Raw genomic sequence first — 71,800 nt, forward strand, 5'->3', positions numbered from 1 at the left:
GAGATTATAAATTCAAAACTTGACTGTGAATTGAGCTATATTGTTGTATGCATACCCCGCGCACGTCATATACCAACTCACCTATTTATAGGGAACATTATTTGGTCAAAACCCAAATAACAATAGGAAACCAATTCTAATTCCTAGACTTGTACAAAATTGAAAATAATTTCTAATCATAAACTAAATAAAATATTTTTTGGCTACTACTTCAAGTAACTAAAACCAATTAGGAAACTAGTTACTTCCACACAAAACAAGAATTCTACCTAAAAGAAATTAAACCAATTTCCTAACAATTTTTTCTAATGCAAACAAGTGTAGATATTTTGCATGGTTCACTGGATCACTTCTTCAATTGGAAGTGCATTTCTCTTTAATGTAATCGAAGGTGGTATTTTTGGCAAGAGAAAGATTGAATCAACACCTCTCATTCTTAAATATAAAACCAACAAGACTTCAATTACCATTGGCCTATCCTTAATTGTTGAATTTTTGTTAGTCCACAATATCCTCTTATACTGTAACTTGAAAGAAAACATAACCACGATTTTTCCTGCTTTTAGATGCATCAAAACTCTTGCATCGTGAACAGAGTACATTTGCATAGCCAAGAAGAAAGAAATAAACATCTATAATATTTTTTTAAGCAAGGGTTTTCCAATCAGAAAATATGTATTTACGCAATAATACTCAAATAAAAAATAAGCGGATTATTGAATCTGGTTATTGTTTGATTCTACTGGAGGAATGAACGAAGCAATAGATAAACATTACTTTTGGATTAGTCTTTAGGCAATGAAGTGGAAATTTTTACTCTTCTCTTGAAAGTTAGAAGAAATGAAAATCAAGTGTAGGAAAAACGGTAAGTTTAAACTGAAATACATCAGATCCTTTATTGAAGCACAAAATTTACTGTAATGCACTTCATCTCCCATGAAAATTCAACAATATATCTAAACATAACGTTTCAAGTATGATTCCATGCGGGTGTATTCAACTTCTGGATATAGCTCTGAAGCTTCTTCACTATCTTTTCCTGCTTCAAAGTTTGTCAAACAGCCCTCATAGAATACGTGATAGAAATGGCCAACTCCAACTTGGCCAGCATAGTCCATGTCTGCATCAGTATTACCCGGATCCCAGACTTGGATGTTAATCAAAAAGACCAGGAACATAATAAAACATAGATGGAAAAATCCTAGGTGGGTCCACAGCTTCTATAATTTACCAAAAAGGGGGAGGAGGGGGAGGAGGCAAAGGAGAGAGGTGGGGTGCAGATAAGCAAAATTCCGAAAGAAATTGGTTTATACCTTTCATAGAAGCTAGGAAGTCTTTTGCAGGAATGCTGCATTTTTCTAGTTTTCTTCCTCTAAGATTTTCCCACTTCTCAATCAATTGCCTTTGAGTGAGGATATTTTCTGGTGGTCGAAGATAAACTGTCTTGTCCAGTGCTCGTGGGTCATCTATGGTCTTGATCGTATAAGTAGCTATATCATCTTCGTCCATATAAGCCACTGTAAAACATAATTCAACAATTATAAGGATCCATACTAGAGTGTACTTTTAAAGAAGTCAATAAGTTGTAACAGAAAGTTCAGTAAGTGAATTGTGGTAGCACCTTTCATGTTGCCATTCCCATATATATTCACTTTTTCTTTTGGTGGAACTAGAGTACACAATTGAGACAAGTTACCAACAAAGTAACCAGCAAAGCAGCAACCACAGATATAAGTGAAAGGGATTTTAGCTTCTTCAATTGCTTTTCTCACAATCATCTTCTCATCAAATGTTACCCTTCCTGGTTCAAGGGCATCTCCCATTCTAGCAGGATCCATGCCGAACTCTGATGGCAAGAAACGCTACAAAAATGAAAAGACAATTTAACTCATTATATAATCTTCTTGAAAACTTATCACCATAAGAGTAAAACTCTAAAAATGCAGCAATTTAATTGTATACACACAACAACAGAAAATTTGCGTATAGAAGTAAACCAAAGAAATCTAATATATTTATTGCAACATACTTCATATGCATATTTTTTTTAGATACTTTACTTGCAAAATTGGTATTTTGTTTTTCTATATGCCATTGAGCTTACCTTGATATTACCAGCTTCTTTGATGGCCTCAACAAGCTTAAGCTGCATTAAAATGTTATGACTTCTGAAATGCACACCAGACATGGTGCAGATGACAACATCAACTAGTTTTACGGCATCCACAAGGCTTTGATGATCAGAAAATGAACCATCAACAAGGTGAGCTCCTTTCTCCTTAAACGACAACAACATCTGCAATTTATCAATGTCCAGACCGATCTCTGGCCTTTGGAGAACATACGTTGTATGCCCTTGAGCTAAGCAAGCTTTCACTATCCTCTTACCCACATAACCAGTGCCCCCCACAACAAGAACTTTGCTCTTAGCCATTTTTGCTCTTTTCTTTTGGCCTTTCAAGTGATTGAACCAAGATTACTTGTTCAGATATATATGGGGAGAGAGAGAGAGAGAGAGAGAATTAGCCCTAATTGACATTTTATTAATCATGGACAAAAACTAGCATAGTTACTGATACACCAGCTACTCAGCAGTTTTTTAAGATATCCAACAACTCGAGTAGGTGAGGGATTTGGGCAGCTTGACTAACTTGCCTGGTTAATTTATTGATCAGAACTTTCCAATTATATAAAGATGCTCATTTAGGTGTTCCAGATAGACTTGTATATTGAGCATTATAGTGATGATGGGATGCTTAGATGATGCTTACTCCATTGCCAAACTTAGGTTGGTTTAAGTTGATGGCAAAGAAATTCAAACAGTTCCAGAACCTTGAGGGAGTCAGGTTTTTCTTCAACCTGACAGACCAGTTATTGCAGGCTCCCCATCCTCCCTACTACACTATTTAATGTATATATCTACTGGATTGGTGTGAATCAATATTTTTTATACAATTTTTTAACCTTTTTTTATTACGTAAGTGAAAGGTTTGGATCCAAAATCTCTCTTATACTCACTCTCTCAAACCACCCAACTCATTCTTCCCCATATTTTGATATAGCTCGCATACTCTTTACACCTAAATGATTATAACTTACACCAAAAATTGGTACACATTAATCCAGAGAAAAATACACTAAATACAGTAAGATTTAGACCAATCAAACAGTGTAACAAGGGTATAGCTTGTAAATCTATAACAGAAGATCCAGAGCCTGAGTATCTCATTTTTTTTTCTTTTTCTTTTTCTTCATATTTATATAAGAAAATCTATACCGCAGACTCCAGTAATCCTACTGAATTATGTTCCTATTTCTTTTCTTGAAAGTCATTAGTAGCAAAAGAAGAATAAAAAAGGTGTGGAAAAGAGAGAACTTCTTAATGTATGGCTTCATTGAGTCAATAGAACAAAATCATGATCCAACAACAAGGGATCCCTCAACACTTCCACTTTTTTTTTTGTTTGCTTTTCTTTGTTATTTCAAAGTAACAAAAACGAAAAAAAAAATTACAACCATTGCAAGGGATGGGGTTTTGTTAGACGAAAACACAATACATCAATGATCTTTTTTTTTTTTATATCGATTAAGTCTCTATTGTCTTCGATAAAAAGGTAATGTCTGGTAACTATCCTGATGTCTAATAAGTGGTGTAAAATAAAACGTACGACAACAGTAATGGGTCCCGGAAATTTCTGAAGAATATTGAACGGCCAAATGTGGTCAGCACTTAGGTGATCAACCATTTCAACTACGGATACGGGGCACAAACGGTTGCACGGTTGTCCTCATTTTGTGCTGCGCGTAACATTGGTTAAACACGATGTAACTTTTTTTTCACAAGATATATTTTCAGAACAGATAGTGGTGGACCCCACACTTGACGCGGAAATCGAGTTACATGGTGTAATCTCAGCCGCACAAAATTTTGAGGACAAATCTTGGCCCTTAACCGTGCAGGGACGGTCATTGCCCCAAATCCTTCAACTACATATCCAATTCAAAATTTTTTTCCACCCTGGAGAAAATACTTTAATTTACATACTCATGGTAAGTGGAAGTTATAATAAGGTGACAAATGGCATTGAGATTTGGGAAGCCAGAGTCTGATCTCTGACATTGATTAATTGCTAAAGATAGTCTTCAATTTTTTTCTTTTTTTTTTTAGGGTAAGATAGTCTACAATTTGGGAAAAGCAATTTCTTATTTGAGTGCTAATCTTTTGACTGAGGCCAACGTGGGACTTTAGGAGAGGTTAAGGTAAGGAAAACAAGGGAATGCTTGGGAAATAACGAAAAGGATCCTATCTTTTCTCATGTTGTTTAAGAGTTTTACGACAAAAAAAAAAGATGAGAAAGGATTAATTAGCAAAATGTGTCTTTTAATTAACATTGTGGACTAAACTTGAATATCTTGCTGTTTTGATTGATGGACGAAAATTGTAATTCAAGATATTTAATGGATTTTTCTTTCACTTTTACTCTACACCCTTATGTACAAAAATTCTTTCTATAAACGAAGAATATTGAAAGATTGGTATGCAATTGTAGTTTACTGAGTTGAGGAAATAGAAAGCTACATTAAATTAGATTTAAGGTTCGATCTCTCCCACTTAAAAAAGCTGTATTAGATCGGAAATTTACATAAATACGTAATTCCCAGATTAAGTAATAGACGCGATAGCCCAACATCAAGCTGCATTACTCAGGATTTAGTATCTGATGAACCGTATCATTATTTACCATTCAGAGTATGATTTCTGGACCAGCAACTAAATCCAACACTTGAAGCAATTTTGACTTGCTAACCGTGCATGTCCACCAGCCAAAAAAAAAAACCAAGATCGTGCCTGGAGCAATAATTTTTAATACAATGAAATTCTTTATCCTTTGAGAAATCATGTTTAATATCCATTTTATTATTGCACACATAATTAATCAGAAATAACGGATATATAAATAAGAGACTCGACACAAATAAAATTTCGACTGGTATCCTATCTCCGTCTGTGGGGTTTTGCCAAAAAAAAAAAAATTTGTTTTGCATGTCTGAAAGTTTGGTGAAATGTGTTTTCGTTCACGTTACTTTGGTCAGAAATCACAATATTGGACTGGTCAAATATTATTCGCAGTAGTGTTCATTTTCTAAGGCTGGTTTGAAGGTGCATGAATGATAAATTTTCTCGTTTGGCATGTCTCACTCGTCCTTGATGGGCTGGTGAAGTGTCTGCTTCCTTCAGGACTTTCACCACGTACAATTTAGAATTTGAAGTAATTAGAAGTAATTAGAGCCATTGAATGATGTGACTCTTCCTCAAAGCTGAACACACACACACACACCACAAAAAAAATGATGTGAGTAGCACATATAGAAAACTATCTATTCCTCCCAAAGTGACGTTGAAATAGTAAAGTCATTTTGCAATTGTTCTTTAAGTGGAAGATATCCAAAAACTAAGTGTGTAAAACCACAGGAAAAAGTGATTAAATTGTGGTTATGGTTATCAATTAAATTTTAAGTGCATTTACCAATTAAGGTTGTAGTTTCATTTGTTAATCCTACAGGGTGGAAATTTCAAAAATATATAAGAAAGAATCAAGTAAATTCAAAATCAAAAGCAACTATATATCAATACTTTCCAAAATCTTGCCTAGACTAGTTAGACCACAAGGTGGCATGCTAGTTTAAGTCACAAATTTCCTATCGAAAGTAACAGCGGAAACAGAAAATTACAATTAGTGACGCAAGTTCTACTTTTTCAATCTTGTTGACATGTCAAACTTCCAAAGGGTAGAACCATTTTCTTTTTCTAGTCGTGTTTGATATTTCAATTCAACACTTAAATTTAATGAATTTAGATCTTAATATATTCAGACGCGTTTAATATTTTAAAATTAAATATCTGAATTAATTAAGTGGCACTGAATTTTCTAAACAAAACTTGATCCCAAAAATAAGTGATAAACTATTCACTTATCACTGAATGTGATAAACACCCAAATGTATTAAATTTAATATTTAACAATTCAATAATTTAATGGATTCAGATTTTAGATTTCAATTTTCAAATCTTAGCTTTATCAAACGCCCCTTTAATCACTTTCCTCAAATCAATTTGTGACTTGGGCAAATCATAAACATAAAACCTTTCAATGGTAGTTCAATTTTTACTGTTGATCCAAGGCCATCTTCCTTACTTCAACCAAATCAGAAACACAAAAAATTTTTCATTTATCAACATATGGTGGCACACACAAAATGTAGTCAAAATCGCACTGGATTTCAGGATGACCAATTTATGCTTATTTCACATCGATTGTCAAAATCTTTCGAGACAAAAACAACCAAACGTGACTTTCTGGTCCTCTATAAAATCAAAAGTCATAGTACATATAACATGCATGCACCGTCCTCTAACCTAATAAGGGCCAAAACTGACAACATCATTAGTTGCAGAAATTTTAAAGAGCACAGGTAGATCTAAGAATAAGATTGATCGTGAAATAAATCTGAGGACAAAGTTTCCAATTTCCAAGTCCAACTAAAATAGGTTTAATTTCTTCTGACTTAACAATTGTTGGAAAAAAGGTCCAACTAAAATGAATGAAGATGGTCTTTTAACGTTGTTGAACGAACCCTTTTGATTGGAAACCCGCCGCCGTGACGGGTGGGGAAACAAGAGTGATTTCATGGGAGTTATTTGCCAAGGTCATTCAAAGGACCACGATATCGTTATTTGTCCATTAAAATCAATGGAATGCCATAGTACAAAAGTCAATTTTGACAATTTGCTTTTGTATAGCATAGATACACATGATAGACATTTTCTTGCTTCATTAGTACTGATAACTTGCTAATGGCTCACGAGATCTTGGTTTAGTGATTAAGATTGAGCCATTGAAGAATTAATAATCCTATGTTTAAATTCTTCTTTTTTCACCTCACTTCTTAAATCTCACCCTTTCTCTGCTAAATTTTATTCAAAAAAAAAAAAGAAAAACTTGTTAATGTAAAGAAATGCATAAGATGTAAATTTAAGATCAAAGGGTATAAATTCAGCCCGTTATCAATATGTATTTACTAGTAATTTATATCTCAAAGATTTTAGAATACATCTGCATAATCCAATAGTTTGGATCTCAAAAATTGTGTTGGTACAGAGTTTCATTTTTTTTTTAAAAAAAAGTTGGTAAGTAGTTGCACAATCAAAATTGAACACTTTAAGTTTGAGAGCAGATGAATAAACAATAATGTTTCTGTGCTTTCGTTGACGGTCTGAGCTTAGTTTGGATCATTTTCTTCAGTTCTAAGAGAAAGCAACAAATGCGTTTCAACAACAGTTCCTTTATGTTAAGGTTACCTCAACCTATCCTCTCAAGCTACGCCATATCATATGGTCATGCATCTTGATTTCTTTCTTCGTTCTTTAATATATCGAATAATTTCAGGATAATTCACCAAAATAATTTGGATTAACGTTAGTTGTATGAAAATAATTGTCATTAACATAATTACCACTTTACTAGAAAAACTGAAAAGGTGATTGCACATGAAAATTAGTACATAGATGAACAATCATAAGCTTCTATTTTTAATCTGTTACACAATAATGATAAGCAATAAGCACTAGTTTTATGCACACAATTTATCATATAAATGCACGCTCACATTTCTTGCCTATATATGTAGACACTTTTTAAGTTAACCTTTTGTTTATTGTTGTCTAGAACACTTACATTTGGTTCAAGACACCTCTCCCAAAACCAACCATGAGTATCAATTAAACATACCCACTACGTTTATACACATGAAAATTAAATGTTAATAGACTCTTACCATTTTAAAAGATATAACATAAATGCAGAGAATATATATATATATATACTATATACATATGTATACATACATATATACATACATACATGCATGCATACATATATACACAAAAAGAAAAAGTGTTTTATTTATATAAAAAATGAATAAGATCAAGAACAATTCTGTACTACAACCTATATATAGATGTCACAACCTTAATTGTTCAAGCCTCCAAGAGAGAGAGAGAGAGAGAGAGAGAGAGAGAGAGAGAGATGGGTTCCACAATAGAGAATGTGAAAAACAAGGTGCTGATTATAGGGGGAACAGGGTACTTGGGGAAGAGGCTGGTGAAGGCAAGCTTAGAACAAGGTCATGAAACCTATGTTCTTCATCGTCCAGAGATAGGTGTTGATATTGAGAAAGTGCAGATGCTTTTGTCTTTTAAGGCACGAGGAGCTCACCTAGTCCCTGGTTCCTTTAGCCATTATCAAAGCCTAGTTGATGCTGTGAAATTGGTGGACGTTGTTATATGTGCAATTTCTGGGGTTCACATTCGATCCCACCATATTTTGCTTCAGCTCGACCTTGTCAAGGCCATCAAAGAGGCTGGAAATATCAAGGTAATTAGTACTAGTCCTACCCATGAAGCCTATTACTATTACTAATTCTTTTTTTTTTTTTGAATTACTATGACAAAAGTCCAATAGTCTAAGGCTCTTATTTCTTAGTCTTAAAACCATAACGAATAATCATTCCCTTTAAATCCTTCTCATTCTAATGGAAATTTTTTCTTGAAAAAATAAAGACGAAGGAAATGACTCACACAACTATGCAAAATTTAGGTGAATTTTCCATTTTAACTACTCGTGCGAATTATTGATTGTTTGAGTCCCTGTTATTATGCCATTTTAATGGTTTCTTCAAGTTTTAGAAGAGGAAGGATAGCAAAAAAGTCCAACGAGTACTTGTGAGGCTGAAAATAGAGAATTCTCCGTCCAAGAGGAAATAGAAGGACTATTAAGCATAACTGACTAGGATTTGTCTTTTTGTAGTTCATTTGGCTTGTAACATATGCAGTGGTGGAGCCAAGAATTTTGAGTAGGAGGGGAGGCAAAACTATAGGTGTAGAAAAATTTTTGTGTGTAATTTGAAAATATTAAATATTATGTCAAGTTTTCTGTTTCTTGAATTAATGCCTCAGTCTTGCTATTTAATTGCAATTTGAACTAAAATATGTTTTAAAAAATAGTTCTATAACAATAGATTGTTTATGATCACAATGATCTTAATAAAACAGTAGAGAAATCGAGTCCTCGAAACACAATTTATAAGAATATTTGAGTTACTGTAACAAATTTATACAACTACTCACATCTCTAACTTTTAACGTACATTTTAGTTTAAAATTGTAAGTTCTAGTTCAAAGTACACAACCGCAATAGCTAATAAGCACCAAATGTTCATTATTACATGTTCATAAAGAGAAGTTTTTGGGAAACAATCTATATGACCTTAAAAAGATAATATGTGATACTAAAATAATAAGAATTTAAATTTTATAGATCGACTAATTAGATAGCAGACCAAAATTTTTTGAAGGAAGTTAAGATTTTTTTTCAAGGACAAAGCTAGGTTGTTTTCTGATTGGTTGTTTTTGTTGTGTGTTTGGGGGGGGGGGGGGGGGGTGGTGGGGGTGGAGATTGGTCTTTCTGGGGTTAAATGATTTTGCCACAACTTGGGGTGGGGCTGCCCCTGCTGGCCCCCTTGTTGCTCCTCCCTCAATACATAAACATATATAGCCTTGACATGTGAAATGCAACACAGAGATTTTTGCCATCTGAGTTTGGTACTGATCCCGCAAGAATGGGCGATGCTATGGAGCCAGGAAGGGTCACGTTTGATGATAAAATGGTGGTAAGAAAAGCTATTGAAGAAGCTGGGATTCCTTTCACGTATGTTTCGGCCAATTGCTTTGCAGGATACTTTATTGGAGGTCTTTGCCAACCTGGTAAAATTCTGCCATCAAAGGATTCTGTACTCCTCCTTGGAGATGGAAACCAAAAAGGTACTCAACTCGTACTATATGTAGAACATCATGAATCAATTTTCCCACAATTGGACTTGTGTCTGAACTCTAAAATTAAAGTAGATACGTTGGAGAAGTTGTGGAATTTTGACGTAGGTAGTACACATTGAAGGTTAATCTATGCTAGCTAGAAGAGCCAAAATGTTGACTAGGTTTTGCTTTAGTTCCAAGTTTGAACTAAAACTTAGACAGCAGTCTCAAAAATTTGCAGCGTAAGTTTCTCATAATCTTGTTAACTAAGAGCTATATTCGACCCTTTCAAATGGTATAGAGGCCATTTGACAGAAAATCTGAAGTAACAAGGACTCCTTACCATTCGAAAATTTTACATGGTAAAATTATGGCATACCTTGCTTATTACTGCTTGAATGAAGAACATTGTATATGTATGTTAATGTGGTAAAATTTAAAATGAATTATCCTAAAATGTCAAGCTAAAGATTAATCATTAATTAAAAGCCAAATTTATAGATTTATTTATTTATTTTTAAGTAAAACTGCTAGTTGAAAGAATTATGTGAAAGTTCAGAGTTTGGGGCCAAGGCAAATGCAAGTAAATTATTTATTAGGTATTTGCTGCAATTACTTTTTCTAGGTTTATGGACTTCTCTTGCAAGTTTCATTTTAAGTTCATGATTTTCCTGTGTTACTTTTGATTCTTGCCGTAGGGTGCAATTATGCCAGTCTCTCTTTTCTATTTCCTCTTCTACCATTTCTATTATTGATGTCTTTGTTCCCTTCTAATTGTTTGCTGGTTTCTCTATTCTGGTACCACTGTCTTTTTCTTGCAGCAATTTATGTTGATGAAGACGACATAGCCACCTACACAATCAAAACCATAGATGATCCAAGGACACTGAACAAAACACTTTACCTAAGGCCACCTCAAAACATACTTTCACAAAGAGAGGTGGTTCAATTATGGGAAAAGCTAATAGGGAAAGAACTGAAAAAGTCATCCATAGGCAAGGAAGAATTTTTGGCTTCCATCAAAGGTACTTAAAATGATTTATTGTCATAATCACGGAAAATTTATCATTTTAATTTTAATTGCATTACAATTAAGCTCAATAATCTGTTTTAATAAACAAATCAGAGTCTATGCTTAACCCCCTACCATTTCTAGGTGATTTTTTTTTATTTTCATTAAAAAAAAAAGCTCAGTAATTTGTTTATTACAGTTTTCTATTTACTTTTTTTCTATCCCTAAAGTTCAGCTTTTATATCTCCTTTTGTCTATAATCTTGTCAACACAACTTGAAATTATAATTGAAAATTTTCCAACAATTCGGAGTTTAACATAAATGAAAAATGTCGTGAAACTTAGGATCAAATTAATGGAATTTGACGAGAATGATAATTATTGTAGATCTGTAATCACAACAAGTCTCCAAAAAAGTTAAAGTACTTATATAATATAACATGGAAAATGTAACGGATTGAAAATAATAGTTGCAAGCATGTGGCAATCTTATTTCTCTTGATTAAAATTTAGAAGATATTAAGGGCCACCAAATTTCCTTGTTTCAATTTCGTGCATTAATCATTGAACTACTATCGCGATTTGTTATAATAGTTTCAAGTTTTCTATAGATTATTATGGAACTCCATTGTGATTTCTAGCAGTTTTGCCATTTTTTTCAGTAGATTCACACTTCGCATGGCTCATTCAAGTTATTAATTACCATTGGACTTCCTTCTTCTTGTTTACATTTTCCTCTGGAGCAGGACTTGATTATGCGGAGCAAGTTGGATTAACTCATTATTATCACGTCTGCTATGAAGGATGTCTTACAAATTTTGAGATAGGAGATGAAGGGGAAGAGGCATCCAAATTGTATCCTGAAGTAAAGTACACCACAATTGAGGACTACCTCAAGCAATATGTGTGATTGAAGCAATAATTATAGGGTTCCAACAAAATTTTACGTAATTTAAGGGTGGATGATAATGTTTAAAATTTATTGTGGGTCAACCTCTCTAATTTATGTGCTTACCCTCTACCTTTATGGCTAATTAAAGTTTGGTCCCAAATGTTTGGGGACTCGTCCCTAAAATTTCTACTAAAATAATTGTCATTTTGTAAAGTTCTCAATTTCGATCAAAGTTGGACAATTGATGTATTTTCCCGAAATACAAGCTAAATAAGTCGCGTGCAAGCCGTGTGGCTATTAGCACAAAGACTAATATCTGCCTCTGATTTGGTCCGGTCCTTTGTTAATTTTTTTACCCTTTGTTAATTTAAGTGATATAATAATTTGGATTAATTTTATATACACTGTCAATGTATACACTAACAAAAATAAATGCATGTTACTTAATTCGAATTTGAATTTAAACCTTAACTTTGTACATGTGACATGCATCTATACCTACTAATTTATATACTATCAATGTACACAAACAAGTCTGTGTATACACTAGCGTAAATAGATGCATGTCACTTAATTCGAATTTGAATTTAAACCTTAACTTTGTATACGTGACATGCATCTATACCTACTAATTTATATACCATCAGCATATACAAACAAAGATTTCGTTGCTTGATTATAATATATACAACACACCATTCTGCTTGTTTTTAGTTTAAGTACATCATTAAGAAGCACAGAAATTAAAAAATGAGAAGGAGATACAAACTAAACACGTCTTGTGTCTAGAGATCAACCCAAAGCATGCGTTGACAAAATATTAGTAATGTTTGTCCAATTGAATTTTTTTTAAAATAAGATTATAACGAGATATTCTTTATGTAATGGACATGGGGCAATATTTTAAAATTGATAAATAGATAAGTGTCCATGTCCATTCAACCCCTAGCATGATATATCAATACCTTGATTTCCCTTAAAGGTTGATTGATACATCATACATTCATATACTTCTTGAAATTCGTTAATTCATTTATGCAACTTCTAAATTCATACACTTTTATTAATAAAGATACATGTAGCTATGGCGTTGTCTCGCCTATAAAGGATTTAGAAACCTCATTGTACTTTTACCAATAAATAAATAAAAGAAAGAGTAAATTGCAAACATAGTCGCTAAATTAGTGATAATCCTCGTTTTAATCACTAAATTTTTTATTTAGCTAAAATGGTTACCCAACTACTAGAATATCGTATTTTTTGTCACGCAACTAATAAAAACATAATTTTTTGTCACTCAACTAATGAAGGCGTACACCTTTTTGTTCAAAAAATATATGTTTCGATAAGTTGAGTGACTAGTTTAGCTAAAGAAAAAGTTCAACAAGCAACATTAAAAATTATAAAGAGATTAATAATCAATAACATCGTTTATTCTAAAAGAAATATTATCTCTACTCCACTCTCTCTTTGCTTTATAGTTTTATTAGTATTGAATTTAAAATACAAATCACTGCCACTATAGATATATTATTACATTCACAACAAAAACAAATTTAATGGGAAACCTCTTGGTAATAACTTTTGCAAGAAAAAAACAGGGAAAAATAAACAAAAGAATAAATTCACTTTGGGCTTAGACGCTGGCTGCCTTGTGGCTGGTTTCCAATTTCAAAATGCCGTTATCCACTTCCCCAACGGCTCCTGCTCTTCCATTCTCATCTCCTTCTCATTCAAAACCAAAGGTTATGATTGCCAATTCTAATTGGGCCACCGATAACAGTTGATCAGTTATTCCAAAATTAATAAATAATTAATAAACGACTATAATTATTATCCTCCAAAACTCCATTCAAGCCAAAATGATTCTTGATGCAAAATTTCACTTTCTACTTTTTAAACAGCGCATTAGTAATGCTTAGAATTATTATTTTTATTTCAATTAGTGTACCCTTTTGGTTGTTTGTATGATTTCTTGAAAATAATTGCAGGGTTCTTCTCAGAGATGGTTTTCGATAAAGAAAGAAGTGACTGTCTGCAGTGGAAGAATTAATTTTAACAGGAAATCAAGAAATGGTGATTTTGCAATAAATTCAGCATCTAGAGACAGCAGTCCATCGGTTGGATTTGATGTACAATTTCCCAAGGATTATGCTGAACTTCTTCAACAAGTGAGTTTCTGATAGTCTTTTCCCTATTTGGAGTACTAGGATTTTTTGAATTTAGATGCTTTCTTTAGTTCTTTTCATTCTTTGTGAATATGATTTCAGTTTTTATTTTGAACTTCGAAATGTGAAGAAAAAAGAAAATGGGAAATGGGTTCTTTGGTAATTTAGTTGTTGATCAAGAGAAGAAAATTAAGCATTTAGTTTTTGAATTGTAATTTAAGTGTTATTGCAAGAACAATCAAAGTCAATTTGTTCTGTTCTCTCTGGATATTGCCTTCAGTTTCTTGTTTGGTCTCAGAAATATAAACGAATAAATGTTTTTTGATAAATAAAGCGTGAAGGGGAGAAGAAAACCAGAGAAATTAATGAACGGCACTATTGCTTGTGTTCTAAATGTTCAATTCGTGGTGGTCCGTAATTATGTACAATTCATGTTTTAGATCAGCTTAGTTTCCCATTATTCCTTCAAGTCATGATCCAAGAAAAGGATTTTTTTTTTTTTTAAGGTGCAAAGATTTAGCAAAGTCTTGTTGATGAGAAGTGAATTGAGCTTGGAATCTTAGTAAGCTATGACCATACTCATTGAATGGTTAGATGAGTTCCTCTAACTCTTCATCCGGTAGTAGATGTTTGTAGTTTTTTATGCAAATGAAACTTTAAAGAAGTAGTTCCTTCCTCGTGGTACAGTATGATTTAGAGGTTACAAGGATGAGATCATTATTGATGAAGCCAAACTCTTTGTGGCTGGTACTGTGACTGAAAAAATTTTCATGCATTGCGATATTTTACTTGTTTGTGCATCTTTGTTAGGGCTCTGATCTTAACTACCATTTATCCTTGTAAAGGTACTTTACCACTAAGACATCTATCTGTTTCTCACAAGAATACTTGATACAAAGGCTCAAAATCAATAGATAAGTGAAAAATGAAAGCTCAACTTGAGTTATGTATGACCAAGGCACCATAATAGACTGAAACTATGGATTGTTCTTGTTGTTCTACCTTCCCGAAACTGACGACTGTCACATTTTGTCACAGCTGTTTATTGGATGCATAATTTGAAATGCAAGTCTTCCCTTGAGTTTTCAATCACACCTATCTTTATTTAGTCAGGAACCAAATGTAATTATTGCTGTTTAAGTCTTTATGCCATTTACACACCCCATGGGGATGGTTCAGAAGGTTCTTGGCCAACATTTAATCCACATATCTTGATATTGAACTAGATTCTTTTTTTCTAAGGGATATACATGCATTTTTTCGTGAAGAATTTACAAGTGGATGCTACATAATCTTAATTACAGTGGGAAGAGGAGGTTATTTGGTAAAAAGAACAATTATAATAAACACATTAACAATCTGTACATTTCTTATTCAAGTTGAGTTAAACTTGGCATGGTGGGTGTCGGTGGCTGGAGCCCCTTTTTGCTTACTTTAGAAAAAATTTAACAATCTCAACCTTCATTTTAGTTTCTCTTTGTAGATCATATTGTTTTCCTGCAGTCATGATGATATATGCACATCTAATCTGTAAAACTACATTCTCTTGATTTCAAGGAATAAGGCAATCAGAATTCTTGTTAAGGCTTCTAAAAGTTTTTATTTGCATACTATTTCATTTTTCTGATTGGACAAATATAAACTTGTGAAAGTAGTATTACGGTAAATTTATCAGAAAGGTATTCTCTGCATTTCTGATATACTTTTTAGCAGGTATTTACATTTACTTTCCTAGTTAAGGCAGCTTAATATGGAACATAAAGTTCAACTAGACCCTTGCTCATCTTTGCTAGAGATACTATGAATTGCTCTCTGGAATGCTCTACCTAGTTAGTTTCCTTTGTTGATGCAGGCTTCTGATTGCCATTTCTAACTGAGTACGTCCAAAAGCTTTTCAGGCTTGTCTTAATGCATAATAAATCCACTGTTTCCACTAAGCAGTTGTTTGTATGATTAGGTTCCTCTTTAGTATGATTAAATATGGCATAAATTAGGTTTCAATAGGGGAAATAGGTGGACTATACTTCCCATATCAAATCCTGAATTTGGTCATTTGACATCACTATGTTTGAATAAAGTTTAGCCACGACCATTAAATTGACTGGAAACTGTTTCCATTCTGCAGTTGATTTAATCCAACTCAAATAGTTTTCTTTTTTTAGTGGCTTTACAGGAGGGATATGTCTTCTTACATTCTTTTCTTTTCATCATTTTTCGATCTTTTATCACCATTCTGCAGTTTAATCCAAGGGCCTTTATAAATGACAGGCTAAAGAGGCAACTGAATTAGCTGTGAAGGACAACAGGCAGCTCATGGTGAGTTGCTATATAAATTTTTTCGTAATGATAATGGGCATGAAGGAACCTCTACAGTTTGCATAGTTTGTGAGCAACAAGTTTCTGACACAGGAAATTGAATTTCCTACTGCTGGATTGGGATCTGTGCCAGGTTATACCATCCTTTGCTGTTTACTTAATTTTCATCTATGAAACCACTTATTATCATTTTCTGTCAATTGCTACATCCCATGTTATTACATGTTCCATAAAATTCATAACAATTGTCAAAATCATGTCTGTATCAGGTGATGGTGAAGGGGGTATAGAAATGACCGAAAGTATGGAACTAATCCGTGAGTTCTGTGACCTCTTCATAACTCCTGAGAAAGCCACAAGAACCAGAATAGTATGGTTTGAACTTTAACAAATATTTGCGCAATTTCAGTTTCAAAGTAGTTAATGACACTCATATTTCCTATATGTATACTTAGATTTCATAGAGCAAATTTTTAAGTTATTTTGTATTTTGTGTATCAAATTGAAATGAAAAAAATAATTGTTATTGACCTGATGGATCTTCACGTTTCTTTAGAGGTGCAGTTGTACTTGCAATTTGTCGTATAGTAATTGGAGTATGGAATCAGCTCCATGGAGACAAATTGATTAGAAGGTGGTTAAGATGGTTTTGGACATTGGTTAATGCGTTTCTTGGAAACGTGTTGGGCTGCAGTTAGAGGAAGACTGAAAATCAAAAAAATCAAAGTGATAGGGAAGACTAAGCAGCAAATAAACCAAAATTAGCTCTGAAATGGGTTTGAATGAAGAAACAGTTACGTAATTAACTTCCTGTTTTAGGGAACATGGCCTTTTGGAGCATCTCCTTTATGATCAACTTTTGAAATATCATTTTAGCCAGCAGATATTATGCCAAACTTGTTTTGAATTCACTTAAAGATGGAATGCTGTATTTTTCTTGAATAAGCCATCTTCTTGTTTATTTAATTTTGTGTCTGGTTTCTCAACTTTGTCTTACATTCTTATACTAAACAGTTCTTCCCAGAGGCTAAGGAAGTTCAATTTGCAAGAAATTCAGTTTTTGGGGGAGTCTCATTTAAGTTGGATTATCTGACAAAGCCGTCATTTTTTGAGGACTTTGGTTTTGTTGAAAAAGTTAAGATGGCTGACCGAGTTAAGCCAGAAGATGAGGTTTTCTTAGTTGCTTATCCATACTTTAATGTCAGTGGTAAGAAGACTTATGTTTCATTTTATTTTCATGGCTTAAAGTTTACTCTTTTCGATTTTTTTCCCACTTGACGTAATTTCAACTGTATGCCCTTTATCTTGTGAAATACAGAAATGCTTGTGGTCGAAGAACTGTACGAAGAGGCCGTAGTAAGCACCTCTCGGAAACTGATCATATTTAATGGAGAACTTGACCGGATAAGATCAGGATGTATCCTTGTTTATTCATGTTTAGTTAACTAGTAGTGTAGGATGTTAGTTCTTGTACGATTTTGTGTTCTATACTTCATGATAGACAGTTACAATTCATAGACTGCTGATATTTATGATGCTAAAGCAGAAAGTTCTGAAAATCTTAAAACATTTTATTGTATCTTCAAAACAAATAACCTTTATTCTGATTCAAATTATTAGAAAATTTTGGAGAATTAGGAGCTTCTGCTAGTAGGTTGTTGATTTCAAATAGTTCGACAGCATCTCACTGGCTTCACTCATAGAGAATTTCTCCTTGAACAAGAAAAGATTATCCACCGTTCTTCTATCCAAAGCTGGCTGCACTTAACAAGACTCTTTTGCCCAAAATGGAGACTGTATACTACATTCACAATTTTAAAGGACACAAAGGGGGAGTCCTATTCAGGTTCTGATATTTTCTGTATTCTTTTCTCAACTTTTACAAGATAAGTTTTCGAGTTAAAATATCAGGGATGCAGATTTGGAAGATTATTGCTTCTGTCGAAAAAAAAATTAAATGAAGTTACAAGCTGTCCCTCTATTTCGCTCTCTATAAACTACTTTGATCAACCACAGGTGCTACCCTGGCCCATGGAAAGTGCTTAGGAGAACAAGAAAGGGATATATTTGCTTGCATCAGCAGGATTTGATGCCATCCCTCAAGGAAGTGGCATTAGACATCCTTCCATCAGCTTAATATCTCCTTGTTAAACCATTAGGTAAGGTTTTTGCTACTAATTTGTTTCTCTACTTAATCAGAAATTAAATCACTAATACCCCCATCTGGATATTTCCTGTTTTGCTTTTCTTTACTGGTTTTATGCGATTATCAATGTTGCAAATCTGGACTTCCAGAAAGATTATTCTAGTATCCTTTATTGTCAATTAAGAGTTGAGATAGCTATGGCCTTTCCCAGCTAATATTCTGCTGTATTCATTTCCTTGGGAGAAAAGAAGAGTTAAAGCTCTACCTACTTCTGATGCATATAGCATCTTGTCTCTGGAATATAAGACGTAAAATATTTTACTAGCTACACCAACGAGTCAATGAGAAGTTCCCTGTAAAAATCTTTGGTTGTTGTTATCAATGTTAGGCTGTAAAAATCTTTCCTTCTTCTTCTTCTCTCTAGGTAGTTCTGGTTTCAGTGAACACAGAGGTGATTCAGAACTAGAGCACCATTTAGCTTTTATGCAAGTTGTCAATTGTCATACAACAGGTACGTTGTTGGTTTTTCATTTTGATAGTTGATTTTCTCTACAAGAAAGACTTTTCTGAATTGATAGTGCTGTTCACTGTTGTCTATTGCTACACCAATGAGTGTATTTTTTTTTTTTTTTTCCTTCTAAGTAGTTACACTGAGAAGGAATTCTTGTGCTCCTTCTAAGTAGTTACACAGAGCACCGATGGAGTAAGCGTGTGTATGATGAAAACTTCAATGTCAGTTCTGTGAATACTGTCATGTACTGTTTCCAGCAATATTTGGCCTGCAGCTTGTTCAGTCTAATCTGTACATAACTTCTTTTTTTTGTTTTGTTTTTTTTGGTTGTCAAAATGCGCTTCCTGCCTATGTGTGTGTGTGCCTCCATTTATCTGATTTACCGTCTAGGAATGGTGTGATTTTTTTTTTTTTTTGGTTACCATCTTGTTATTTAACATTTTGACATTGAGGAGGAGCAAGTGGCTAGGATTGAAAAGCGAATCAAGCTGCTCGATACTCAAATCGAGTTCTGCTCAATTACGAGTTTGTTTGAATTTGATTCACTAACTAATCAAATCAAATTGTGACGATATTTTTTATTTTATAAACTTTTGAGTTCAACTCCATTAGCATAAAAGTAAAATTTTACATATAAAATATTCAAATTACTCGATCTCAAACTCAATAAAAGTTTGTTCGAATTTGGTTCGAAAAATAAACAAGTCAAATTTAAACAAAATAATCAACCAAACTTAAATAGAAGAATATTTGGTTTGTTTATATTCGTTTACACTCTTACTAGTGGCAAGATTCAATTAGTATCCTATTCATGAATATGCAATTTATTTTGGCCCCATGATGGCCTACACATCTTAATATCTTATCTCCAAGTTTGATATTCTTCATTGTTCACATCCTCTGAGGCATCATTCACCATTCTTTACAAATTCCTTTCTGCATTCAGTGCTAAAGCTCTCACGACTCTCAAATATCAGAACCAATCTAAACGCATGACAACAACTAAAGAGATTTTTATTGTTACATTTTCTGGTTGTGGTCACCTTTTCCCTTGCATAGAACCATACAAACACCTCTCCTCTAGAAACTTCAAGGCCACCCTTGTACTCCCTTCCAACCTCTCCTCCTCCGCTCCCTCCCCCTTCAACCACCACCCCCTCCTCATCACAGCCGACCCTTCTCTAGACACAACATGGCCCAAGAGCAAGTGGGCCTGGACCTTGAGGCCCACTTGAGTAGTAGGTCCACTGGCCCAGATTCAGCCCATCTAGTGTGAGTCATAATTGACTTTCGAATGGGCTTGATCAAACATATCTTTCGGAAGCATGGTGACCCTGTTGTCAGCCTCTTTACTTTCGGCCCGTGTTCAGCCGCCATGGAGTGGGGTGCGTGGAAGTCCCAGGCTAAAGCAAGTTGCCGGGGTGAAGTGCATACCATCCCTGGCTTACCAAAGGAAATGCCTCTTACATACTGTGATTTCACACGCCATCCTAATGTGCTTCGGGTACTGGCGGTTCACCTAGACCGGGTGATCAACCACCGTGGGTGCCATTAATGGAAGGTTCGATTGCTTTGATGGTCAACACGTGTGATGGTCTGGAGCATCCATTTATCGATTATGTGGCTAATCAAACGGCCATGCCGACATTTACCATGGGGCCACTCCTGCATGCGAAATTTTGGGTGCCACCCTAGGGGTGCAAATGAACCGAGCTGCTCCCGAGCAGCTCGGTCAAAGTTCGACTCAAGCTCGGTCAATACCGAACTTGAGTCGAGTTCGAGCGGTTCATTTATAACACGAGTCGAGTTCGAGTCATCTGTATGAAGGCTCGCGAGCTATGTGGAATTACATAAATACCCCTACTTAACAAGGCATACCATCAAAATTTCCATCAATAATACGGCTAGAATCATTATAGTTTTCATACGTTTTTGGTCTTTGTAATGGTGACTTCTAAAATGGTGTTGTAATGATGTATTGTAATGATGACTTCTAAAATGACTGGGATCACACTTTTTTGGTCTTTGTATTTCTCGGTGAAAATTCTTGCAAAAGACATCAACAAGGCTAGTTCATGTCTTTAAAGTTTATGCTTACTTTCTCCATCACACCAAGACTTTCGGTGAAAGTTCTTGCAAAAGTTTATGCTTACTTTCAACCTGCAATTTTGTTACTTACCAAGCCCAACGGTGTTGAAAAAAAATTACTCTTATTTGTTGTTTGAAATTTAGGCACAAGCACAATATGGCTATGTCTCCTCAAGATATTTCTTCACAACTAGTTAGATCGGCAGTTGATTCTGCTGGAAATAACAATGAGGAGGAGCTAGAATATTCTATTGGAAATGAAGAACTAGGAAGTGAAGAAGAGCGGTTAGAATGTGATACACAAGCCCCGGCTCAAACTTCGAATCAAGAGGTTGGTCAAGGTGATGATCTAGATAATTTTAGAAGGAGATTTTATTACCTATACCTTGAGACTCTTCATGTTTTTAGGTAATCTATATTGGTTGCTGGAGGACTTAATCTCGAGTGATTTCAAACTATTTGTTCCTTGTTTTTGAGTTTGTTTGAGGTGTTGGACCTTTGAATTGAAAAATTGTGAAACAATTATGTATGTGGAGTTGTGGACATTTGTTTCTGATTTCGTGCATGTATTATTGGACAATGAAGAACTTGTTTGTTGTTACTTTTAATTCATGTTTGGAATTGTTAAATTCAAGTTTGCAAGGCATTGAATAGCTTAAAACGTGCTATTGGAGTCAGGTTAAATAAAACTGGTTATGTTTAGTGACAGGAATTTTTTAGCTGAATTCGAGCCATTTCGAGCTTTTGTCGAGTTGAGTAGATCGAGACTTATCGAGTCGAACTCGAGCCAGCTTCTTACTTAGTCGAGTCAAGCTTGAGCTCAATTTTCTCGAACTCGACGAGTTCGAACTCGAGCTCGAGCTTGTGTGTATAGTAGTCGAGCCTGACTCGATAAGTTCAATGTTCGACTCGGCTCGGCTCGTTTGCACCCCTATACCACTAGGGATGGCAACGGGGCGGGGTTGGGGCGGGGGACCCCTCCCCCGTCCCCCGCCCCGTTGCCTATTAGTTCCCCCCGTCCCCCGCCCCGTCCCCCGCCTCCTGCTCCCCCCGCCCCGCCCCGCCTTGCCCCGCTTCCCCCGCGGGTGCCCCCGCGGGGTTAATAAAATTTTATTATATAATTTTATTATAATTAAATTTTAATAAATAATCAAGTACTAAAATATTAACACATCACCAAATTATTATTCATTGTAATTTTACAATTGAAACTCATAAAAACAATCAAACATAAGTTATTTGAATACAATCCAATATGATGAAATAAATATAACTAAAATAGTCAAGTTTTCACTTTTAGTACAAATGCAATCACTAATTCATTATTGTGTTTGTGCTTTTTTTTGAGAAAAAAGTGTTATTCTATTAAGTGTAATTAGAAATTTAGTATAAATGTATTAGTAAATTTAGTATAACTAATTAATAAATTCTATTAGTAGACATGTAGAATTATTCATATAATTGATAATATCAATTATATTACAAAAACTAATATACATTATATAATACATCTAACTAATAATATCATTATCATAAGTTTATAACTAATTAACTTACATATTATATATAATTATATATATATATATATATTTTTTTTTTTTTTTTGCGGGGGCGGGGCGGGGGATGGGGCGGGGGTATACTCCCCCGCCCCCCGCCCCGTTTCTAAGCGGGGGGAAAAAATTCCCCCCCGCCCCAACCCCCGCCCCGAGAGCCCCCCGCGGGCACCCGCCCCCATTGCCATCCCTATATACCACCCAAGTCATTAATTAGTGAAACCCAAATTAGACAGCCCAAGCACCAAAGCAACTATAGTGAAGAGCAAGTAGTGCACTGGTTGGATACAAAATTGAACAAATCTGTCCTATATGTAGCCTTTAACAGTGAAGTGGATCCTACATAAGAGGAATATACCCAGTTAGCATGGGCTTTAGAAAGTTGACCCACTCTTTCATTTGGGCCATTGATCCGGGCCGAGTTCAGGCCACCCAAATGTGGAAGGCAAATTTGGTGATGGGGGCTTGATCAGAAGAGGATGGGCACCCCAACTATTGATATTAAGCCGTCCATCAATAGGTGGATTTTTATCAGATTGTGGTGGAACTCAACACTTGAGCCCGTCTGCATAGGGGTGCCCATATTGGCATATGGCCCATTAGGGGCGATCAAATTTTGAACGCTAAATTAATGGGCATGGTGAAGATTATGAGTGATCAAGAGGTTCACAAAAATGCAGCAATTCTTTGTTCTAAATTTTGTTATGGTTTTCCAAGTAGCTCCAATTTTGCATATGATGCTTTTACGAATTTTATTGAACAAAGTTTAGTTGAAAATTAGTTGAAGCCACTGGCGAATACCTTTATTGTTCAACTGTATGATAAGTCTTTTGCTGATATTTCCTATGTTAAATCATTTTCTTGCAATGAATTTTTTAGTTCTTTCTTGATAAGCATTAAGCAGACGACCACGAGTTTGGCTTGATTAGAATCTGTTGAAAATTTATTTTTAAACTAACCAAACAAAGTCTAAACCAAAAATTTATAGTGCAATACATTTTAAGATCAACTCTAGTAAATTCTTGTTTAAGTTTTGCTTGATTAATAATCAAGCTGAATTCTTATTATATTTTAAGTTTTGTTAAATAATCCATCCAAACTTGAACATTATAATGTCAGCATTGGAGATTTCTTATTTTCTTAAGCCCCATCAATATATATACTTACAGTGAACGAAAGATTAATTCATTAATTCATAAATAAATGGCATGTCACATTTCTTGTGGATTTGCCTCTCCAAATTGGCTAGAGGGACCTCTGACCTATGTGAGACTTAGGGCGGTGTAGTTGTAGTTTAGTTTAATAAAAGATGGTATAATTGAAGCCATTGAGAGACTAATGAGTGACGAAGAATTGAATGAGAGAACAAAAGCACTGCGCAACAAAGTTTTTAAGCATGGTTTCCCTGCTAGTTCTCTGGCTGCTTTTAAAGGTTTAAGAGATTTCATTAGCCAAATTGTGTCTTAATTAGATATGTCATGAATCAAACGGTAATAATATATACATTATCAGTGTATATAAAATTACTCTAAATTAAATAGGTATTTTGCTTTAGAATGCATGAAAAACAAAGTTATATTAGTAACCTTTTGAAATAATCTGAGTATGGACCCTGGGTCAATTTCGGTTGTCGAATAAATGGATTTTATTCTTCTTCAGATTTAATTCAGTATGAAGTTGTACTATCAGTTGTTTCATTAAGTGGTAACTCTACCTATTCAAAATAAAATAAAAACACACACAAAGTGACTCTTAAGTGTTTGTACATGCAAGGCAAACTTTTGGCGTTATATATTTGGATTACCAAAAATATATTAAATATGTTATTGTACACTTAATCATATAAGTGAGTCCTTAGGGGAGAGATGAGTTGGATGGTTTGAAGAGAAGAGATATAAGTGAAAGGTTTCAGATCCGAACCCTCTCACTTACACATTTAATTTTTTTTTTTTTTTAAAAAGAGAGTTCCAAAGGTGGGGAAGAAGGGATGGATTGGATGGTTCGAAAAGAAAGGGTATAAATGAGAAGTTCCGGATTCGAATCCTCCTACTCAAAATATTAAAAAAAAAAACTGAGTCCAGAATCCAGATTACACAAAATTGCTAGCCCACTTGGCACCATTTTGGTCGAAAATATTGCGTTTGTTAGTAGGGCTATATAAAACTCATGTGTATGTATAAAATTTATAAAATAATGCATAAAATCTATATCTATACATATTGCAATGTAACAAATTAATGTTATACATCATTATAAAATAATACATAAAATTAAACATATACCATATATAATTATGCATTAATTGTGAACTTGGAGTAAACCTAATATAGACCCAAAACTCTAATATATTTGTGAGTTGAATATGAACATTAGAATATAAGTTTAAAACCCGAAATTCAAAATTTCGAAAATCTTTTTTTCTTTTGTGAGTTTTTGCCAAAACTCGACTCATAAAGCCCAATTGAAAGTCGTACTTGTTAGCTGTTATTCATATCAATCATCAAGCCAATGCCAAATCTCGTGACTTTGAAATTTCCTATAATATGGTTAATCAGTCATCCTATCAGATTCCAAACCATACTTAACAAGGAAAGGTATATTTGTCACTCCAAACCATGATATCTACAAAGAAAACTTTGATCCTTCTTGTTTTTTATCGAAATCGATAAATAACCCACACACACCCACCTAATTTAAACAGACGCAAGAGTTAATCGAAGAACGGTTCGAAAGCAATTTAAGAGGAACCACGAAGAACTACTATTCGGCCAATTGATTTAAGCCAATTGGTAAGGTTCCTTCTTGGACACAGTTTTTTATCAAAGTTGTTGCCGGACGTCTTTGTCTCAATTGAATGCAGCAAGTGCAAGATCGTGTATAGATCCTGTTGAGTGTTGACCAAAACAACAATCATTTCCCTTGCCCTCACTCCTTTACTCATGACGTGTGCGCTTACCCAACATTCCGTTGTTTTATTACTTAGCTGTGTGTAGCATATGTGAATACCCTACAACGACTAATGCCAATTTAATTTGGATCCTCGCTGTGTCAATTTTTGCTTCCCAGCTAAGGTGTTGTTTTAATTGCTATTTTTTTAAGTTTTTATAAAAATTGTATTGTAATAATTTGATATATATGAAGAAAAAAAATGATTGAAAAATATACTCAGGAAAAATTTTAAAATTTTTCTTAAAAAAAAAAAAAGCAATCCAATTAAGGCCTAAGACTCTCGGATTGTCTTGTATCCAAGAAAGGCGGAGTCTCCCAATAATATTGGACTGGTTACTTGAAAACCAAAATAGAGAGCTGTAAAACTTATTATGATAAACCACGGTCTAAAGTATAATGACTAATGGCTGTCTGGACTTCTGTGTTTTTCTTAATAGAAAAATTTTCTATTTCAATGGGTTTTTAATTGTCTGCAACAGGAAAAATTGTCCATAAGCCTTAAGACCGATTTTTACCTCCCTTATCCTCCTTTCTTTTAAAAAAAACTTATCAAATTAACAACATCCCTAGCCATGGAAAAATAAAAAGGGGTGGTACACACTTATGTTTACATCAGTGACAATAAAATCTCCCGCATTACACTTTCTCTTTTTTAAAGTGATAAATTCAAAAAATAAAATAATAGAAGAGGGTATCGTACGTACCGATTATGAAGTCTATCAATTTAATAAAAGAGGAATTAGAATATGAATTAATCTTTCTAACACTGATAGTGTATATACGGTTAGCGATGAATGAGTAACAACTATACAAATTTTGAATTACGTTTACATATATGTCATACGTTTACATATATGTCATGTATCTAACGGTAATAATGGATACAGTGTCAATATATATAAGATTTTGTATATGATATAAGTAAAGAAACTTTTAATCACTTAAACCACATCGTATTCTCAAGTTGATTCTATTCCATCTGTAATTTAATATATCAATCCCCTCTTCACAGTTGGCATTTGTGTGCATATGTTTGTCACCGTCCGTTTGCACGCAAACGTACCGATAAATCTTCTAAATTAGTACACTAAAACTGCGTCTTATTCCAACCAAACAGTAATCAAGCCTTAGGATACCAAGTGCGTGAAAAAGCATAAACCCTAAATTTTGTTATCCTTTGCTTTGGCTCCAACTATCCGTGTCCCTTTTCTAACTGCCCAAAAACAATTTCAAACCCAATACAAAGTCTTGGTTAATGGTTCATTGACTCAAACAGTTGACGCTACCGTTCTTCATTTCAATTGCCTTTCCTCGTTGTTTCCCGAACGTGGCTTTAATTTTGATCTTCTTTTCCATGCAGTTTCCGGGCCGCTAGACGGGCTAAGGACGGAGCTGTCGAGTGACGATTGGCCGAGGGGCCCTTGGGCCTAAGGAAATAGATCGGCATTCGCCCTCTCGTTTTCCGTAAGGTTATTGCCTCCAAAATTCCTCTGTTCACTTTTGTCCTTTGAACTGGCTTTCAAATCGTGTAAATTACTTGGAAACTCCCTGTGTCTTTTTTTTTTTAAGAAAAAAGAATGAAAAGCATTGCTTAATTAATTGGTCAGTAATTCAGTAAGTTTCGCTACATCTCCATGCTTTAGTAAACTTCTCAAATTAATAAATAGCAAAGTAATATGTTTCCCCTCTATACAAAACTTGAAGCTAAAGACAGTAGGGTAGGAAATAAAACCAGTTCTAATTCTATTTTAAAGCTCGTATAGCCATATTAAATGTCATTTCAATATTACAAAGATCGGAAAGGAACATATTTATGGGATTTGGACTGTAGGTAATTGCTATGCAGTCATTAATTTAGGATTATTTGAATGCATTTCACTGGCTAAAGCGGGTAGAAACTTCCGCTTTCTTTCTTGCACCAAATAATAACAATAATAATAATAATAATTTCCAATATAATGGTTAATTAGTCATCCTATCAGATTCTAAACCATACTTTAACACGAATAGATAAAGTTTGCCACCCCACTCCATGATATCACTATTTAATAAAGGAAAATTTGATTCTCCTTCATTGTTTCTTTTCTTCAACGGTCGACCATATTTATACTATCCTATTCTAAAGAGAAAGAGGATCCAATTAAATTATATAAGAAGTTAAAGGAAAGACATGCTCATATTCTGACACGTCAAAATGTGGGGTTTAAATACTTCGACTCACGACTCAAAGAATGATTTAAATCCCTTTTAGTGGCGAACTTGCATAAGGCAAAAAAGTTGGTTTGATGCTCCTTCGTTACAATTGATGAAAGTAGCCGGACAACTTTTGAATGCTGCAAATGCAAGATTGCGTAGACGCGTTGTCTGAAAAACAATCATGGTCGTGCACGCGTGAGCTTCATGAAATTGCGATAAATCATGGTCTAAAATATAAGGGCTAATTGCTACTTAGACTTCAATTATCCGCTAATATAGTCCTATTTTTTGCTTAGTAGAAAAAAGATTAATCTTTCCTACACTGAATTTGAAATCCAATTTTTACACATGTGTCATGAATTTAACGATAATAATATATACAGTATAAATGTATATAAAATTCACTCATAGAAAAAAAAATTCCATTTCAAATGGGGTTTTAATTGTTTACAGCAGAAAAAATTATCCACAAGCCTTAAGGGCAACTTTTTCCTGATTACTTCCCTTTATCTTCCTTTTCTTTTAAAAAAGAAAAATATCAAATTATCAACATCCCTAGCCATTGAAAAATGTAAAAGCAGTGCCGTTGCCTGTTAATTTTAGTCTAATTCGTAATCTATATAAATTACTACTATATCAATCGCCTGTTCACAGTTGACACTTGGATGTATATGCTTGTCACCGTCCATTTTTTTTTGCTAAAACGTAACGATAAATCCTCCAAAATACTACACTAATGTTGCATCCCTTTCCAACCAAACAGTCAAACCTAAGTACACTAACTGTGCGAAAACGTATGAATCCTAAAATTTGTTATCCTTTGCTTTGGCTTCAAGTTTCCGTGTCCTCCTTGTGTTCTATAAATACCCAAAAACAATATGAAATCTTTGCAGGTTGAAGATTTAACATAAGCATATTTGGAGGAAGTTGCTAAAATGGAAGCTAGAGGAGAAATTTTGGTTGTACCATTTTTTGGGCAAGGCCATCTTTTCCCATGCATGGAGTTATGCAAGCATTTCTCATCTTATAACTACAAAGCCATCCTCATCATCCCTTCTAATCTATCTTCATCTGTTCCCTCCTCTCTCAGGGGACTTTCTTTGGTTGAAGTGGTTGAAATTCCCAACTCACCTTCATCATCTCCACCGCATCCTCCGCTGCCGCCACCATCGGAGATGACACCACCACCAGCATCACTGCCTGAAATGCTAGATAGATCGAGAACCGGACCCGGATTTGGCCCAGGACCCGGACCACTTCGCCACCACCATCAGCAAATGGGAAGTGGACTTGAAGCATACCTTTCTCAAAGGTGCGGGGAGTTGGGTCAGACCCGACCCGTTTGTGCCGTGCTTGATGTGATCATGAGCTGGAGCAATGAGTTTTTTGTGAAGTTTGAGATACCGACAGTTTCTTTTCTTACTTCTGGTTCTTGCTCTGCTGCTATGGAACATGCTGGTTGGAAGGCTCAGGTGGGTGATATGAAACCAGGTGAGATCCGAAAGTTTGATGGGTTACCGGAAGACATGGAGCTGAGTTATTCGGATCTTAAAAGGCAGGAGCATGGGCCACGTAGACATGGTGGAGATGTAGGTGGGCCAGCAATGGCTGGACCGAATGGACCAGATGGAGGGAATGGACCACCTAATGGGATGAAATTAGGTCCTCCTGGGGCCGGGAGTAGACCGAGATGGTTAGATGAGGTGGAGGGTTCGTCCGCATTGTTGTTCAATACGTGTAATGATCTGGAACATCCGTTTATCAAGTATATCGCTGATCAGACTGATAAACCGGTCTACGGTGTGGGCCCGCTCTTGCCCGAAAAGTACTGGAAATCAAGCGGTTCAATTTTACATGACGGTGAGTTTAGATCAAATCGGAAGTCGAATTACACAGAAGACCAGGTGGTTCAATGGATGGATTCAAAACCACATCAGTCCGTGATTTACGTGTCATTTGGTAGTGAAGTTGGGCCTAGCTTGGAGGAATACGCGGAATTAGCCCATGCATTAGGGGAGTTGAACCGACCGTTTATATGGGTGATTCCACCGAATTCGGGAAGAGCCGGTCCACCACCTGGTCTTATAGGTGATGAATACGGTTCACAAACTAAAGAAGAAGGTTTCTATCCACATGGGTTGGAAGAGAATGTCGGTGACAGAGGATTGGTGATAAATGGATGGGCACCACAGCTGCTAATTTTGAGCCATCCATCTCTTGGTGGATTTTTGTCTCATTGTGGATGGAATTCTACAGTTGAATCCATTGCCCGGGGAGTCCCAATTTTGGCTTGGCCAATCAGGGGTGACCAATTTCATAATGCCAAATTGGTCGTAAAACATTTGAAGGCGGGGCATATGTTGCGGACAGGTGATGATCCAAAAGAAATGGTCAAAAAGGATGGCATTATCCGAGGTATTGACCTTCTGCTGGATGACAAAGAGGTTCACAAGCAAGCAGTGGCGGTAAGAAGCAGATTCAAGAATGGTTTTCCAGCAAGTTCAGTGGCTGCTTTGAAGTCCTTTCTTGAAGCTATAGTCAAGAAGAATTAAGCAGATTATCGATATGAAGAGACGGATCATATGAGCATTTGTAATATCTATTGGTTTGACAGATTGATAATGGACTGCCCAAGAGAGTAGTATATTGCAAATTGTCTGCCACACAGCTATCTGTCTTTTCTTTGTTTTTTTGGTGAAATCTGTCTTTTCCTTGTGTTGGGTAGAGGGGCCTGCCCATTCTGATATCGCCGAGGGGCGTGGGGCTGATAACTTTCCGGGCTTGATTTGTAGGCTTGTATAGATGACACAGAAGCAACCGAGAAAGAAATATACGATCTTCTTTCGAAATGTTTCAAGAGAAAAAAAAAAAAAGGAATAAAACGCACTCAAGAGAAAAATTGATTAAATCGATCAAATTATTATTAAAAGCGAAATACATACCCTAGCTACGAACTTTTCATAGGCGAGGTACACTTTTTGTTTGAATTATCATTTTCTTCCAAAAATTTTTACATTTTTCGTGAATCCATCGTCCAATAACTTTTTTATCTTATATATATAAAACCTCCGCAATATGTTTTTTAATAATAACCTCTAGAAAATAGCAATCTAAACTAGCAATAAACCCAAAATACTAATGACGAGTCATATTTATGGTCAAATGATCTAACACTGAATCACTTAAATAGAACCAAACCAGAGACAATCCAGCTTGTGATCCAAACAAAAGAGTCAAGAGACAATCCAACTCGTGATTCATTGATGTTTTCTCTGGCAACCCAAAGCGGTTTAGGACGGAAGCAACTAAAAAAATAAATAAAATTAGTAGAACCTAGATCAATTTATTACAGCTACCCTAAATATTTTCATGGAAAACTTTATTGCATGTTGTTAGGCCCCAAATAATTTTTTGTTACAGCTACCCTCTGTGTGTGTGTGCCTCCATTTATCTGATTTACCGTCTAGGAATGGTGTGATTTTTTTTTTTTTTGGTTACCATCTTGTTATTTAACATTTTGACATTGAGGAGGAGCAAGTGGCTAGGATTGAAAAGCGAATCAAGCTGCTCGATACTCAAATCGAGTTCTGCTCAATTACGAGTTTGTTTGAATTTGATTCACTAACTAATCAAATCAAATTGTGACGATATTTTTTATTTTATAAACTTTTGAGTTCAACTCCATTAGCATAAAAGTAAAATTTTACATATAAAATATTCAAATTACTCGATCTCAAACTCAATAAAAGTTTGTTCGAATTTGGTTCGAAAAATAAACAAGTCAAATTTAAACAAAATAATCAACCAAACTTAAATAGAAGAATATTTGGTTTGTTTATATTCGTTTACACTCTTACTAGTGGCAAGATTCAATTAGTATCCTATTCGTGAATATGCAATTTATTTTGGCCCCATGATGGCCTACACATCTTAATATCTTATCTCCAAGTTTAATATTCTTCATTGTTCACATCCTCTGAGGCATCATTCACCATTCTTTACAAATTCCTTTCTGCATTCAGTGCTAAAGCTCTCACGACTCTCAAATATCAGAACCAATCTAAACGCATGACAACAACTAAAGAGATTTTTATTATTACATTTTCTGGTTGTGGTCACCTTTTCCCTTGCATAGAACCATACAAACACCTCTCCTCTAGAAACTTCAAGGCCACCCTTGTACTCCCTTCCAACCTCTCCTCCTCCGCTCCCTCCTCCTTCAACCACCACCCTCTCCTCGTCACAGCCGACCCTTCTCTAGACACAACATGGCCCAAGAGCAAGTGGGCCTGGACCTTGAGGCCCACTTGAGTAGTAGGTCCACTGGCCCAGATTCAGCCCATCTAGTGTGTGCCATAATCGACTTTCCAATGGACTGGATCAAATACATTATTTGGGAGCATAATGTCCCTATAGTCAACTTCTTTACTTTCGGCATGTGTGCAGCTGTCATGGAGTAGGGCGCGTGGAAATCCCAAGCTAAAGCAGGTAGTCGGGGTGAGGTGCACACCATCCCTGACTTACTAGAGGTTATGCATCATACATACTCCGATTTCACGCGCCATCCTAAACGGGTTCCATGTACTGGCTGTTCACCTAGACGGGGTGATCAACCATCGTGGATGCCATTAATAAAAGGTTCAATTGCTTTGATGTTCAACACGTGTGATGATCTGGAGCATCCATTTATCGACTACGTGGCTAATCAAACGGCCATGCCAACTGACATTTGCCGTGGGGCCATTCCTGCATGAGAAATTTTGGGTGCCAACCAAGTCATTAATTAGTGAAACCCAAATTAGACAGCCCAAGCACCAAAACAACTGTAGTGAAGAGCTAGTAGTGCAATGGTTGGATACAAAATCGAGCAAATCCGTCCTATATGCAGCCTTTGGTGGTGAAGTGGATCGTACGGAAAAGGAATGTACCCTGTTAGCATGGGCTTTAGAAAAGTTGACCCACTCTTTCATTTGGGTCATTCGATCAGGGTCGAGTTCAGGCCACCCAAACGTGGAAGGCAAATTTAGTGACAGGGGCTTGATCAGAAGAGGATGGGCACCCCAACTATTGATATTAAGCCGTCCATCAATAGGTGGATTTTTATCACATTGTGGTGGAACTCAACACTTGAGGCCGTCTGCATACGGGTGCCCATATTGGCATGGCCCATTAGGGGCGATCAAATTTTGAACGCTAAATTAATGGGCATGGTGAAGATTATGAGTGATGAAGAGGTTCACAAAAATGCAGCAATTCTTTGTTCTAAATTTTGTTATGGTTTTCCAAGTAGCTCCAATTTTGCATTTGATGCTTTTACGAATTTTATTGAACAAAGTTTAGTTGAAAATTACTGGCGAATACCTTTATTGTTCAACTGTATGATAAGTCTTTTGCTGATATTTCCTATGTTAAGTCATTTTCTTGCTATGAATTTTTCAGTTCTTTCTTGATAAGCATTAAGTAGACGACCACGAGTTTGGCTTGATTAGAATCTGTTTAAAATGTATCTTTAAACTAACCAAACAAAGTCTAAACCTACAATTTCGAGTTGAATACATTTTAAGATCGACTCTAGTAAAATCTTGTTTACGTTTTGCTTGGTTAATAATCAAGCTGAATTTTTATTATATTTTAAGTTCTTTTAAATAATCCATCCAAACTTGAACATTATAATGTCAGCATTGAATATTTCTTATTTTCTTTAGCCCCATCAATATATATATACTTACAGTGAATTAAAGATTAATTCATTAATTCATAAATAAATGGCATGCCACATTTCTTGTGGATTTGCCTCTCCAAATTGGCTAGAGGGACCTCTGACCTAAATGAAACTTAGGGCGGTGTAGTTGTAGTTTAGTTTAATAAAATACAAGAAGATGATGAGGCCACTGAAATTATTACAACAAAAGATGATATAATTGAAGCCATTGAGAGACTAATGAGTGATGAAGAATTTCATGAGAGAGCAAAAGCACTACGCAACAAAGTTTTTAAGCATGGTTTCCCTGCTAGCTCTCTGGCTTGTTTTAAAGCTTTAAGAGATTTCATTAGCCAAACTGTGCCTTAATTAGATATGTTATGAATCAAACAGTGAAAGTATATACATGATCAGTGTATATAAAATTACTCTAAATTAAATAGGTATTTTGCTTTAGAATGCATGAAAAAGAAAGTTATTTCAGAGCTTTTGAAATAAGCTGAGTATGGACCTTGGGTCAATTTCGGTTGTCGAATAAATGGATTTTATTCTTCTTCAGATTTAATTCAGTATGAAGTTGTACTACCAGTTGTTTCATTAAGTCGTAACTCTACCTATTAAAACTAAAAACAAAAACACACACAAAGTGACTCTTTAGTGTTTATACATGCAAAGCAAACTTTTGGAATTATATATTTGAATTACCAAAAATATATTAAATATGTTATTGTGCACTTAATCAAATAAGTGAGTTCTTAGGGGAGAGATGAGTTGGTTGATTCGAAGGGAAGAAGTGTAAGTGAGAGGTTCCAGATTTAAACCCTCCCACCTACACATTTTATTACAAAAAAAAAAAAAAAAAAAAAGAGTCTCAGAGGTGGGGAGAGGAGGGATGAGTTGGATGGTTCCAAAAGAAAGAGTGTAAATAAGAAGTTTTGCATTCGAACCCTCCTGTTGAAACTATTAAAAAAAACTGAGTCCAAAATCCAGATTACACAAAATTGCTAGCCCACCTGGCACCATTTTGGTCGAAAATATTGCGTTTGTTAGTAGGGCTGTATAAAATTCATATGTATGTATAAAATTTATAAAATAATGCATAAAATCTATAACTATACATATTGTAATCTAACAAATTAATGTTGTACATGATTATATAATAATACAAAAATGAAACATATAACATATATAATTATGTATTAATTGTGAACTTGGACTAAACCTAATACAGACCCAAAACCCTAATATATTTGTGAGTTGAATATGAACATTAGAATATAAGTTTAAAACCCGAAATTCAAAATTTCGAAAATCTTTTTTTCTTTTGTGAGGTTTTGCCAAAACTCGACTCATAAAACCCAATTGAAAGTCGTACTTGTTAGCTGTTATTCATATCAATCATCAAGCCAATGCCAAATCTCGTGACTTTGAAATTTCCTATAATATGGTTAATCAGTAATCCTATCAGATTCTAAACCATACTTAACAAGAAAAGGTATACTTGTCACTCCAAACCATGATATCCTATTCTACAAAGAAAACTTTGATCCTTCTTGAACACAGTTTTTTTTATCAAAGTTGTTGCCGGACATCTTTGTCTCAATTGAATGCTGCAAGTGCAAGATTGTGTATAGATCCTGTTGACCAAAAAACTATCTCATTTCCCTTGCCCTCACTCCTTTACTCATGACGTGTGTGCTTACCCAACCTTCCATTGTTTTATTACTTAGCTGTGTGTAGCATATGTGAATACCCTACAACGACTAATGCCAATTTAATTTGGATCCCCTCTGTGTCAATTTTTGCTTCCCAACTAAGGTGTCGTTTTAATTGCTATTTTTTAGAGTTTTTGCAAAAATTGTATTGTAACAATTTGATATATATGAGAAAAAAAATATGATTAAAAAATGTATTGAGGAAAAATTTTAAAAATTTTCTTTAAAAAATAGCAATCCACTTAAGGCCTAAGACTCTCGGATTGTCTTGTATCCAAGAAAGGCGAAGTCTCCCAATAATATTGGACTGGTTGCTTGAAAACCAAAATAGAGAGCTGTAAAAGTATGATAAACCACGGTCCAAAGTATAATGACTAATGGCTGTCTTGACTTCTGTGTTCTTCTTAATAGAAAATTTTTCTTTTCAAACGGGTTTTTAATTTTCTACAACAGGAGAAATTGTCCATAAGCCTTAAGAGAAATTTTTACCTCCCTTAATCCTACTTTCTTTTAAAAAAAAAATTCAGATTATCAACATCCCTAGCCATGGAAAAATACAAAGGGGTGCACACCTATGTTGACATTAGTGACAATAAAATCTCCCGCATAACACTTTCACTTTTTTAAAGTGATAAATTTAAAAAATAAAAAGAGAAGAGGGTAACATACGTACCAGATTATGAACTCTATTGATTTAATGAAAGAGGGATTATTATATAAATTTTTTTTTTTTTACACTGACAGTTTATATACTGTTGGCATTAGATGAATGATAACTATGTAAAATTTGAATTTGAAATTTAACATTTGCATATTTGTCATGGATCTAACGATAATAATGTATACACTGTCAGTGTATATAATATTTACTCTGAGGATATAAGCAAAGAAACTTTTAATCACTTAAACCACATCGTATTCTCGAGTTGATTCTATTCTATCTGTAATCTAATATATCAATATCCCCTGTTCACAGATGACATTTGTGTGTATACGTTTGTCGCTGTCCGTTTGCACGCAAACGTACCGATAAATCTTCTAAATTACTGCGTCTTTTTCCAACCAAACACCTTAGGATACCAAGTGTGTGAAAAAGTGTAAACCCTAAATTTTGTTATCCTCTGCATTGGCTCCAACTATCCATGTCCCTTTTCTAACTGCCCAAAAACAATTTGAAACCCAATGCAGATAGAAGATTTAACATAAGCATATTTGGAGGAAGTTGCTAAAATGGAAGCTAGAGGAGAAATTTTGGTTGTACCATTTTTTGGGCAAGGCAATTTTTTTCCCATGCATGGAGTTATGCAAGCATTTCTCATCTCATAACTACGTACAAAGCCATTCTCATGATATTCAAGTTGGCTTTTGAAATAAGCTGAGTATGAAGTTTTACTATCAATTGTTTCAGTCAGTGGTAACTCATACTGAAAGTCTAATGAGCTTGGAAGCAACTTATTATGCTTAAGCTTGGATTATTCATTCCCCTTTATCTAGTTATAAAAGGGCAAAACGTAAAACAGAAAGGGACTGTTCAAGTGTCTGTACATGCAAGGCAACTTTTTTTACATTAATTAATTTCATTTTAAGTTAAATTTGCGTCAAATTTAGACCTCAAATGAATAAGATTTTGTTAATTGATTTCTACCTCTAATTGATATGGTATTGGTTTTATTGTCCTTATTAAAAATTAAAAATGGAATGTAAAATCATGCCATGTGTGAATTTCTTTCCTTTTTGGCAATACAGATTCAAACTACTAACAATCTTTTGAAAAAAAAAAAAAGTTACTGTAACAATCTTTCATTTTTTCAGTCTTTTGAAAAAGGTCATTGTACACAGTTCAAATCACTGAGCCCAGGAGTCCACAAAATTGCCGGGCATCCCGCTTGGTACCCTTTTGGTCCAATCTAATGCCACTTTTTCAGTCTACGACTTCAATTCCAATCGTAACAAGTTTCACTTAAACACAAAAAAAAAAAAAAAAAAAGTGAGTTATAATATGTGTGTTTTGATATAAAATTATCTCAAATATTGTTTTGCTTACATTTATAAACATATTTTTCAACCCACTCTTTTATATTCACAATTATTTTTTTATTTTACATACACCATATCACAAAAAATATTATAATAATTATTTCAAATAATATCCTATCCAAACACTGCACAGATATATCTGCTTCTCTCACGGTCCAATCAACTTACTCAGTAAAATGCCACCATGGAGTATAATTGGCTTATTTGGGAATGCAAATATCATAATATTGAGTATTTTAGGTGTTATTCCAATCAATCATCGAGCCAAGGCAAAATCTTGTGACTTGAAATTTCCAATATAATGGTTAATTAGTCATCCTATCAGATTCTAAACCATACTTTAACCCGAAGAGATAAAGGTTGCCACCCCACTCCACATGATATCACTATTTAATAAAGGAAAATTTGATTCTCCTTCATTGTTTCTTTTCTTCAACGGTCGACGACATTTATCCTATCATATTCTAAAGAGAAAGGGAATCCAACTAAGTTGTATAAGAAGTTAAAAGGAAAGATAAACTCATCTAGACTAAATGAATACTCTGACACATCAAAACGTGGGGTTTAAAAACTTCGACTTGTGACTCAAAATACGATTTTAAAACCCTTTTAGCGGCCAACTTGTGCGAGACAGGTTGGTTTGACGCTCCTTCATTACAGTTGATGAAAGTTGCCGGACATCTTTTGAATGCTGCAAATGCAAGATTGTGTGGACGCGTTGACTGTAAAACAATCAGTTGCCTTGGCCCTCACCCCTTCACTCATGACGTGTGTGCTTACCCAAGTTTCCGTTGTGCTATTACTTAGCGGTGTATTGCTCACGTGAATTCCCGACACCGACCAACGTCAATTCAATTTGGATCTTGTCCGTGTCGGTTTTTTTGCTTAGCAACTAAGACTCTGGGATTGTCCCGGAGCATCCAAGCAACGCAAAGTCTCCCAACTTATTGGACTGGTAGCTTGGAAACTAAAATAGAGCACGTGCACGCGTGAGCTTTCTTGAAATTGTGATAAATCATGGTCTAAAATATAAGGACTAATTGCTATTTGGATTTCAATTATCCGCTAATATAGTCATATTTTTTTCTCAACAAAAAAAAGATTAATCTTTCCTACATTAACAGTATATTTATTGTTAGTTTTGAATGAATGACAACTATGCAAAATTTGAATTTGAAATCCAACTTTTACATATGTGTCATGAATTTAACAATGATAATGTACACAGTATCAGTGTATATAAAAAATTCCATTTCAAATGGGGTTTTAATTGTTTACAACAGAAAAAATTATCCACAAGCCTTAAGGGCAACTTTTATCTGATTACCTCCCTTTATCTTCCTTTTCTTTTAAAAAAGAAAAATATCAAATTATCGACATCCCCAGCCATTGAAAAATGTAAAAGCAGTGCCGTTGCCGTGTTAATTTTAATCTAATTCGTAATCTATATAAATTACTACTATATCAATCGCCTGTTCACAGTTGACACATGTATGTATATGCTTGTCACTGTCCATTTTTTTTGCTAAAACGTAACGATAAATCCTCCAAAATACTACACTAATGTTGCATCCCTTTCCAACCAAACAGTCAAACCTAAGTACACTAACTGTGCGAAAACGTATAAATCCTAAAATTTGTTATCCTTTGCTTTGGCTTCAAGTTTCCGTGTCCTCCTTGTGTTCTATAAATACCCAAAAACAATATGAAATCTTTGCAGGTTGAAGATTTAACATAAGCATATTTGGAGGAAGTTGCTAACATGGAAGCTAGAGGAGAAATTTTGGTTGTACCTTTTTTTGGGCAAGGCCATCTTTTCCCATGCATGGAGTTATGCAAGCATTTCTCATCTGATAACTACAAAGCCATCCTCATCATCCCTTCTCATCTATCTTCATCTGTTCCCTCCTCTGTCAGGGGACTTTCTTTGGTTGAAGTGGTTGAAATTCCCAACTCACCTTCATCATCTCCACCGCATCCTCCGCTGCCGCCACCATCGGAGATGACAACACCACCACCACCAGCATTACTGCCTGAACTGCTAGATGGATCGAGACCCGGACCCGGATTTGGGCCAGGACCCGGCCCACTTCGCCATCACCATCAGCAAATGGGAAGTGGACTTGAAGCATACCTTTCTCAAAAGTGTGGGGAGTTGGGTCAGACCCGACGCGTTTGTGCTGTGCTTGATGTGATGATGAGCTGGAGCAAAGAGTTTTTTGTGAAGTTTGAGATACCGACAGTTTCTTTTCTTACTTCTGGTGCTTGCTCTGCTGCTATGGAATATGCTGGTTGGAAGGCTCAGGTGCGTGATATGAAACCAGGTGAGATCCGAAAGTTTGATGGGTTACCGGAAGACATGGAGCTGAGTTATTCGGATCTTAAAAGGCAGGAGCATCATGGGCCACATAGACATGGTGGAAATGTAGGTGGGCCAGCAATGGATGGACCGAATGGACCACCGGGTTGGAGGAGATTTGGCAGACCAGATGGAGGGAATGGACCACCTAATGGGATGAAATTAGGTCCTCCTGGGGCCGGGAGTAGACCGAGATGGTTAGATGAGGTGGAGGGTTCGTCCGCATTGTTGTTCAATACATGTAATGATCTGGAACATCCGTTTATCAAGTATCTTGCAGATCAGATTGATAAACCGGTCTATGGTGTGGGTCCGCTCTTGCCCGAAAAGTACTGGAAATCAAGCGGTTCAATTTTACATGATGGTGAATTTAGATCAAATCGAAAGTCAAATTATACAGAAGATCAAGTGATTCAATGGATGGATTCGAAACCACATCGGTCCGTGATTTACGTGTCATTTGGTAGTGAAGTTGGGCCTAGCTTGGAGGAATACGCGGAATTAGCCAATGCATTAGGGGAGTTGAACCGACCGTTTATATGGGTGATTCAACCGAATTCGGGAAGAGCCGGTCCACCACCTGGTTTTATGGGTGATGAATCCCGTTCTCAAACTAAAGAAGAAGGTTTCTATCCACATGGGTTGGAAGAGAAGGTCGGTGACAGAGGATTGGTGATAAATGGATGGGCACCACAGCTGCTAATTTTGAGCCATCCATCTCTTGGTGGATTTTTGTCTCATTGTGGCTGGAATTCTACAGTGGAATCCATTGCCCGGGGAGTCCCAATTTTGGCTTGGCCAATCAGGGGTGACCAATTTCATAATGCCAAATTGGTCGTAAAACATTTGAAGGCGGGGCATATGTTGCGGACAGGTGATGATCCAAAAGAAATGGTCAAAAAGGATGGCATTATCCGAGGTATTGACCTTCTGCTGGATGACAAAGAGGTTCACAAGCAAGCAGTGGCGGTAAGAAGCAGATTCAAGAATGGTTTTCCAGCAAGTTCAGTGGCTGCTTTGAAGTCCTTTCTTGAAGCTATAGTCAAGAAGAATTAAGCAGACTACCGATATGAAGAGAAGGAACATATGAGCATTTGTAATATCTATTGGTTTGACAGATTGATAATGGATTGGCCAAGAGAGTAGTGTATTGCAAATTGTCCGCCACACAGCTATCTGTCTTTTCCTTGTGTTGGGTTGAGGGCCCTGCTGTGTACTCGATTGAAATTATACAAATGCCCAATCTGATATCGCCGAGGGGCGTCGGGTTGATAACTTTCCGGGCTTGATTTGTAGGCTTGTATAGATGACGCAGAAGCAACCGAAAAAAGAAATATACGACGTTCTTACGAAATGTTTCAAGAAAAAAAAAAAAAAGGAATAAAGCGCACTTAAGAGAAAAATTGATTATATCGGTCAAATGATTATTAAAAGAGAAATATATAACCTAGGTTATGAGCTCTTCATAGGCAATGTACACTTCTTGTTTGGATTGTCATTTTTCACCAAAAATTTTTACGTTTTCGGTAAATCCATCCTCCAATTACTTTTTTATCTTTATATCTATCAAGCTTCTACAGTATTTTTTTTTTTTTAACAAAAACCTCTAGAAAATAGCAATCTAGACCAGCGATAAACCCAGAAAACTAATGAAGAGTCATATTTACGATCAAATGATCTGACCCTAGATCACTTAAATGGAACCAAACCAGAGACAATCCAGCTTGTGATCCAAACAAAAGAGTCAAGAGACAATCCAACTCGTGATTCATTGATGTTTTCTCTGGCAACCCAAAAGCGGTTTAGGACGAAAGCAACTAAAAAAATAAATAAAATTAGTAGAAACTAGATCAATTTATTACAGCTACCCTAATATCATTCCTAATTAGAGACCCTAAAAGGTTTCATGGACAACTTTATTGCATGTTGTAAGGCCCCCAAATTCAGGATTCCATTTCCAAATTAAAAGATCCGTAACTACCAGCATGCTTCCCGAAAACAACTTCCGAATTACATTTTCTGGAGGTTACATACTTTTGTAGAATATCAATAAGAGTCCATAATTCACTAGTTATTAGTAAATATTAAACGATGGGACAGGTCTCCCCTAATACATAACGAGAGTGAGTGCAGATGTCAAATACAATATATATATATATATATATATATATGTAACATTGTATCCAAAAACCCATAACGTTTAAAAGCATTCATGTACTAGTGCTAATGTTTCATTTCGTTGTTTCAAATTTCCCACAATTTCTTATTGAGTAGTCTGGTAAAACAATACCTGTCCAATGAATGATCCCGGGAACATATCCAAAAAATCACTGTAAGAATTTCTCATTCGTCCAATATGCAACAAGACTTACAGGTGATGCAAAGATTACATCGCAACGAAAAAAGAATATTGATACAATCTTGCTACCCTAAAGACTCATTTAATTAGAGAAAAGATAAAAGGATGTTGAAGACACGACAACCTTTAATGGAAGAAATAGATGAAAATCCTGAAAATTCAAGATATGTCAGGCATGAAGAAATTGATCAATAGAAATGGCCAGCATGCATGAGATTATAACCGATCAATGATTTTGTAAAAGTTGCAAAGGTCATGATTTGGGCAAATCTGATGGATCTGGATCTAGCTTTGGTACAACAGCTGCCGATAATTCAATATGCGAAACTCGAACAGCACCTATAAGCCGCTCTGGTAACTCTTCCGCGGAATTTGCCTGCGCCAGCAAACAAAATCCATTTCATTGGTGCAATGTATGAAAAGCAAGGAGCACGTTCTACAAGATCAAGAGCATAAAATGAGATGACAGTCATATTATACACCCAGTTGACTTCTAACGTAACTTGTAAGTATACTATTTAGATCCAAGAAATCAGATAGATTTTTTTAACTACTACTTCGTTACACAAAAAAAAAAAAACTATGTTGGTTTATAGGTAATCACATAACAAAATTGAAACTCAAATGGGTTGTTCTTAGGGTTCAGGTTCTTCTGACACAACTCAATTATGATTTGTCTAAATGCGATTCGCTAACAGCCCTGCCTTAGACATCTCTATATTCTTCAAACGTAGATAGGATAGAAGGATAGGCACTTGCGACCTTTTTGTGCCACGGGAAACAATTTAAATGCTAATCAAACCACAATCTGACCCCCTTACACAGTTACTAATACTATGACCATAATCGTCCTCCATTTCAATCTTAATTTCAACGACCAAACAATATGTTATTACATTAATTTGTTTCAGCAAAATACTTTTAATAATTTTTGGGGGATATTAAAGGCAGAAATACCTGTATACAAATAAAAATCTTGATAGAGAAAGAGTAAACTTTCATATGGTGATCCACTTTTGGAACTGAACAACATTATTGACCACACACACACACACAAAACTTCAACTAAGCAGAAAGAAAAAGCACTCTCATTAAATACGATACCTGTACTAGAAAAGCCATGTCAACAACTAATGATGTCATTACGCCAACCACAAGTCCCAAAACTCCATTTGCAACAGTTGATGAACCAATATCAACATCAATCTGCACAAATGTAAGCCACACCATAATGGTTGTATCCTGTCTGCTAAGCCTAGAAAATTAACAGAATGAAGTGTGCTTATATTTATATACATACTCACACATGCACGCACAGACATATGAGAGAGAGAGAGAGAGAGAGAGAGAGGCTAACTGATGCTTACTTCTAAGTAGTTATTGCCACGAACATAGTTGCAATCAACAGCCTTCCCTAATAAACATGGGGTGCTTCCAACACTTTGACGCACAATCCATGAGCCCTAGAAGTGGGGAATTATTCATGAGCAAGGGAAAGGTAAGTAAACTGAAAATACCAAGCAAAAGTCATTTCAAGGTAAACATTACTATGTCATCCTTTAGGCTTCCAACACCATGCCTAGTTCTGTAGCTTATTGCAAAACCAGAGAACCAATTTAAGTTACAGAGAGAGAGGTAAGAGGGACATCACACTTAAGATCAAACAGCATAGCTATTTGTAACAATGCAAGGACATGGAAGACACAATTCAGTAGGTCAACATGAATAAGTGGTGTGTTTATAGTGACATGACAAGTTACTGTAATAGTCCTGTACATAACACTCAGAAATGCAAATTATGATGCCACACACCAACATGAGTGCCAGCAATTATATACTGACATATTGCAACTTAGAATGTAACAAATTATGATGCCACACACCAAGATGAGTGCCAGCAATTATATACTGACGTTTTGCAACTTAGAATGTAAGTTTTTATCAAAACCAATAGAGACAAAAAATCAATCGACCATATTCCAACAAGCATGATTTTACACAAGCAACAGTGCAAGAACATCAAGACAACTTTCAAACTGTCATATTTACAAATACAGAAGCTTGGGACGCATGAACATTTCAGGTTGCCTGGAGAGAGAAAGAGAGAGAGAGAGAGAGAACCTTCGGCACAGAAGGGATAAGCTTCAGTCTGCTGTTTCGGAACTCATCATCCGCATCAACAAAACGTTGCAGAAGAGAACCAGGTATTAATTTCTTTGTCACATAATAGAATACCATGCTGTAGTGTGTTGATCCAGGTACCTTTAAGGAGACAAAATTTATGCCGACAATGAATATAAAGATATTCAACAGAAAAGTTGAATTTGGCTACCCAACTTACTTGTACATTTATCACCAAAGAGAATAGTCCTTTCTCAGAGGCAACCTACAAAGAGAGTAAAAAGACATCAAAAACTAAAACACATGAAAATCAATGCCTAAGAGACTAGGGGAAAAATATGAAAACCATTATTAATTTCTTAATCAATGACATGATTCAATTCTTTGTTTTTAATGAACTTGGCCAGTTTAGAGGTTTTTGGCAACTCGGAGGCCTTGACAACATTAGCAGCACTTCAGTTGCATTCAGGGCCACAGACAGTTAGCTCTTATATAGAAAACAATCACTATACTAAATTCTTAGTGTCTTAGGAAGGTCCTATAAAGAAGACTCAGATGACCAGGCCACCAGTACAGTCCCCACCCATGTTATCTTTTATGTTTGTCATAATAATGGTTTGCTTTGATAAAGAAACTTCACAAGCCCTGCCTAGTACAACTGTTATACATACAAGCTAAACAACTAAAGCTTTTCTGAAAGACATACAGATGTACCCATAAATTAAAAGCCTTGCTTTTGAACATGAATGTCTGGGAACTTTGACTGATACAAGCATCAAAACTGTAGTTAATTCAAACAGGAAACTCAAGCAAGAGTATTTTCATAATTTGAATTTATTAATCTCTGAAGACATATTGGACCTAGAAAACATATTTCCTTTCCCCAAATTCCTAAAAATGGATTTGATACTCGACTCTTCATCAGCACTTGAAAGTTCCTGTAATCATGAACTTCAGATGTGGCGAATACCGTAGAATGTGCCTCTTCATGTTGCATAACCATTTTGATAGGACAATTGCAAACTTTATTCCGCTTCCCAAAAAGATTCTTCAAAGACGATGTTTACAAAATTGGAAGGGTACCACATTCTCAGAGAGTTAAAAAAGTTAAAGCTGATTTTAAAGCACCTTTCAGAGTTGCTTCTGTGACTAGCTTTTATAGCTCAAAATGAGTCCACAGCAAATAAAAAACCAGAAAATAACTTTCAGCTTGGAAAACCTAAAATCAGATGATCTTGGGCAACGGAGAACACAGCCAGCATATATCAGATAACCAAAATGCATCTCAAATTTCCAGCAGCATGGCCATGAATCAATTGCACCAGTTTTATGAAAGAAAGCTCCTTGCAAGTTCTCAGTTCTAAATTCCTTCATGCACTTGTAAGACTTCAGGAAAAATATACTGAATATTTTTTAGCTTTAAAGGGTTCAGAATATGATCATGGTTCAGAGGACTGTTAAATTAGGTTAACAAGCCACATTCTTAGCATAGGCATTGAAATGATTCCACTGACCATCTGTAGCATCAGTATAAAGCTCAACTACACCTTGCACCCAGGATAGCGAGAATTGCCAAGCAAATTGAAAAGCTAGAAGCCTCTGAGAACCTAGGCTGACCAGTTCCATAAAACTCTCAGGATTGCACAAGATAAAAGGATACTCTTTGTTGCTGATTGCACAAGATAAAACTAGGATACTGTTTGTTGCTAACACAAGATTCCTACTAACAAGATAAAACAAATTCATGTCATACACTTAACTTCTGTGACAGTTGTTCCTCTTGATGATGCAATAACAAAGCATTAATGCAGAGTCCAAAAGGACAAAAAATAGTCAGTATGACCATGGCATTGATTCAAAAAGATGATGCAAATGAGATCACATGTAAATCTAGTGATTAGCATGATTGTGGTGTATTGTAGCCAACTCTGAGTGATTAATAATGAAGACAGAGGGGAACAAGAAAAGCAGACTACAAGCGGCAATTGTAGGAACAAGCAGGTAGCTCAAATATGTACCAGATAAAACCCGTACCAATAAGCAATGAGAAAATACAGTTCTCACAAGCATAAGCTTGTAAAAATTGTATAACTTCCAAATAATAGGCAAAGAGTTGACCCAAGAGATGAAGTTCGATTAAATGCATCCTATATGTATCAGACAGCCAATATAGGTGTAAGCTATTTGCTTCACATTCATGAATATTACTAATGACATAACTAATTAAGGAAAGAAAATTCAAACAAAGATACAGAATATTTTACAGAAATCTTACTTGTGCTGCGCATCCAGGCCGCCTCGCTACATGGTCCATTCGCTTTGAATCTTTGAACCAATCAACAGCAACAAGGTCCATAAGATGTTTTCCAGCTGGAATCTTTAAATATGTCCAAGATGGATTTTAGTGCAACCCATGACAGATTTTAATGATAACAATTTACAAAAAGCAATAAATTACAAACCTTTGACTTATCATAGCAAAAAGTCCTACTACGAACTCTGAAATTGTTTCCATCAGATATATTCCAGCAGTGACGAGCTTTTTCATGGTCATCACGCCGGAGGTTACCCGAGAAAATGGACAAATCAATACTGTCTGCTGGTTCTTCTTCAGAAGCTTCAAATCATTAAAAGAAAATTTAGTGTCTGTTAACCATTTTTTGGAAAGTTGAAGGATCTAAAAGACAGAGTAATACAATAAAAACTTAAAATCAGTTACCAGATTTCTTCGCTTCACTGTCAAGACTGGGTGGCAACACCTGCAAATTGTCCATACATGACTTAGAGAAAGATAAAAGAAAAACAAAGCAGATATATCTAGTGTTAAAAAAAATAAATTTATACCTCTTGATCAGGCACCTGAAAATCTTCATCCTCATCAGAATAGTCATCCATCATTGACACATTCTTATTCGAAGAAGTTATTTGATCTAAAGACATACTTCGTTTATGTACAGAAGAACCATAGAGCTTTTCGCTCTTCTTTGAGGAAACAGAAGCTGATGTCATGTTAACCATAACTGGGATCCTTGGTGCAGCTGCCCTTTCATCACTTTGCGAAAAATATTCACGCAGTCCTGGAGTAAACAGGAAACTACCCAATATAAGAGACAAGATACAATCCAACTACTTAAAACTCCAGCACAGAAGGCTGACCAAGAAATAATCAGATAAAACAGTGTATCATGCATAAGTAGCTACACACCCTTCAAATTGGGCACTTTCATGTACACACACCATTTCACTCGAAATGATGAAAATATGACATCAAGATGAAAAGACAAGGAAAAAAATGACAAGCAAGAAGAATGACCACATAAAGAGTTAGCTGAGCTACTTCACTAACTTTACATGTAATCAGTATACAAACAGGTATAATAAAGAAGTAGAAACTTAAGATTGTGAAGGTACTTCAATTTATGCAATTAACACAAGAAATGTCCAGATAGAAACCATTATAAGAATCCAGAATAGCTGTGAACTCAAAAGTATGACTAGAAATGTATATCCACACAACACAAATTGTTTATCACCAGAACTGCAATTTCAAGTATAGATGAACATGCAACTAAAGTTGTATCCAATTTTTCTATACAAGTTTCAGAGTGGCTGAGCATGAAAAGAAACAGAAAAGCACAAGTCTGGTGTACTAAAGCTCAACGAAATTAGAAACACTGAACATAGTGACTAGAGACATCAACAGAGCCCTAATGACACTTCCAAATAAGCGGGACCCTTCCACAGGAGCTTACCAGCAACACTATTTAACATTTGAAGCAGACAATGCTGCTGAAAAGATGAAATGTAATTCACTCCCCAGCCTTTCAGATCAATTTGCATAAGATGCTGCACCTGTGTTCTGGGCCTTCCATGATGAGGATTCATAGGGGAGATGTTAAACCCTCCACCTGCGTAGATAAGGAACATTGAAGACTTTTCATGATACATATTAAATAGATTAAACGCTTAAGTTATTCAGTACCATATAGCCCTCAACAGATTATGTTATTTCATGCCATATAAAACCAAAGCAGGAGATAAAATTTACTCTCTATATGAGCTCGAACAAATCCTGGCTGCGGGCCACAATTCTCGTGCTGCCTTGATTGAAATAATACAACTGCACAGAACCGAAAAGGTGGTTGGTTTGGGAAAGGAAAATTAGAACCCCCCCCCCAACAAAACAAAAAAGCATCCTGTAAACTGTTACCATAGCTCCCGTCATCATTTCGACGCCAATAGCGCACATAACAAAGGTCACGAGGCCATACTAACCTGCAGTTGAAATCCAGCGGTGAAATTAATGTCAAGAATTTCTTGTCTAATCATGTAAGTGTAGCAAAAAAGAAAAATTGAAGGGACACAAAAGAATAATTTGTTCACAGTCCTTAACCAAATATAATGAATTCCGTGCCCCTATAATGATGTTCTATATGCTATTCAGCTTTTATCCTGAATAAAATTTTCAATTGTCAACACTGTTCCATTTCCAAAATGAGCATTTCTGATAAGGACTTACTATCTTCATTTTATGAAGTATCAACTCCACATATTTTATTATTAGAAAAGAACCTTGATTTAGATTAAATTTTTCATGATTAATATTGTTCCATGTCCAAAATGGACATTTCCCATAATGACAAAATATCAATATTTTATGAAATGTTGATTATACATAATTTATCTACATTTTACAGATATTTCTTTGTAACACATGTCATGTCTTACTACTACAAATTCTCATTCCCAACAACAAGAATGTTCTTAAATCCAAGTTCACCCCCTGATTTAACTTGTTCAAATGTGATCAAATCTAGCTCTTTTCCTGTTTTATTCGAAATACCATCTCTACTTTACATATAGTTTTCTTCTGGTAAGAGTTACAGAAGCTTAATTTTGCAAATTTTGCCATCATTACTTAAGGTATGTAACCCCCCCCCCCCCCCCCCAAAAAAAAAATACCACTGATGCTGCAAAAACTTGCCAATATCAGTAGCAATTGGGTTATAATCCTAAAAGAACTGATGAATTGCATATATGGACGACCTAGTCGAAGGACTTTCTTAGCCAGAAACTCAGAAGGGGAGGAAAGATCATTTTGGAAAAAACAAGGGGCATGCTTATGACAATTACAACCCTTGTAAAACTAACTTGAATCAAAGACACCATAATAAGACAACAGATAGCAGTGGGTTACAGTTTTATGTCCAACATTACAGTTAAATTTCCATCATTATTACCTCTCATGTATATTTTCTTTTGTTATTTACTATGAGTCAACCTTCAGGCTCGATGGGACAAAATGCTAGAATTTCCAGTTTTTTGACAAACTCACTATCGCAGTATACAAACCAGCATATCAAGCTCAACTCAGAATTTGCAGTTTCCAGTTCTGAAAAATACATTTTAAAGGCCAGAAATGACAAAAAAGAGGGGGGCCAGGAGTAAAGTCCAAGGGGTTGAGGATAAAGTTTTTAGAAAGTAAGATAGCAGGAGGAAAAAGAACATCCTTTTTGGCACGACTATAAGCATGCTTAGGTTTGTGCACACGCCAAAGTGCCTCGTAGAAAGATCAGGTTATAAAATAAGCCTAAATCCACAATGCAACATAAAAGCCAACCTTTGCATGCAAAAACAGCTCAAATTTAAAACTATTAATTAGCTCTGCAATTAAGCACCAATTTCAAACTTTGACATCAAGTTAGACCCAATTTAATTGAAATAAAACAATACTCAAGACGATGTCAGAGGAGCAAGTTCATATCTGGAACAATATATTACATAGATAACCAGTCTAACTGAAGCCTGTGATACAGTATTGCTGTATGTCCATCTACCTCCTCTACTAAGCTACCATACTGGAAAGTACAATCCCACCTGCAAAAATCATCAAGACATGACTAAGCATTATCAATAAATTGAAACACCACAATGCCTCATTATCATATGATTAAGCATTAACGCCAAATCAGTACCAAAATGCCATGTACAGAGTCCACAAATATGTAGCTGAATATCAGGTAAAAAATGGGTCTTCCATAAACTGGTCAATCATCGGCCTCAAACTTTATGCAATTTCAAGTAAATCATGCTTCCCATCCACACATCAAACACTTTCCCATAAGGAAAAAAGAAGAAACAGAATATTAGTTTCAACAATATCAAACCTCATTCCCATTTACCTTGGCGTAGGGGTGTAAGCGAACCGAGCTACTTGCGAGTAGCAAGGTGTTCAACTCAATAAAGATTGAGCTCAAGCTCAAGTTTGAGGCGCTTGACTAAGAAGTTGGGTTGAGCTCGAGCTCCAAATTGATAAGCTCGAGTGCTCGCAAGCCTTATTGAGATTTTATGAATATGCATTTAATTTTTATAACATTTGTGAAATTACTTGTAAACCCTTCGTAATATACCCTAGGTATACCTCCAAACATCCCATTCTCTTCTCTCTCACTTTGTTTCCAGCTGCCCACTACTCCCAAATCCTCTCAGTCATCTCTCTCTCCGCCTCTGCGTCCTCTCCCTTGCCCCCATCCCTCTGTCTTTTTCTTCTTAATCACTCTCTCCCCAATTTTTTGGTCGTTGGTGGTATACATATTTTATTTGGTTCATAATCAAAGTCCAACGTAGAAAGTGACAACCTGCATGATTGTTAATTTTAATAACCTCAGTTCTAGCAGATTGATGGGTACTACCATATTTCTTTAATCAGCATTTTCGTTTTTGAAAATTGTATGAGATCATAGTTTTGGTTTACAAAGGGCCTTGCACTCATCTTTCTCTCATCCATCTGATGATTTGGAGCTTTGCAACGGGGACCAAGCTGTGGGGATATTTTAATTTTCCACTAATCTTAAAAGGTAATGTAAAGTGTTTTAGATTTTGTTTTGAAATTTGATTAGAAAATATATCCATCCTATCAGGTGTTGAATCTTTTGTTTTTTCTGGCTTTGAAATTTGTCTTTTTTTTTTAACTTCAGAATTTTATATTTTTCTGGACTTAAAACATGATATTTGGATGCTCAACTCAAGCTTGAGGTCGAGCTCAAGTAAGTGTCAAGTCAAGCTCGAGCTAGCAAAGCTATCAGGAGTCAAGTTTGAGCTCAAGCATGGTGAAACTCAAGCTCAACTCGATTACCCTCTACCTGGGTGCATAAAACATTCTTTCATCCCTAACAAAATTTGTTCGCCAGGTCACAATCTATTTCTATCTTTAGTAATCATGTCACCCATATGGTTTATAGCGTTCTCTAATCTCATCAAACATGCGCTGACATTAATGTTAAACAGTTGATAAATAAACAGAGATATATCCCATCGCTATATCTTTCAATTCTCTTTCCAAGGCTTCCCTTTCTTTAGTTTCACAGGTATCTTAATTTTCTCCAGACAATAGGTTCGACAAATACTTCAAATCTATCCTCATCCTTTTACTGCTACAATACCTGTCAGTCTGTAGTTAACTTGTAATGTTTAGAGACTAGTGGAGCGTATTCCTAATAATAGGAAAAATATGGTGGCTCTACAGTACAGAATCATATGGTTGCCAATTTATAACATTCAACACTGGGAGGGACATCTAAATGCAATAATTCCAAATCATGGAGGCACCATGATCCATCGGCAGGAGCTTAAAAAGTACATACATGGGCATCGAGAAGATGAAAAGCAAGCCACATACATACACGTGCAAGGACTCCACTGCTATACATGGAATATGATCAACAACAGAAAACAAACCAAGTCCAAGTGATGCAGAACTATAACAGCATATCCTTCTAAATAAATAACTTGGTAGCTGTGGGAGAGGCAATAAGGTTAAATCTACATTAGCCACTAAAAGAACCATGCCAAATTGCAAGAAAAAGTACCGGAATAGTGCTTAATGCAGGTCCACAAGAAATAGCACTTACTCAAAACGCGTTGCATCCATGCTCATTACAAGCTCAAATATTTCTTCACATGTAGCTTCCACAACTCCAACAGCCTTCATTGCTCTACTACAGCTCTTTGGCTACAGAAACAGGGCTTTTGAGTTGAGGATTTTTCCTCAAACATTCAAGTTTCAACACATAAGACAAATCTTTTTAGCAGTATGCAAAAACGTACAAGAAAATCTACTTCAATAAGCTCCTCAAAGATGCGAAGTCCTGCAGTCATCCACATAATGAAGAGGTTATGCACCTCATCAAATTTCAACTTCTTTCACATCCTAAGCTAAGCTTCAAATAAAACTAGTATTGCTCCACTTACATAAAGAAAAAACAATTCAAGCCTAGCAAACTAACCCACCATTTTGGCATTGGAGCAGGCGCCAGTGCTTTCTAGAAAATGCCTGATTGTTCGTGCTTTGATTTGCCAAGTCTGTATCTAATTCCTTTGTCCAATCAAATACAGATTCAGGAGGACCTGCCCATCAAAAGGAAAGTGAAAATTCAGTTACATAAGAAAAGAAATGAAGCCATTACAAAAATGGAAATCAAGGAAAAAAAACCATTTCCCATGGTTGTTCTCCGCATTAAACTATGACGGCTATCATCTTCATCCTCGGCAGCACTGAACCTGAATTGATTAGAAATTAGTATGTACAAAAACAACCTTAAATTGAAAGTTCAGAATAAATTAAGGACCTGACTACACTGAACAGAAGCATAACCAGCATTTGAACAAGAATAACACCACCGATGAATAGTTTTAAAATACAGAAGATACGTATTGCACTACTGCTACTAGTAAAGTTACTTTATGTCTCCACTTAACCTCCTCACCACCTTGTTTGCTCTTATTCTGTAAAGCCACATTCTAAGGGGAGGATGTAACCCAAATCAACTAAAAATTCTGCGAAACTTCTGGATTTTTTAGGCTCATTAGCCATCTCTTGCAGAATTGGAAGAATGTATTTGCGTTAAATGTTTTAAAAAGCTAAAAGCTGTTTCCAAGAGCACCTTAAGGTTGCTTCTCAGAATCTTTTTTTTTTTTTTGTCAGCATAAGATAAGCAAAAAGCAAAAGCCCAAATTAGTTGAGGACACCTCAGAGAAGCGTTTTTCCCAAAAATGTTCTGCTCAGTTTAAACCATTAAAATATGCCTGAAGAACAGAATCAACGAAGGTAGAAATATCAAAGTTGAGCAATGATAAAAATTGCATCATTCCTCAAAACTAAAGTTTCACCACTACTAACACAGCATTTCACAAAGTGGGTACAAATAAAGTGAATGTAATACTTACTGACTTTCATGATCAGATGATGAGGATTTCCTCCCATTATCCATTCCAGATTTGTATTCAAAAGACTGGTACTTATTACCATTAACAGCTTGTGACTCTTGATGCTGCAATTTATCAGTTCATAATCAGTTCTATGTACATCCAAGCAAAAAGCACAACATAGTATATGGTATATGCCATTATGTAAAATAAATCATCGCCCTCAAAGATTATCAACAAATAGACAAACAATAAATAACCACCAAGTTTTAGACATCAAATACTAGGCACTTTTCAAAATGTGGTCATGCATTTTGTATCTGTAACACCACAGAAATCCAATAGTAGGAATTTATGGAAGGAAAAGTTAACAGATAAGAAATCAACCTGATCGATAACAGATTCAATCTTTTCTTTCCAAATAAGAGCTTCCTGAATGTTGAAAGCTGCCATCTGGAAGAATACACATGGTTAACATGAATCAGCATATAGGCAAGAGTGGTGATGCTGAAAAGGCGAGAAGCACCAAAAGCTGGCGCTTAAATCATTATAGTGCTGCAATTAAGAAGATAGTAAAAAAAGAAAGCTAAAACTATGCCCTAAAACAAAAAGTGTCAAAGGCATATTATTTTTTGATGTTTGCGGACACAGTATAATCCAAGAGTCTCCACCGCCTTCATCTTCCCACTGGATTCCCAAGTCCCGCCTACAATCATCTCTTCAAAAATCCTCTCAAGCAGGAAATGTTGCAGTGGACATCTCAGACTTATTATACTTTAATACAAAATCAGCTGAGGGTTTGGGGTTTTCATCCTTTGAAGATTTAGACCTCTTTTCCATGCCCAATTTCCAATGTCAGATAACAAAATGCTAAATCTCTTGCGGAGACAGTACTATCAGGAGTGAATGAAATTCACCTGGGCAATTCCAAACTGAAACTCTCTCCCCATAAATACCTTATGATACAGGGCCATGTCCCTGAAATTGTCTTTGTTTATTAAAATCGTTGTTTGATGAAACTCACTATCAAAAGAAACAACTTTTATGTGCCATTCACTGATCAGATAATACTTTTCCATAATTCAAAAATGTTCATCTCCTGTTTCTACAATCAAAACTAGGACAACTTTCTTCATCAAACAAGAAAGACTCCTCAGACTATATGGATAAACAAAATTACAACCCCCTCCCACCCTAAAGGTTACAGCAACTCAAACCTCATCCAACCATTCAATTCAATCTGTTCGTCATCTCTTCATCATTCTAATTAATAAAATAAATCCATCTCCAAGTGCTTCAAGAAGTGCTCAGGTTACACAATTCAGCAAATACCTTGTCAGCCGCATTTCTAAACTCTCCAGAAAGAGCTCAATCACATTCTAAGCTATGCAGATCAGTTTCTATATGTCTTCACTTTACTGTGATAAGCAAAAAGACGGATAGAGGTGATGGATTCCTTCCTTTGAGGGAAGTTTCTACTGCTCTTGCAGAGACATATTCTGTTACATTGCTGAAACTCTTCTGCATATAAATAGCAAATCTATAGCCTGTACTTGGGCCATTCTTTTATAGTTGCACTCTCTTTCACTTCTGAAATCAATTTCCATTCTTTGACAATAGTCACAATACCCCAGCCTTTACCCTCCTTTTCTAGTAGGCAAATGACTGTCCACCATGACAAACATTACTTTTAGAGCTTCTAAAAGGTTCACTCAGAAAAATCCAGGAAGCAAATCAAAGATACCACATAATCTGTCTTCAATAAAATTTCAGCTATTACTGAAGTTACAAAACAAATACCCCATTTTTAACTTTTCAGCTTTTAGATTAGAATCTTTGCCAGTATACTTGGTCTCACACTCCTGACTCAAGCTCTTCTCCTCAATATTACCATTAGCCTGTTCCACTGCAGGCTTTCCATATGAAAACATTCTATATCTGCCTATATCCATGTTTAATGACCTTGGTCTTTAGAAGCATGTGAATAATAATTATAAGCCTTTTAAGTCTTGCGCTCTCCGTTCAGCAAAAGACTAAATTCTGATGTGTAAAACCAAACTCAACAGCATTTATCAACCTAAATTAGGTGAACCAAACACTTAAACCAATACGTCAAAGTATATGATTGAAAAGTCTGATTTGTAACAGATCCCCCAAGTAGCTGACATGAGACAATTATGCTAATGTACCACAGTATCACAGTATCCACCTGCAAGCCCAAGCATCTTTTCTAGGAATCATCATAATCGGTCACAGCTCATGCCTAGCCTGTTGACAGAAGATTCCGGAGGAAGTTCGAACAGGTTTCATAAACAACTAGTACAAGACTTGGTTCTCAATAATTTTCACTCTAAGATTAACCTAACCATATGAACCGAAACCCTAAAATATTCCAACCACCAACTCGCAATCCTTGAGCCAAACTTGCCAGAATTACATAACAAAGCTGTTCTAAATGGTTCAAACAGTAACCAGATAGCCAATATAAGATAAATCATGGTGTTTCACAGTGTAGTAGAATCCTACCTCAATCACCACTACTGCCATTACTTCCACATTTGCAGCAATCAAGTACATTCTGTGAAATCGTAAGCCAAAGATCTTTGCCAACACCAAACATCTATATACTTCCATCCCGGTACAAGTATATATGAATTATCATCCTTTGCGTCAATAAAAATTTTAGAGGAATACCCCAAAAAAAACATTTACATTTTTCATCACACTTATACTGTTAAAGTTTCATGATATCTGCCTTACCCCAAGATTAATGCAAGCATTAACTGGTTTGAACAGCATTTTCAACTTCCTTTCCATCAATCTTGCCTCCTATTTCTTAAAAACTTACTTTGCTACACTATTGCATAATCTTCCCCGTATCTCATTAGTTCATCTTCTGAATTCTAGGTTCACCAATGAGTTCAAGCATCAACAGAATTTTTATTCCATCAGCTTTCATGTTAATATGGCATTTTGAGTAATTTAATAAAGAATGAGTAACACATATAACAACTAAAAATAAAACTCACCGTCAGTCTATGGTACTTCTCTTTCTTGTTGTAGACAGACAACACATAAACCATCTGCAAAGACAAAGAAGGCCATAAGATATACAACCATCAAAAGAAAACATGAAGTGATGTTTTATGCCCAGAAGGTATACTCTTAACATAAAATTATGTTCTAATTGCTTCTAGCACCGAGCTAAATTGCTCAGTTTGGACAGCATACACATTCTATTATTTGGCCACTTTTTACATGCCAGCTTTGATCAGTGTACATGTATGATATAATCTTCCTCCTTTTGATAGACAAGGGAGAAGGAATGGAGGGATCAAGCTTAGATTGCATGGAAATATAGAACAACAGAAGCTTCAACATTGAAGTAAACATAGGCAGTCAAACATCAATGAACATGCCAAATCAATTGAACAGCAAAATATCATGGATTAATCCAAAAGCTAAGAAGGGACAGTTCTAAAAATTCAATCCTTCAAGTTTCAACGTTACATAAAGAGCCCACAGTTGGAAGCTCTAAGTGCAGGGAAATTGCATGCTATGTATCCTAGTCCATTGACCAAGGAGAAAATTCTTTGTGCAATGACTTTCCAGATTTTATCTAATTAGGCTTGAATATTGGTGGATTTCTGGTGGTGGTCTTCATATTACGGACCAACATATGGGCCTCCAGACATATCAATAATGGATACAACCATTCCAAGTACTCTATTGACACTGAAATTGGAACACATTTTGATTCAACTTGTCTTTTCTGATTAATTGCAACAAGACATGGTCAGAATCTGCAGAAAAATTAAGACACGTATGTCAAGTATCACAACTAATAAACCAAGGTAGTCCAAGATTTCCAACCCATGGGACCAAGATTAATACATACTGCACCATGCTTCATTAATAATTCTGATCCAAATTCAATAAAGTTGAGCGACCTATCCAATTTTACCAAGAATTAGTGTAAACTACATGAATCTCTTTCAAGTCAAATTATGGCTTGGGTAACATCTTTTAAATTACACTTTTTTTGCATGTTATCTGTAACCTTCCTCCTATTCTTTTCTCTTTCTCTACCTCTAATTTCAAATTATGACTTAGGTAGCGTTATGCTCAATACAAAAAGACAGCATACTCTGTCTGCATGGAAAGGATACATAATCCAGTAATAGGAAACCTTAAACTAAAGGATACAGAATCCAGTAATAGGAAACCTTAAACTAACCTATAACCAAATCATTCCTGATAACTAGAGCATCTAAAAATTATTTGCTGAAAGCTCAAACCATTAAATCAATAGTTCTCTTCTATCATCTTCTTAATGCTACCTTTATGATCATATAGAATGAGTAATTTTTATCTTTTTCTTTTTTTGCATGATCTGTTCCAGGCACAGTGCTAGGACTCTGAATATTGGTCTGAATATCCTCACATAAAAGATATAGAAAATAAGAAAATAAAAATAAATAAACAGCTCACAGTCCACCTTTGAGGCACAGTGCTTAGTTAAGAAAATTGTCTTTGCATCTTTCAGACCTCATTAAAAATAAAATATTGCAGGATTCAATCACTACAAAATAATTGCAACAGCCAATTGTGATGCAGGGATGCTATGATATAACTTGGACACATGGATGCAAACTTGCTTATTCTATACTCTATTTTTCAAACAAAGCTACTACTGGCAATTAACAAACAAAACAGAAGAAAATATGTGCAACTCACATGTCCATGGTGAGTCTTCAAGCCCCGATCTTCCACCCTACAATTTCCATCTATAAGGAGAGTCTTGAGTGGAACCTATTCATAACAAAACTCAAGTATCAACTTTTTCACTTGCAGCATTTCATAAGCAGTGATCAAAATTTTCAAACAGCAAACTGAAGAGCCTTCAGCCTACATCATCTACTAAAGCACAGGAAACAAGCAGTTTACACATTTACAAAACAAATCAATTTAAAAATGTTCGACAATTCAAATTAACTAGCTCTAAAAAAAAATCAAGCATTCAAAAATTAATGTATAGCATTGTTAATTACAAATTAGAAAATGCAAATATGCAGTTCAGAGCTTTTACCACATTGTCCTGTGGTTTCTTCTTGTAATAGGCAAGCAACCGATGCTCGAGGACAAAATACCGCATATGAATAAAGGATCTTCCTATCTTCCTCCTCCCATACCGCACCATCCAACCCTCGTACACCACCTTTGACATCCCTACTCAACCTCACAATTCGTATGTTCCCCCTCTCTTGTTCTTTTCTGTTTCCTTCGTTTATCAATTGAATCAGCTAATTTTATGCTCAGCTCCCACTCACCAAAATTTGCAAAACAACCAAAAGAAGAAAGAAAACACACACACACACACACACACCGAGAGAACTGCGGGAAGCTACAGTAGAGGAATCTTCACTTCCGCTAACTCTCAACCAAATTTATGTGACTCGATCAATCATCATTATATTTCATCTAGTCCAAGATTCATAAATATAAACTGATCTTCTCAAAATTCCAAAAAGAAAAAACGACTCTCTTCAATGCAAAAACTAAACAATTAACTGCTGGAAAATGTAAACAACTCTTCCAGAACTCTCCGGTGAGATGATCGCCGATCAATTTGACGATCGTTTCGAACAATTAAGATCTGCATTCAACAATTTGAAATTCTCAAACAATTCAATTAACCAAAAAAAAGCACAAAAGAAATTTTTTTAAAAAAAAAGCAAGAGAACTAGTTTATACTTTAAACCACTGCGTGTAAATTTTTCTCCATTATATATTAGCAATAAAGAGAGAGAGAGAGGCAATTTGCATGTTAAAGTACGCGTGCGAATACAATAAAATAAATCACAGTAAAATAGAATTGAATAAAGAAAATGAATTTTATAGTGTATAGTATTGAATGCAAATTTGGAGTTCGTAGAGAAGCGAAGGAAGGGAGGAGCCGACCCGTCCCGTGATCTGCCGTCACCGGCGAGGAGCAGAGAAGAGAAGAATTTGGCCGGCGACTTCAAAAGTGCTGCTCATGAGAGAGAGAAGAGAGAGAGGGAGAGATACCGTGGGATTATCAAAGAAATTGACTATGAGAGTTTTAAAATACAGGGGAGTTATCCAGTACAAACAGTTTTGTGCACCGATCCAATAAAGGGGCTACCGATTGAGTGCCAGCACGTAGCAGAAAAGCGATCGTAGATCTTGAATATTCTTCTCTTTTTAATCCATCGGACTTTTACTTTTGCCTTTTGTCCAGAAAAATCCATTCGACCAGCCTTTCAGGAAAGGAGAAAGTAAATATATATATATATATATATATATATCAATTAGAAAGATAAATGCATTTTTCCGATTTAGATTTATGATGATAATGAAATGAGACTTAAAGCAACAGCTTTTGAGTTTGTGAGATAGAGAGCACTTATGTACTGTGCTCCCATCCCATGTGGTTTAGTATTAAAGCACATAATGCCATAAATGTACTTAAATACTTCCATGTGGTCTAGAGATAAGTGCAATATAGATTTAAAAAAAATGTCAGTAAAAAAAAAACGTGTTTTGGGAGTCACACCTATTGTCTTGTGTTGAGCAAGATTTTCAAGATCGGGATCGTGCGTAAGATTATTTCATTTTTTTTGTTTGCAGGATCAGATCATAAGTTGCCATAAAAAAATTGTCATATTTATGATTTTTAAGTTTGCAATTCATATATGGTAACAAATAATGTAATTCATGCGCAATCAATACAATGATATTGTTAACTAAGGTTAAAATTGTGTTATATAAAGTATTTGGTACAGTTTGAAAATTATATAAAAATTCGGGACTACGTCTAAAATATTTAAGATCTATTTTAATTAAACTAAACAACTTCTTCTTTCTGGTTCTAAATCCAAATAGGACGGGACAATTTACTTCGAAAAGTTGACTTTATATGTGTATAAATCATCTATCTAGTTATTAATAAAATAGTTAAACACCATACATTTAGTTAACTATGATTCATTGATCTATTATTACGTCATTGTTTATACAACAGGATAATTAAATATTATATGTATACAACAAAATAATTCAAATATATTTTAATTGACTAAAAGATGGGTATACAATAAGCAAATAATTAAAGAAAATTTTGAGAATAGAAATTTATGCTAAAAATACATGTATTTGAGTTACAAATTTAAGCCTACCACTTAGACATAGCAAAAGTAATTAATTCATTTCTAAATATTAATTTATCACAATAAACACACCAAACACTAGCCCTAAGTGATAACCCATATCAAAAATCATCTCTCCACTCTAGTGAAACATATGACTCAAATTTAATGATTCACAGAATTTTGTAGGTTTGGAATTGGAGTGAGTTATTTACATGGATTTAAAAGCATTTGAATCTAGTTTGCAACAAACAGCACTCAATTCAAGTTTTTTACACAAAGATATGGTAAAACTATTAAAATTATTACCTAATGTTTTAAAAATAGTAAGATTGTATCAGAATTGTAAAATCCTACAATTCAAACGATCCTATCAATCTTGTTCAAGGCAAAATTTCGATCCTACTTGTAATTACAAGAAGAATTCTAAGAGTCCTCCATTGACTACTGGACCAACCCAGTGATTAAATCTAAACTAACTTAGATCATAGTTAGTGAAATATAAGAGGTGTACCAAAAAATTTTTCTATGTGCACATATCATGCTTTCTTTTTAAAGCATGGGTCAAAAGTTGAGCGCAAAGATGTGAATTTGCCCAAATTACGATTTTATATTCATGCACTAATAAGGAATGTGTTTGAAATTTACGCAACTAAAAATACAAATAAAATTTCTATAATTTTCAAGCATAATAATAGATGAATACCAACTTTAACTCTACCCTTGTTTATGAGACATTAATCAATTAAATTCTGATCACCTTATGAATTTTATATGCATAAATCTATAGGGCTTGTGATATGCATTAGAAATTTTACAATTTATTTAAAAATTGAAGTACAATTCTTAAAAATGATTAGTCAAAAGTTTGAGTAGGTTTTAGAGCAATTCTGAAATGTACAAAAATGTTTAGTTTAAATGTAATGGATCTACGATTAGTTGAAAAGTTTAAGAATCTTTTGTTCCATTCCCTGCTTAGTTGTATTCTATGTATGGAATCATACATTCCATATAACCAAATTATTCCCGTGTTTTTTATGGGATAAAAAAATAACATGGGAGACAGGTCACTAAAACGTAGGACAACAAAGTTTGGACTAATTTACCTCTCCTAAAGATATTGGACTGTATTGTCCAATGGGTTTTAAATGGGGACTCACAAATAAAGCTCCAGGTTAAATTGGAAGAATGATTCAAAATAAGAAAGGACAATAAATCTGGAAATGTGAATTTGAATGGCATGTGGACTAATGAATGCCTATTAAATCCATTTGCAGAGGTTCCATATTAAAACTTGACATGTGAATTAAACAGCATTTAAAAGAAATGTGCAATTCTAGATTAGGAACAATGTCAAATCCACATAAATAAATATGTTATGGTGGTGTTGTGAGGTCAGATAAATATCAATTTCCTTTATGAAATATTTTTTAAATCATAAAAATTTGATATTAACAATCATTTACCTCTGATACATTGGCCTAATCTAGTAGTAAAACAAATGTAGCCATCATTATTAAACTGAAAAATACATTGAGTGTATTCTGGATTGAGAATTATTGGGAGAAAATTTTTCTATTACATCAAGTCTGTCAATTATTTTTTTTATTTTTCAATAACTTTTCTTATCTTATGGATATTATATCATAAAAAATGTTACAGTATTTTTAAAAAAAATCCCAAATAATCCTCAATCTAGATAGACTCAATGACTTGAATATCAAAAGTGTTATGAGTGGAATTTCATATACAAGATCATATCCTAAACCCTAATTGCAAAAAAAAAAGGTACATATCAACTTCAAAAAGATTTATGAAAAAGTATAAGGAACAATTTTAGCATTTTTCTATAATTGAAAAACCTTTGGATCCATTTGGATTAGCTGTTTTTTAGGGTGTTTTTGAAAAATTTTACTGTAGCAGAGTTTTGATAGTATATTTTATAAAATATTTTGAAATATTTAAGAGTAAAAAAGTTTTTAGAATATTTTTTAAATATTAAACAAAATTTAGACTATTTTTCAGAGTATTTTTAAAAAATTTTAATAATATTTGAAAAATTATTTTTTGAAAAATTCGATTCTCCATTGGGCAGCCAGCTGGTAAGCCAAGCCACAGTAAAAGGAAGTTACTAAGGCGGTAATGGACAGAAAGGAGATTCTAGCTGACGCAGTAAAAAGTTGCCACGTCATTATAGAGACAATCCCGGGAATTTAGGACCCCGTGGCAGGCGAATAAAAGAATAGCTGGAATTTGGAATATTGCCGGCTACTTTCATAAGGGAAAAAGTCTTATGGTGGCTTTGACGCATTATTCGGTTATTTCATATTTGACGTCAAATGGGGATTTGCAAGCAATAGTGTGAAACTCTTTCAAACAAAAAGACCTTTTCAAAGAGTCGTCTCTTTTGACGATTTAAGGTGTATATTTTAATAATCTCACAAGTCAAAAACATGAAGTTTATAATTCGATATTATGGAAAAATAAGGCAATGTATTTGACATTTTTGCAGTAAAAAAAAATTGGTCTTATTCTTTTTTGGTATGAAATTTCTTTCATCACTTTTCAAAGACAAGGAAGGAATAAAATAACGCGGTGTTGGACAGAAAGATCGGGGGGTGCGGGGATCTAGTCTCATGTGGGACTAGGGAGGGTGCTTGCTTTACATGCCAGCTTTTATTCTGCAAAGTGTATCATATTTCTGTCAAAGGAATTTAACTTATTTTGATAGAAGATTCCAAGGAAATAATTGAAATTGGTCCTAAATAATTTGTTGCTCCGTCTGGATTAGTTGTTTTTGATAATTTTTTTTGAAAAATTTTATTTTAGCAATGCATATGAAAAATTTTTACCATAAATTTTTTTTTGAAATATTTGATATATTGTATGGATGAGATATTTTTTGAGTTATTGTGTATTACTATAGCATTGTATTTGAAACACTTACTTTTTTTAAAAAATGACCAACCCAAATGGAGCCTGTAGCTTTTCTTTGATGGATCTACTCTCGATTATCAAAATCGTAATTAGCTGTGAAATAGGTCAATTGTTTTTCAGTAATTATATGGCAATTATATTTGGATTGGAACTAGATACACATCTTTCGATTATTTTTTTGTATTAAATAAGTCACATCTAAAAAAAAGTTCTACAGTTTTATATTTGTATAAAAGCTCTCAAAATATATCAAATATTTCTTGTATTTCTAAGTAGTATATATCCTATTTATTATTTCAATTTATCTAGCTTAATTAATTACGTAATATTAGGAGTTTGTCTAGCGAGTGTCTAACTCATTAAGAGACGTCTCATGTTTGAATGTTTCTAAAAATTAATTTTATATACAAAAAGCATCTCAATGTAAGGATGAAAATATTAGTAATTTTATACATTTATATGATAATTTTAATGTAAATTAACTGGATTGAAGCACGTAAAGCGTTCAATAGACATCTATTACTTTTTCCACAACGGAAATTAACACACACACGAGTTAGATTAGATTAACACACAGGAGTTCCTCAAAAAATCGGCCCGAAAGCAATCTGAGAGAAACTCACAAAGAACCCACGTTCAGCCAATCTTTTACAAAATCTCAATCTTTTTCCTGTTCTTTTTTCTTAGTGCTTTTTAATGGTGGCACTTGAATCTATGTAGTGACGAATATTTGTCAACTACCATTTATCAAAAGAAAAGTTTATAATAAAATATAACAACATGGCAATCATGACGATTTTTCTTCCCCTTTAATTGCACATTAAGGCAACAATTAAACGTCACAACAATTTGCAAGTTGAAGAGAGCATAGTACGAGCGAAGTGGACCGCATAACTATTCGTACTTCATTGTGATAGTGAGATATCTCACGCAATGAACTGGTCCTCGGAATGATTTACTTAAGAAACTTGAATTTTGAAATCAAGGACAATGACCCCCTTAGGGCCCTAACCCTCCCAAAGTTGGATTTTCGAATCCAGGTGACTTCTTGTTTTCGTGTATCTAACTTTCTAACAGTACTAGTGAAAGTGAAACGTCAATGGGTGGGTGCTTGCTAGACTTAGTTTTGTCCCCGGAAGAGAGGAAAAATGAGAGGCGGTTATGAAATGGTGCATTTTTTTCTTTATTTTTATCACTTAATTTGCTTTTATTTTATATATAAAAATTTCATTAGTGGATTTTTAGAAATCGTCCAACACGATTTGATTTACATCATTGTCTTAATAATAGGCTAAACATACACTAGAAATTACATATCCGCAATTTAACAGATATAGATCTGAAAAATTGTCAATAAATCTAAAAAATACGAAAAAAAGGGTGTTGATAATTTAGGGCTTGTTTAGAAAGGGATTTTTCACCAAAAAAAATCTCTACATTTTTCGTGAACACATTTTTCAATTACTTTTTTACCCCATATATATATCAAATCGTTACAGAATATTTTCTTTAAAAACTCCAAAAAATTGCAATCACTCGTATGTTATATCGTTTTCCATTTTCTGGTGATAGTGGAGTTTGACTCCACCAAGAGGCATATTGGTTTGGCAGTTGATGTTGACTCCATGATTTAGGAGACATGCTAGGCACATTAGAAAAAGGAAGCACACCAACCATTGGGTTTGGGTCCAGTGGCCACGGAGAGCTCTTTTGAAACTCTTCCACGTACTAGGTTGGGGTTCACTATTTATCTTGTACTCTAACGTCATAGAAAATATTCTTTAAAAAAATAAAACCAAATTCTTGATCTTCATTACAACCGTATAAATTGAGAGTCTTTTGATGCAAATAAATTATTGTCGGCATTGATTTTTCGGCCAACAAAAAAAAAAGAAAAGCAAATTTACTAAGAGATGCATGTGGTCTCCTAAGAGATGAGTTGGGCAAAATGGTTAGCAGGTTTTGGAGCAAATATTAGATTCACAAGCAACAGCGCAGCAAAAATATCTGGTAGGACTCATGCTATCTTGGGACTTCTGCTACATCAAATTCATTGTGGAAACAGACTTAAAAGTGGGAATTCATCTTGTAGAGAGCTGCAAATTGGAAAGCCCTTCCAACTATAGGTGGAACCAAAAAATTTCCTTTGAGGGGACAAACTCTAATTCAACTAAAATTTAGATATATAACTTGAAATAATTATAATTTTTTACGAGGACAAAAGTTTAAATTTACATAATTTTTTTTAAAAAAAATTCCAACTTTTCAATGGAGAAAAACTTGATTTTTCAAAATTTAAAAGCCCCTTCCTGCTACTCTCTAGTAGCGGGAATAATGCAAGGTTATATACACATCCCGCACGCAGTGAAGGCAACATGTGTGCAAATTAGGGGTGGAGACGAGTCGAGTCGAGTCGAGTTTTGGCCTAATCGAGCCGAGCCTCCAGTTAATTTTATGAAGTTCGACGAGCTCAAAATGTCAAGTTCAAGCTTAAAAATAAAAATAAAAATTATATAATTATTTTATTTTTTAAAAAATAATTATTTTTATTTTTAAAAAGAATAAAATAATAATTTTTTTAACAAATAATAAAATATTAGATATATATATGTAATTTTACTATTAAAATAATAAATAACTATATATATATATATATATATATATATATATATATATATATATATATATATATATATAACCGAGCTCGCGAGCAGAGTTTAATGTTTTTGAGCTCGAGCTCGATATTAATTGAACTTGAGTCAAACTCGTATTCGAGCCGCTCGTGATCGGCTCGCGAGCGGCTCGATTCGTGAATAGCCCTAGTGCAAATCACCTAGCAAAGATAAATTTACGCCTTGCATAATTGGTTGTAAGTTGTAATTAAAGGGCCTTAACCTTTAGACAAATATTGGACTCACATTTTATCAAATGCTCTTAATGCACACAAAACAATCCTTAAAAAGGGATAGAAAATACCATTCAAAATCAAATCATTTATCTCCATTAGAACAATCTACATTGGAAGTATTTGGTGTAGTGCATCAAAAGATCACAGAATAGAAAAAAAAAAAAAAAAAAAAAAGATCACAGAATAGAAAGCTCCAAAACAAAAAATCGAATTCTTTATCTTGATTAAGACAGTCTAGATTGAGAGTATGACAAATTATACTTTGTCTTCTACCTAATTAATTATGAGCTATGTCGGGACCTCGATTTAATGAATACTTATTATGAGGTAATCCCTAACCAAACTTTCTCAGAGAAAGATCATTAATCCAAAGTTCCCAACCATTCAAGACCTTTCAAGTTTGGGAAAAAAGAAGAGTTTAAATGCGTCTTCATCCAGTCACAATATGGTTGTTTGAGCTAGTCAGCTTTCAATGCAAATCTTTGCTGCATTTTTAACGCTTAAATTTCTTTACATAGTACGACCTTATTGAAATTAAACAATTTATAAAGTTATGGCTTTTTTTTTGGGTAGTTTGCTTTGTCAGTTACTCGAATTAATGGATAGTAAAATAAGTAGTTGAATTCAACAACAAAAGGGAGGAGTCAATAAACGAGCTAGACCACCATATTAATTAATTGTTATTCAAACTTGAACCAACCAAGTTCCCTTAAAAATTAAAATATATATATGACGCACCCTCGTATACACTGTCAGTGTATATACTATCATCGTTAGATATATGACACATGTGTAAATTTTGAATTTGAAATTCAAATTTTGCTCATGTGTCATTCATCCAACCGTGATAGTGTATACACTGACAGTGTATATAAGATTTACTCTCTCTCTATATATATATATAAATAAAAGTTTTAAGAACCAAATATTTCATGTTTTTGTTCTTAGAGAAATGCGGCTTTCTTCTTTTAATTGTTTGAGGGGTCCGCGAAAAAGAAAAATGAGAGGCAAGAAGAAAAACACTAGGGGTGTATTTGATAAAACTGAAATCTGAAATCTAAATTCATTAAGTTATTGAATTGTTAAATACTAAATTTGAAAGTATATCATATTAAGTGATAAGAAAATAGTTTATAACTTATTTTTGAAAATAAGTTTTATCTAGGAAATTTAATGTCATTTAATTAATTCAGATGTTTAATTTTTTATTATCAAATACTTCTGAATATATTAATATTTAAATCTATTAAATTTAAATAATGAATTGCATTATCAAACCGGCCTATATATCAAAGCAAACGTGTGACGCTTGTGCACTAAATAGCGTGTATCGATCAGCCATAATAAAGAAGGATAGACCGACGCTTCCAGTAATTCACCACTTGAACACGTTAGGCGCCAAACCACGGAAACCCCGGCAGCTCACCCGATGCCATGGGACCTTCTTTCTTCTAACTAATCCACCAGCCCACTCGTGATAATGCACATGGAAGAAAAATTGACATTTTTTTTTTCTAAATTTGATTGTTCTCACAATTAAAAGATCAGATGCATCAACGAGAAAAATTCAAGAATATGAAATAAAACAATAAAATTTCAAAATTTTGGTTTGAGGTATTTTAATTTGGCCTTCCAAACATTATGCAGGAATTCTTCCCTAGAAAGGGATAATATCCGAAGCCTTGCATGAGATTTCTCTTAATGCCACCTAGCACTTTTAAAGTTTTAAAAATATCAATTACCCTTTACATATGTTATTGTGTAATAAAATTTTAAAAAACCCTAAACTACCATTTTGTTTATTTTGCTAAATAAAAATACTCCTAAACCACTTTGTTTATTCCAAAAAAAAAAATCACCATCTAAAAAACATCTCTAGTAGTGCCATCACATCACAAATCTATAGACCATAAAAGTATATATTTGAAAAAAAAGATATTGTAAATAAATACACTAACACCAACTTAACTCTATATGTTCAAAATCGATTTCTTATGAATCTTATTATATTTTTTCCCTAATTTTGTCTCGACCCATGGCCCAAGCCTGTAAGTTTTACTAATCATTAGAAAAATCAACTCAAAATAAACAAAGATATCATACTTTACTCTATCACAATCACAAAAAGTTAAAAGATAAATAAAATTCAATTTACTATAATTTTAAAATAAAAAATCACATAGCCATCCAAAAAAAAAAGAGTAAGAGAGAACATTAAAGAAAAGAAAAGGAGAAGAAAGTGACTTTGGTTTCATTTCTTTTTAATTTTTTAAATCCAGTTATTTGATATGTGAATTATGTATCAAATGAGATTTAATATAGTCTTTTCACAATTATTAGGGGAGATAAGTGATATCTTTAAGATCTAATAAATGCTAAGTGATATTAGGAGAAACCTCAAGAGAGGTTTCTGATATTATCCCCAAGAAAAATAACCATGTTTATAGTTTTAACGTTTCATATTCTTCAAAATCAAATCGTTTGTCAAATTGTTTGATAGTTAATCTTCCTAATGAAAAGAATTTAGCCATAAAACCATTTCTGCATTACTATACAAATAACATTTCACAAGTAAAATTCTCTTCTAAATTTTTCTTATTCTCAAACTGTAAAAAAGGAGATCGTATATTATAATTAAACCAATCAAAAGAAAAGAACCCCAAAAGCTAGAAAGAGAATATTGTTGCTATGCATTTGTCATTGGTGATGTCTCCTGTACCATTTTTTGTTTCCTCCCTCTGTTGGTTCAAAAGAGACTTTAAACCTTGCAAAGTAAAAAAAAAAAAAAAAAAAAAGAAAGATGTAAGATTTGACCTCTCAATTACCTCCTCAGTCCTGGTTGCTAGACTGAATATTTGGATCTATTAACTATTTTCATTAGTTCAGTTGGATGCCAAAGCAAATTTACATAGTTCTGCCATAGGTTAAAATATTTACATACACTCGTGCAAAAAAAATTGCATTTTCGGTAGAAAAAATGACAATGGACTCACCATTTATCTTGTACTCTTAGACCACAGAAAAAATTCCTCAAAAAATAAAAACCATATTCTTCATCTCCATTACAACCGTATAAATTGAGAGTCTTTTGATGCAAACAATTCATTGCCCGCATAAACTTCTTTGCCCAAAAAAAGAAAAAATGCATGTGGTCTCCTCAGAGATGAGTTGGGCAAAATAGTTAGCAGCTTTTGCAGCTAATATTGGATTCACTGAGGAAACTGACTCAAGAGTTGAGATGGGTTTTCATTTTAGTCAGAATATGATGGATGTTTGAACTAGTCCGCTTTCAATGCAATCTTTACTGCATTTTCTTGATACGTACTACTTCTTCTTAATAGGCACGCCCGATATATGAAATTTTTTTTGAATTCAACAACAAAAGAGATGAGTCAATAAACGAGCGAGACCGCCGTATTCATCAATTGTTAGTCAAACTTTGAAGTTTGAACCAATCAAGTTCCCTTAAAAATTAAAAAATAAATAAAACTCATAATAACCAATATTTCATGTTTTTCTTCTTAGAGGAACGCACCTTTCTTCTCTTAATTTTGGGATAATTTCAGAAACCTCCCATGAGGTTTCTAATTATTGCAAGTATCTCCCTTCTAGTTTAAAAAATTTCACATGCCTCCCCTACTATTAGCATTTTAGTAACAATATAGACCCAATATACTCAATTGGTCCTTAAAAATCCTAAAATACCCCTTTATTGGTTACAATGGGGAAAAATCCCACTTATGAATTTCTTTCACGTTGCAACTATTGCAAATAGTATAACCATTACCCTAACGAATTTAATAAGCCACTTCAATTTAATTCTCATATTCTCGCAATTTTGATAGGCCACCTTTGTTGCTCCAAAGCTTTCCATGAGAATCAACTATGACAATTAAAGTTTGCATTCAGCCTAATCTTTAGCCACAAAATATTTTTTTTTTTGTCTAAATTCAGTGTTTGAATTGACCAATGTCACTATCTAAAGTCAATTCAAATGGCTACAACCTTGTTGATACTAAAAGAGTCTAACCCACTAAGAATATCGATACGAAACAACCAAAAGCAACACTAGAGATGACATCCCATTGTCTCTAGGCAAATCTGATTGTAGTTTTTTATATTCCAAATTTTTTTTTTGCACAGTTGGCTTAACAGCGCAATATAGTTAGTTACCAAGATCTGATTATGAGTTAGTAAATGGGAAAATGAAAAAAACTTCGCATCTATATTCCGTTTTTAGCCATTACTTTTATTTTCTTGTTTGTACTATGTACCACCGCCATCATTTTTATCTTCATTTAGTTTGACAACAAATCTGTTTCGGCAACTTGTCATTTGGCAATTCCAATTCGATAATACTTAAAAAAAAGGAAAACAAAAAAAGAGAGAGGATCTATTACCATAATAATGAGAATTTAGATATATTAGATAGTTATATAGATGGCAGTTGTGAAAAAATAGTGGATTATGAGATATACGAGAGAGAGAGAGTCGTAGAGATAATAAGAGTTTGTTTTGTACGGCGACCATTGCTTTAGAATGAAAGACTAGTTATAGTTGTAGGATTTTTTTTTTTTTTGTTTTTAGGAATTGTCTATAAGTGAAGGGTATTATAGTCATTTTACTACATGAAGGGAGGTTAGTGTCATTATTTAAACTTGAAGGGAGGTGAGTGAAATTGTTAGAAACCACTAGGGAGGTTTCTGAAATTATCCCTTAATTCTTTGAGAGGTCCGAGAAAAATAAAACGAAGGCAAAGAGATAAATGCAAAATATTAAAGCAGACGCTTGACACTTGTGCATTAAATGGCGTGAGGCGATTAGCCATAATAAACAAGGAAAAACAACGCTTTCAGTCATTCACCGCTTGAACACGTTAGGCACCATACCACGGAAGCCCTCAGCACCTCACCAGATGCTGTGGAACATTCTTCTCTTCTAACTAAGCCATTAGCCGACTAGAGATAATGGTACGCATGGATGAAAAATTGACCCTTTTATATCTAAATTTGATTTTCTTACAAGTAAAATAGCTGATGCATTAGTCAGTTATGAAATAAAACAACAAATTTTCAAAATTTTAGCGTTAGTTATTCATGAAATTCTGTAGCTTATACCCTGATATTAAGTTTTTTGAGTCGTTGAATTTGGCCTTCTAAACATTATGCATGAATTATTCTCAAGAAAAACAACCATATTTGCAATTTTAATAATTCATCTTCGGTAAAATCAAGTCATTTGTCAAATTGTTTGATAGTTAAACCTCCTATTGAAAAGAATTTAGCCATGAAACCATTTCTCTATTACTGTATAAATAACATTACATAAGTAAAATTTTCTTCTAAAAAAAATTCTTGTAATCCCAAACCGTGAAAGGAGTTTGTACATTCTAATTAATCATTGGCGATCTTTTGGTTTAAAAGAGTTTTTCTTTTTTTGGTTCAAAAGTGATTTTAAACCTTGCAGAGTCAAAGAAAAGAAAAAAAATGTAAGATTTGACCGGAAATTACCTCCTTAATTCTACCGGTTAGACTGAATATTTGGGTCCACAAACTATTTTCTTTAGTTCAGTTGGAGGTCAAAAGTCA

The 71,800-nt window shown here is 34.6% G+C and overlaps 6 protein-coding genes across 9 annotated transcripts; 4 read left to right on the forward strand and 2 right to left on the reverse strand.

The window, feature by feature from the left end:
• Positions 1-870: 870 nt before the first annotated feature.
• LOC113703412 (isoflavone reductase homolog) lies at positions 871-2,665 on the reverse strand. The gene is made up of 4 exons (XM_027224764.2): positions 2,105-2,665; positions 1,622-1,862; positions 1,314-1,517; positions 871-1,120 (listed from the first exon to the last, which is right to left on the reverse strand). Exons 1-4 carry the CDS (start codon positions 2,432-2,434, stop codon positions 957-959), a joined length of 939 nt encoding a protein of 312 aa, XP_027080565.1. The 5' UTR covers positions 2,435-2,665; the 3' UTR covers positions 871-956.
• A 5,362-nt stretch (positions 2,666-8,027) lies between these two features.
• LOC113703279 (bifunctional pinoresinol-lariciresinol reductase) lies at positions 8,028-12,088 on the forward strand. The gene is made up of 4 exons (XM_027224589.2): positions 8,028-8,435; positions 9,640-9,880; positions 10,693-10,896; positions 11,630-12,088. Exons 1-4 carry the CDS (start codon positions 8,088-8,090, stop codon positions 11,791-11,793), a joined length of 957 nt encoding a protein of 318 aa, XP_027080390.1. The 5' UTR covers positions 8,028-8,087; the 3' UTR covers positions 11,794-12,088.
• A 1,287-nt stretch (positions 12,089-13,375) lies between these two features.
• LOC113703300 (protein LPA3-like) lies at positions 13,376-21,612 on the forward strand. Of its 3 annotated transcripts, none has more exons than XR_003451399.2 (11): positions 13,376-13,520; positions 13,767-13,946; positions 16,212-16,259; positions 16,353-16,392; positions 16,529-16,629; positions 17,274-17,466; positions 17,578-17,676; positions 17,988-18,105; positions 18,276-18,418; positions 18,830-18,916; positions 21,149-21,612. XR_003451399.2 is itself a non-coding variant. In XM_027224617.2 (10 exons), the coding sequence occupies exons 1-9, from the start codon at positions 13,452-13,454 to the stop codon at positions 18,394-18,396; spliced, it is 969 nt and encodes a 322-aa protein (XP_027080418.1). In that variant the 5' UTR covers positions 13,376-13,451; the 3' UTR covers positions 18,397-18,418; positions 18,830-19,204. The 3 variants fall into 3 exon arrangements, 1 of the variants encoding a protein (XP_027080418.1); XR_003451398.2 differs by lacking the exon at positions 21,149-21,612 and adding an exon at positions 19,051-19,204; XM_027224617.2 differs by lacking the exon at positions 21,149-21,612 and having other exon boundaries at positions 18,830-19,204.
• A 6,842-nt stretch (positions 21,613-28,454) lies between these two features.
• LOC113704109 (UDP-glycosyltransferase 73C7-like) lies at positions 28,455-30,551 on the forward strand. The gene has a single exon (XM_027225776.2). The coding sequence runs from the start codon at positions 28,638-28,640 to the stop codon at positions 30,252-30,254; it is 1,617 nt and encodes a 538-aa protein (XP_027081577.2). The 5' UTR covers positions 28,455-28,637; the 3' UTR covers positions 30,255-30,551.
• An 8,262-nt stretch (positions 30,552-38,813) lies between these two features.
• Positions 38,814-40,789, forward strand: LOC113704110 (UDP-glucosyl transferase 73B2-like). The gene has a single exon (XM_027225777.2). It carries the CDS (start codon positions 38,918-38,920, stop codon positions 40,568-40,570), a length of 1,653 nt encoding a protein of 550 aa, XP_027081578.1. The 5' UTR covers positions 38,814-38,917; the 3' UTR covers positions 40,571-40,789.
• A 1,041-nt stretch (positions 40,790-41,830) lies between these two features.
• On the reverse strand, positions 41,831-59,299 carry LOC113704112 (protein ENHANCED DISEASE RESISTANCE 2). 2 transcript variants are annotated; one of them, XM_027225778.2, is made up of 23 exons: positions 59,160-59,299; positions 58,288-58,854; positions 57,936-58,010; positions 56,228-56,281; positions 53,586-53,651; positions 53,220-53,323; positions 52,486-52,553; positions 52,284-52,400; positions 52,101-52,141; positions 51,905-52,005; positions 49,776-49,871; positions 48,205-48,269; positions 48,043-48,114; positions 47,747-47,902; positions 46,839-47,071; positions 46,714-46,753; positions 46,457-46,611; positions 46,270-46,371; positions 44,215-44,259; positions 43,995-44,135; positions 43,241-43,336; positions 42,978-43,079; positions 41,831-42,249 (listed from the first exon to the last, which is right to left on the reverse strand). In XM_027225778.2, exons 2-23 carry the CDS (start codon positions 58,423-58,425, stop codon positions 42,127-42,129), a joined length of 2,190 nt encoding a protein of 729 aa, XP_027081579.1. In that variant the 5' UTR covers positions 58,426-58,854; positions 59,160-59,299; the 3' UTR covers positions 41,831-42,126. The 2 variants fall into 2 exon arrangements, with proteins under 2 accessions (XP_027081579.1, XP_027081580.1); XM_027225779.2 differs by lacking the exons at positions 41,831-42,249; positions 59,160-59,299 and having other exon boundaries at positions 43,045-43,128; positions 58,288-58,561.
• Positions 59,300-71,800: the final 12,501 nt, after the last annotated feature.

The sequence above is a fragment of the Coffea arabica genome, chromosome 8e (assembly GCF_036785885.1).
Source record: "Coffea arabica cultivar ET-39 chromosome 8e, Coffea Arabica ET-39 HiFi, whole genome shotgun sequence".
NCBI classification, from domain to species: Eukaryota; Viridiplantae; Streptophyta; class Magnoliopsida; order Gentianales; family Rubiaceae; genus Coffea; species Coffea arabica.

Coding starts and splice junctions, on each gene's coding strand:
- LOC113703412 (XM_027224764.2), bottom strand. CDS start 2,434: ATGGCTAAGAGCAAAGTTCTTGTTGTGGGGGGCACTGGTTATGTGGGT. Junction 1,863..2,104: donor AAGAAGCTGGTAATATCAAG/GTAAGCTCAATG, acceptor TCATTTTTGTAG/CGTTTCTTGCCATCAGAGTT. Junction 1,518..1,621: donor TGGGAATGGCAACATGAAAG/GTGCTACCACAA, acceptor TATGTTTTACAG/TGGCTTATATGGACGAAGAT.
- LOC113703279 (XM_027224589.2), top strand. CDS start 8,088: ATGGGTTCCACAATAGAGAATGTGAAAAACAAGGTGCTGATTATAGGG. Junction 9,881..10,692: donor TGGAGATGGAAACCAAAAAG/GTACTCAACTCG, acceptor TTTTTCTTGCAG/CAATTTATGTTGATGAAGAC. Junction 10,897..11,629: donor ATTTTTGGCTTCCATCAAAG/GTACTTAAAATG, acceptor CCTCTGGAGCAG/GACTTGATTATGCGGAGCAA.
- LOC113703300 (XM_027224617.2), top strand. CDS start 13,452: ATGCCGTTATCCACTTCCCCAACGGCTCCTGCTCTTCCATTCTCATCT. Junction 16,260..16,352: donor AGGACAACAGGCAGCTCATG/GTGAGTTGCTAT, acceptor TTTCTGACACAG/GAAATTGAATTTCCTACTGC. Junction 16,630..17,273: donor AAGCCACAAGAACCAGAATA/GTATGGTTTGAA, acceptor TATACTAAACAG/TTCTTCCCAGAGGCTAAGGA.
- LOC113704109 (XM_027225776.2), top strand. CDS start 28,638: ATGGAAGCTAGAGGAGAAATTTTGGTTGTACCATTTTTTGGGCAAGGC.
- LOC113704110 (XM_027225777.2), top strand. CDS start 38,918: ATGGAAGCTAGAGGAGAAATTTTGGTTGTACCTTTTTTTGGGCAAGGC.
- LOC113704112 (XM_027225778.2), bottom strand. CDS start 58,425: ATGTCAAAGGTGGTGTACGAGGGTTGGATGGTGCGGTATGGGAGGAGG. Junction 52,554..53,219: donor TCATCTGATCATGAAAGTCA/GTAAGTATTACA, acceptor TAATCAATTCAG/GTTCAGTGCTGCCGAGGATG. Junction 46,372..46,456: donor TTTGCTATGATAAGTCAAAG/GTTTGTAATTTA, acceptor ACATATTTAAAG/ATTCCAGCTGGAAAACATCT.